This window comes from Rhea americana, unplaced genomic scaffold, assembly GCF_003343005.1.
Source record: "Rhea americana isolate MKP2758 unplaced genomic scaffold, rheAme1 scaffold_375, whole genome shotgun sequence".
In the NCBI taxonomy this organism is placed as follows: domain Eukaryota; kingdom Metazoa; phylum Chordata; class Aves; order Rheiformes; family Rheidae; genus Rhea; species Rhea americana.
In genome coordinates this window covers 59591-131679 of record NW_028186507.1, presented here as the reverse complement: position 1 = coordinate 131679, position 72089 = coordinate 59591, and positions in this window count along the sequence as shown.

Sequence of the window (72089 nt, the reverse complement as noted above, 5' to 3'; positions counted from 1 at the left end):
TATGCATATAATCTCTCAGTACCAGGAAAAACTTCAACTGGTATGAATATATTCAATTGCTCCAAGGAGACATTTCAAATATGTCAACTACAAGTAATTACTAGAATGTCCAGGAAAGTGATTAAAATGGCTTAAAATGAAGATTTAGCTTGCCATAGTTATTTCTATGCAAATATGCTATATTTTTCAACCAACATGCAGGTCTTAATTGAAAGCAGACTAAAGTTTTAGAATAACAAGAAAATTTTAAAATTCATGCTATAAAAATAATTACTTGAGCCTCAGCTGCAAACGAAAGTCGTCTTTTTTTACTTGCTGTACTTGCTGTTTTTCCTCCTCTTTTCTAATGAAGAATGRCATTGTACAATGCATTATTAAATTGTATGTTTCCTGAATGAGTGCTTGAAAGTATCAGTCAATTTCTTTTATACGGACTAGYTATTATAGCTCAGTGGTATGCTACATTGCAGGTTTATTTCTATATTTAATATATATATCTTCCAATACGTGAGTTGAGCAATTCAATCCTCAGAATATGACATGAAAATTTTGTTGCAATTTGCAGCGGGAAATGGAAATCACAAGAAATGTTTTTGTTGACTGTATCTACTCGGGCATATTTGACTGACAGTGTGAGCTCTTCTGGAATCTGGATTAATATTCGTAGAATTCCCTGGAGKCTGGTCTGCCTAGTATGTATAGTCCCCTCTACTAACGCTCCCCTTTTCACATATCATGTCATAGGCCAAGCTGATCAAGACAGGGCATATTTGTGAAACTCCAGTTGGATGTTGGTCCTTCYTACCCTTAGAAGGTAGGGCGATCCACAGCCTCGGGATCTGCATGGGTTAAAAATCATTTGACCCTCCAATAAGGGAAAATTAGAAAATTGGGAAGAAAAATATTCAGGAAAGCTTAGCAGTTGCTGGGTGAACAATGGATGAAGATGTCATATTCTAATGAGATCTTTCTGGGATAGGTTTTTATATAACAGGATTGGGAAATGAAAGAATGAGATATAATGAAAATTATTCTGTTATATAACTTACTAAGTGCCTCTCTATGTTTTAAAATAAATACTGAACTGACAGTTTTGTAGAGCTGTTTCAAAGGGATCCACACTCATGGAATTCTGCAAAAGCCCTTCAGCCTTCTCACAGTCCAACATAAGACCCAGTAATRCAATACATGTGTCACAGATAAATTTCCTCACTACTTTGCACAACAAACCTTGTATATAATTTTTCCTTTAAGATTTATGTTTGGAAGTACAAAATCTTAAATATGTGGGATTACTCCAGTTTCACCAAATGTTTGCACCTAATTTTGCCACCTGTGGGGACGTATTTTTCAGCTCATTTAGATATCTCGCTGACACAGTGTTTCCCAGTGATACATCMTCCCTTCACCCACAGCTAGCTTTTTAAAGTTTGTTCTTGTCTTTCACCACTTGAACCATTGACTTGAATTATGATTGAAGACCTGTTCTTTCTAATGTATAGACCATTTTACACTGATATCACTGCTAAAGTTTCTAGATATTAGAGAGGAGTGAAGGACTTTATATTAGCAGGCTGGAGTGGAAAATTAGGTCATACTATGGCCTGGGAACACTTTTTCCATACTGCTTTAAAGTTCTCTCCTCCTCATGCTGTACTTTACCAGTGCAACTCATTCCATATGATTATAATGCAGCAAAGTAATAGCTAAGCTGCAAATAAAATAAAATAAAATAAAATAAATAAAAGCTGTGATAGTTAAATGAGCCCATGATATTTTGAAACAGAGATTTTTAAAATGAAATGAACAAAGAAATAAATTTACTAGATTTCTGGTCCACAGCAAAAGCTCTCTGCCAAAGTCATGAGTTTGATAGCTAGAGAGGTTACTGGGGCTAATTGCTTTAAAATACTTTCTTTTTTATTTAAAAAAAATAAATCCACTCTTACATGGAAAATATCATTTTTAATGAAGGKTCAAAAAGTATTATTTAGATAATTTTGAATTTCCCCCTCCAAAAAAAATTAACAAATCTTATAATAAATTGTTTTGATATATTTTAATATTTTCCTCCTACATTTTTAATTATCTTAAATTTGACTTGATTTTGTGAATAATTTCAGGTGTTCCAAACATTCATTATCCACTGAACTTGCTATTTGTTCAACAAGATCTCTCTCTGCATTCCCATTCTCTGACAATATTAACTTTGAGACAGCACTAATATGATTTAACAGAATTCCTGAGCTAGGCACAGTCAATGGGAAAGTCTTTTTTATCTGGACTACAGTACTCCTCAAGTTTGAAGTAATATATTTTGAAAGCTAGCCTTTAACTCTGACTGAGTTAAATGAAACCATTRAAAGTATTAAGTGCTAAAGAACCAGCTATTGTCAGGAAGACAATTTCTTCCTTTTATTATCACTTGTGGGTTGGAAATATGGAACGAAGCTTTCTTTAACTCTCCCAAACTGTCTTTCTTTCAAAGAGAGTTCTGGTTCTGGAGAAGCTTTTAAAGGCTCAGTTCTTTTCCTTGAGATGTTTTTTGTCATATGTTCTAAAATTATGGGGGGATAAACAATCACAGTTTCGTTCAGACTGGACCTATAAAATAAATCAAAAGTGCATGGACGTATTTCCTAGATTTGAGGCCAGCAGAATTCACCTTATTTAACTGGGAACAGTCTCTCGCCTTGACTTACTCTCAACCAAGTGCCCAGGCAGGATGCCAGCTGATCCGGGGATCATTCCAACAATCCGCAGTCTAGACGATCAGGTTCCTGTTTAGGTTACTGTTACAGCTGCAGACTCCCTCTTTGAGCTCTACTGATCTTCACTGCAATGCAGTTTATTGCTACATAATAACTAATCCAGCAAGCTCCAGACASGGGGTACTTAGTGGCCACTATTTTCACAGTGCGCCTTGTGATGMAGCTGGAAACTTGCCAGCTTAAAGTATTGGATGTAAGAACCTAATGCAACATACCATTTCAGGATCTTTACAGGACTCAGATATGATATTCTAATTTCTCCATCTCATTTATGAAGAGAAAAAATTTTCTAATGCATCATCTGTGCAGCTACTACAGCAGAGCCTGTTCAACATTCTTGTTCAGCCTTCGTGTGCATATCCTTTAGCATCCAAGAAGGACTTCACATATCCAGTGAAAGCTCTAATTCACTGAGAAGAAACAGTTCYCCAGCATCCAGAAAGTTCATCAGGAGAGCACCCCTTTGAACGCAGAATTGTCTTTAAAAWTTGGTTTTATTCCCTTTGTCTCTCTGTGACACCCTTCTACAGCTACTTYTTCATGAATAAAAGCAATCAGCTATGGAAATGGTTTACCAAAGGATAGGGACTGTTCTCCAGAGAGGAAACACCCTGTGGAAGAGKTTTGCTATCCTATGTCTCCCCTAGCAACTCCAAAGCTTAAGTGAGGAAGCAGGAGACCTTAAGATGCTGTCGCTGGTGTCACTCACTGCTCCATCCTTSTACTCTACAGAATTGCAGCATATCAGTGATTGATTCAGTGAACATATAAAGCATATATTTAAGATTTTAATATTTGCTATACTTGTACCCATGATCAGAGCTGCAGAGAGGAACAAAAGGAGTCTTGTCTCCTTTCATTGTCTATGTGGAAGCTTTTTTCCTCTCCTTCAGTTCATAGTGCTCATAGAAGTAGGAATGCAGATTTTTTTTCATGATACCCTGATGTTAGAAAATGCCCTCTAACCATGCTTTAAAAAAGGGGGGATACGTATACTTTCTTGCTGCATGGAGCAGCTTAAAAATACAGTATACTCTGAGCTATAAGAGTGGTTAAATAAAAAGAAAAAAAAATGAAATGCCAGGATAAGAAGACAGAGTAGTTGGAAAATTTTAATGCTTTTAATAGTAGTTTTTGATTCTCTCTTCCTATCTCTGACTTCTCACCTTTTCTATGTTCCTGAATAGCCCACTAATGACAAGAACTCTTCAATGCACTTAGTTTATATTTAGTGCTATCGCCAGAACAAACTGGGAAATATGATAAGGATGAGGGGCCATGAATAATATTGCCAGAAAGTGTCCAGCTGGTCAGTGCTACTGATGTTCAACAACATATTCTTCCAAAAATCCACATAAATCCTGCTCAACTCCTATCCTGGSATTACAGTCTGCAAAAGAGAGACTATAGGAGAAAATATTTCTTTAGCTGCAGTTTACAGACTTACCTATATTCAGTAATTGAGAGCCCATATCCTGTTCTTAGTATGCACTGAGTAGGACAAGGATTGTTAATTTTAAACCTTTATACAAATTCCATAGATAGGAATGCAAAAACAAATTGGAACTTTTACTTAATTAAAAGTTATTTTTCTTGTACTCATAAAAAAATTACTTGAGCAGGCAATGTTCAAATATGTCAAAAATATATCTTCTTGTTTTAGATGAGATGTGACACATTTCAGTAAAAATTTGAATTACTGCAGTACTAACTGAAGGAATGGCTAATGCAGAAAGCACTCTGTGTTAACTTTGACATGTCATTGCAGTGCTATAAGGCTGTTCAGACTACAAGAACAGCTAAGGAAAACMACAAGAAATAAAGTTTCATGTAATATGCAGCAAATGCAGTGAATGGTCTTGACTGTTACAAGCAAAAAGTGTATACACGTTTTTATACAAAAATACATAAATGGAAATGTTTTCCTAGTCAGCTGAATTGCCTATTCTTTTTTGTAYGATATTTAGTTAAAAGTATGCTAAACTATGTCTTAATATATTAGATTTAATAGAGGCCTGGCAAGTATACTGTTCCTTAAGTAGTTTAAACTAATTCAGTGCTGCTGTCTTTTTGTTACAGTAGATGACTTGCAGGATTTCCTTCAAATTTAAAATTAAAAAATGAAGTTGTCTAGGCTGAACTAGAGAGCTTACATTACGTGATATTCATCTTTGTAGCTACATGTGACAGTAACAATGCAGAAGSTGTAATACGCATAGTAAACCATGACTTTAGATTTGATTATTCTATTTAAAATAGTAATACAGATAATTACCTATAAGGAAAACAAAATATCTTAGTTAGAGAGAGGAAATGTCACCAGCACTATTTAACATATTTTTCTGTAAACCTAAGATAACATAGATCAGGCTATGAAGTCTTAGCAATACACTTTCACACATACAAAGAAACGCGTACAGTTTCTGTTTAGTTTTATGATCCTTTAATCCCTGGAGCACTTGCACATAGCTTTGTCTTTGTCAAGTTCTCCTTCTATGCTCTTGATTGAATAAAAGTCTCCCAAAAGAATCACAGTCGCCAGAGCCAGAATAGTTAAAAAAATAGAAAATAAACTTTTCTGAAGTTTCTAGTTAATATTGTTCTGGGTCTCTGTGTAGTCCTTTGCCAATTAAACATATAAATAACTTAAGAGAGGTACAAAAGAAAATAAAAAGAAAAAAAAGTTGTGTCTGAAACTTTCTAAGAGATCTGTTTGGGAAGAATACTTAAAAAGTGATACAGCAGGAGTTTGTTGGATATAGTTTGTTTTTGCCTTTCCTATGAAGGCAYTCAAACTGCAATAAGGTTTCAAAGGTGCTCTCGTTGTTCAACATCGAATGAAATATTAATGAAATTTATTTTTCCATTAGAAAAGTGCCAGTGTAAAGTRCTGTGTCAAAAAGCATACTGTAATTTTGACATGAATAATCTCTGTATCATATAATAAAAAAGATTTTGGGCAATGTAGGAGAAGAAAAGAGAAATATATCTACTATTTGTAGAAGGCACATTTCCTCAGCTAGTGACACCTTTTACTGCTGCAGTCAAAGATGCTATGTGTATCAGACAAATTTATCGAGACACACAGTAAAGAGTATCAGTGGAGCTGTGAAAGTGATGAACACCATAAAACATGTCAAGAATAATAAAGAAAGGTGAAAAACTAAGGCTATGGAATGTATGCATTCAAAAACTTGCCTCAGTAGAGACACAACAGTTCAGTATGAACCCAGTCACAAGAGGGGAGCATACCCGCAAATGGACAGGCTAATGCAAGCAGGTGATGAAGCTCTTCTATTCTGTACTTCTTKATATGACAATAACTTCTTATATGCTACTCCTCTCTTTTATAAATGATACTGTTTGTATTTAGTTCTAGGAGCACCTGGCAATTATCATTGCACTGAGATATTTATCTAGGGAGGTCTGGAGAGCATCTCTGCCAGGAACATAAGATCAAGGAATCAGTGTTACTCCTTGTAAAGTCAGGCAGTGAATGGTAAATTGGGCAGGCTTGCTGAGCAGCACATTAAAGATCAAATAATCTATTCTGAATGTATTCTGCATATGATTATTTAGGCTTTTCCCTTCCCTTCCCTTCCCTTCCCTTCCCTTCCCTTCCCTTCCCTTCCCTTCCCTTCCCTTCCCTTCCCTTCCCCCTTTTCTTGTCATACTCTTTTGTTTATTTGATTTCCTTTTTGCTTACACATGATTTCAGGTCCCAATGCCCTCCTTTCTTTGTGCATAGGTTGGGGGTGCAGTTGAAAGAAAACAGATGTGGTTAGAACATTATGCAAGCTGAAAGTGTTCCAATTTTCTGTACATTTCTTTGCAGTACTTATGTATTACAGGTGAGGGCACATAATTAAAAAAAATATCATTCTTTATGACATAGAATCAAATGAGTTCACTGTACATCTACAAATGGTCAGCTGGYGACAGAAACATTAAGCAGGCTTAAGGGACCCATAAGATTCACTGTTAGAATATCCTCTTATACCTTATAGCCAATACTTTATTACATCTTTCAGCTCATAGTCTTATAAAGAGATGCTTGAAGTTAGCATCTGGATAACTTGTCAAATAAAAGAATGTTGAATTTTTGAATAAGCAAAAAGGAGTATTTGGGTAGAAAACAACAATAAAAGAAATACTATGACAAGAATTCCAAGCCATTAACACTATTTTTAAGTGACAAAGGTTGTTCCSATTCATGAACAAACTGGCCTGAAGTGTGTAAGGTAGAAAATCTACACACCTACTAAATCTCCCTATTAAAGATTATAAATGATAAGCATTTCTAAAAGTCATTTATAAAAACAAACAAAAGAACCCCCCAACTGGATATTTTGACATTTCAAAAAAGAACAATGGAGGGCATYGGACTGCTTGGAGGATATCTAAAATACTTCCAGCAATGTCTCTGTCCTGACTGGTCATTGAATGTTAAAGGAAGAGCAGGCATTATAAATAAAAATATGATGGGGATACTAAGCCAGCTCATAAACAGCTAGGAACCAGAAACATAAAACTACGGGAATGGAGCATTTGGGGTGAAGTGGCAGCTGTCAGCTAATCCCTCACATAAATTATCAAGGTCCAACTTAAATGGAAAGCTTCTTGAAAGGTGCTCCAGACTCCAACTGTCTCATAGTTAGGAGTCTTTTACTATTGAGATATTATTTATTCCCAATTTTTTTTATACTCACTGGTCTTCCATTACTTTTATTCTTCAATTTTAATTTCTGTCCTTCCTACCCATGTAAGTATCTGTATGTTGCCTGCAACAATGGTCATCCTACTTTCCTGTGCTAGAAATACACCATTCTGAGGATGTCTCTTGCTACAGATCACACTATTACAACAAAAGGAAAAAGAAAAGAAAAAAACAAACAAACAAACAAACAAACCAAAACTGTATAGATCCACTGAAGGACACCTTGCTCAATCTAAAAAAATATGGGATGGGAAAGTGAGATTCTATAATTTGAATAAAGTGTGTATCTCATCACAACTGTGACTCTTGGTATATTTTATAATTGCTTGTTCAAGTGTTGTGCTCTGCTAAAAACTCTCTAACAATTCAAGAATACATTTGAAGACGTTAAATAATCAGAAGTATAAAATAAATACAATATATGAGTAGTTTTAAAAGACAGAATTCTCACCATAGTGTGGTTACATTTTCCTGACTCACAGTTTAAGCTCTTGGCTTTATCTCAAGAGTCAAATAAGACTGCTGGATCATTCCTAGACAATATTTCATATAAACTCTAAAGCATGGAATGCATAAAATGTGACTTTGCATTAAGTATCATGTTTATCTTAAAATTATGTTAAATCACATTTTCTAGTCAAAGCAAAAAATGTTCTAAACTTTATTAATTCCTGCCTTAAATTAAAATAATAATTTCACATTCAACAGCATGTTTAGTTTTAATAAAATTAGTTACAATAGTTAAAATGTTATGAACATCACACTGGAGAAAAGAAGGTTTTAGCTCATCCAAAGATAAAATCTCATTAATGATTGCAAAGATCTCTGTAAAAAGCTCAGAAGACATTAACAGAATGTATTGCTTTTAAACAAAGCATTAATGTCTTTACAAATTCAGCTGGGACGAACATTTAGTGTGAACAGAATAGACGACAGAGCATGAACTGAATACTATAAGTAGGCACAAACTCAGTTACTTTAAAAAGAGAATTTTTATTTACAATATATGGCCAGTTTTTTATAGAGGCATATTAGATATTTTGGATGGATTTTGAAGATTTTACGTAGTTGTTGATGTTGTACAACTCAGGCATTCCAAAATGTTCAGCACAGATTGAATAAATGTCATGTTGGGACATGAAGAAGATACTCAACTAAATGATTCCTGGAACAGCAAGTCATAAAATCCCAAGGAAGAGAAGCAATAGTCCTATATAGCAGTGCATGTGCACAGGATGTGATTTAAGATGCAACTAAGAGAGAGTAAATAGATGTGCATTATCTTGTATAGTCATGGTCAAAACTCACATTCAACAGTCTTTCATACATGGAAAAGCAGGAAAAAGCAGTCTATGAGAAATAAAAGTGAATATTACAGTTAAAAAAGTAAGTAAAGGGATCCATTAAAAGGGTAAATTGTTTTTAACTAACCCTGAGGTTTATGAAAAGGTACAGACTACATAKAAAGAAGCCTGCCAAGATTTTGGTGAGGTGACTAGGTAATGCCATATAAGGATGGCTTGGAAAAAAAAAGCTGATTTCAAAGGAAGAATTGAAACAATTATTTGCACTGGTTAGGTGAGTAGAGGAGTTCCTAAACTGGAACCTTTCCTTATGAGGTGAATCTGAGGAACTGATTGGAGTATCAATAGAAGAGGTTTTTGGAGCAAGCTGTGCAGAGTAGAGTCTAACTCATCATCAGGACTGGGTTATAGGTATGTGGGAGCTTTGAGGGAAATTACTGATCATGAAATTACTGTTACAATGACGTGCTGTTGTTTAGTCATCCTTGATACACATGTGGAAAGGAGGGTGGAGGCAAGGAAAGCAGTAAATGCAACAATAATCTTTTTAGAAGGCATTGGATAAAAGGAGGAAATCACAGGCCAGCTGCAGGGCACGGTCAGGGAGAGGGGTGAGCAGAGTGATCTCTAGCTGTTTCAAGGCCAGCTGCTTCTGCATTCTTATATTATGCTTATGTGCAGAAGGAGGGTATTATTATTACTCCACTGGATATCTCTTCCCTAGAGAGGACAAGGCAGATAAGATATCAATTGACTACTATTTCCTATTTCTTGTACTATGAAATAACTGGGGCATTTCCAAATTAGTGTCCCAACACAGAGAGAAGTCTGAAAATTCACTCTCCCAGTTCTGTCTCGTAGGAGGCATCCATCTCTCTTCGCAGACTGTAGAGGGAATTCTGGCATTTATATTAGTCCCTCTGGGTCCTACTTCCATCTCTTTGACCACACAGCTAAAATTTGGAGAAGGAATTCMTTTGTTGGACATTTATTAGAGCCCAGCTAGGTTCTTCGGGTTAGGTAACAAAGTGTACAACAACTGTGAGGGAAGCCCTACTGTTCCTGTTTCATCTGAAATAGTCTATATCCTCACAATTTTGATAATGGAAAAATTATATTTCTGAAGTAAAAATAATTAATTTATTCCTTCTGCACAAGGAAAGAATATATTTTTTCCCCGAAGAATTTTAGGTATCTAAGACTTTTAGTGTCAGCTATTCTGTCTTGGAAAATGAATGTGGTTTAAATCCCTAAGGTATTGAATTTTATTGTACTGAGTGGTAAAATAAGAATGTTTAATCCTCCTGAATTTCCTATTAGACTCGCTAAAGGTAAAAGATCATGAAAACTTACAGATATCAAATATTTTTCTGAAAAATGCTTCCAAACTGAAACAAAATAAAAAGATTTTAATCTTTTAATGATATCAGTAATAATATTGTCATATCATACATGTTTTAGAAAACAAAGTTCATTCCTTATGAATATTAAATTATTTTTTTAATAGTTCTGAACACAACCTCCCAAATTCAGAGGGATTAGTTGTATTTCACTCACTCACAACAGGATAGAAATTCTCCAGAAGACTGCCACTTTTGAAGAGGAAATGTTATTCAAGCTAAATATTAAAATATAGTCTTTAAACTAAGGGAATCAATATTTAAAAAGATGATCTTCTACTAGAATTCTACTAGAACTGCACTTTTACTAGAAGCCCAATTTGACTAGATTTGGGCTTAAAAAATGGAGTGATTTTTTTGTTTATCTTGTTAGAATTCCAAAAATAGAGCTTTTTTTTTCTTTTTTTCTTTTTTTTTTTAATCAACATCACTTTTATCTTAGCTGCATTCTGATCATACACAAATGAGGTGTTTGTACACTGGGTGTCTCCTTACAGACAAAACTAGAAATTTTTCGTATTTAAATATGCAGACTACTAAGCACTAAAAGTAATTATTCACATATATTAGCTCAACAGAGTGATACTATGAAAAGTCTGATTCTTTATATAAAGCAGACTTACACTTGCCATTTAGGTAGCACCATCTGGTTCTCATTCTGTTAAATTTAATTTTCCTTGCAAGCCTAGGAAAGCCTTTTGTCTGGATTTAAATGTAGCTTGCTCATTCAGCAGATCATCCTGAATCTTACTCTTTATGCTTATTACCTTTGCAGGCTTCACAGTTAATTTAATAGCAGAATAATACAAGAGAAATCAGTTTTCCATAACAGTAATATTTAGATTAATTGTGCAATAAAGATCATACATTTTCAATGTGTGTCCTCTTTTTCTGAAGTGAAGCTTTCTGTGATGCTAAGAAGTTAAAGAACTAAAGRCTTAAGCAGAATATATTGATAATTATATATATAGGTCTTTTTAATACTCTAAGGAAGACAGATATGCCGCTTTTAGCATTCATTTATTATTTAATTAAAGAACAGTAAGATATGTTCATTTTTTATTGTGTACTCTTACGATCCAAAACAAACAAACCCCCCCCCCAAAAAAAAAGAGAGAAAGGTTTATTGTTTCTTCTGCCTTTCAATTTAGAATGACTTGCCAAAATGTGTGTAGACTATCTGCCTCTTAATCAGCTGAAAATGTAAACATTAGTGGAACAGTCAACTTCACATTAACTTGAATGCTCAGGAGCAGAACAGCAAGATTTTTTAAATGTCTTTATCTCTCCAGCTGAYGGACAGTACAGGAACTGTCTTTCCTTTTAACATTTGGACTCTAGTGTTTTCAAAAGTAAAATGAGAGTAAAACCAACTATTTCTACTCATTAAAATCAAGCTTGAACTACACTGTTACACAATGGAAGAGAGGGTGACAGATGGGGTCAGATGTGTGAAAATATAATTAGGAGACTGACCATGTAGAGACATGTCTAGGCTAGTGTAAATCTGCAAAAGACCATCCATTATAATATCCAAAATACGTAAGTAAGCATAAATGCTGTGACTGTAGGATTCAGTCTTGGCTGTATTCCCTACTCTTAGGAAGAAAGCCACAGAAACACAGAAACACATCCGTGTTTCTGCCTACCTCCACATGGTGAGTGACCAACCTGGAGCATTTCCCTAATTCCTTCAGCTTAGCGCTGAATACAAAAGTACAATCCATTCRCATTACTCCTGACATATACAAGAAAAAATAATTATTATTAGTAGTAGGGACATGAACAATATAATACTGGAAGACAACAAATTAACCTAGCAATCCACAAAAACTTCAAAATTAAAGAAGACAACCAAACTGGCAGGTGCTGTGGTGATGGAGTCCAAAGAGTACACAATTAATAATTGACAAGGATTTTGGTTTCTTCTTGCTCCAAAAAGCCCCTAGGTCACAAACAACATATTYGCAAAAGGGCAAATCCTCAGCCCAGGGCTCACAGATGAGTGCAGCACTCACACTGAGTTCATGCTGTCTTGCAAAACTTGGCTAGTGCTGTGTATTTCTTAAAACAAAGAAGTGGAGGGAAGGGGAGGAAAGGAAGTGGAGGGGAAGGAAGAGAAGGAAAGGAAAGGGAAGGAAAGGAAGAAATCAGACTTGTCCTGTGAGTTAGAAATCTAATGAAACCTAACTTGCTTTAGACTTTTTTCTCATAGTCCTCCTCCACAGAACTTCAATTTTCTCTCATACCTATCATATCTCCACTACAGTACATTACATTCCCAAGCCACATTCCTCCTGCACTCATCTTTGGTATACCAGTTCACTCATACCCTAATTTGTGCTGTAAGGAGCATTTTGCAGCTGTGTTTGACTGACTGGACGGGTGATTGCTGCCCCTTGAAACAGAACAATAGAGATTTAGTTTCTTTTATTTACTTGAGATATTTATTTGGGCTWCTTTTTCTCCCGTCAGCTGAGAGCTTGGAGAAATTTATTATATAAGTTAGTTAAAATTCCCCAAAAGATACGAAAGAACAGAGGGAACAAAACTAGCATGTGTGAAGAAGCTTTGTTTCCATAGGGAAACAGAATAAAATGTTCTTAGAACTCTAAGAAATAGTAGTTAGYTTTTCTTTAGACCAAAAGCAATTTTTTTGGAGAGTAATGAGGAAATTTCACCCAGTTATTTAGTGGAATAAATTTAGACCATCAAAATTTTCAAATAGTTAAGCAAGAGTTCTACCAATAAATGTGTTTCTGCATTCCAAAAAGATATGGTTCATTTCTCTTCCTCCAGTTTCATATCAATACCTTGACAAACTCTTGAATATTTTCACAAAAAATTAAGAGACTCTGTCTGGAATAGTCAGCAACTGCATCGATAAGAGTTTCATGTTGTTGGAAGGGGAGTTTGGGTGAGATCTGAGCTCCAAAGCAGATATGACAAACACATTCCAGAAGATAGTTGTAGCTGGTGTTGAGTAGTTGTTACTGAAAAATTGTTCTATGGCTTATACTCCAGATGCATAGCTGGAATCAAATTTCTGAAGGAACCCAACACACAAGGATTTAGAAATCTTCTAGAAACTTTAGCTTTCACTATTTTTAAATATTTYATGAGAATATCTGAAGTATTCAAAATTCTTAAGGGCAAAGAAAAAAATGCAGAAATAATTTGAAGAGTTTTGTGTACAATTTTCAGTATATAATTACTGTTTTTAACTGATCTGTTAAAACTGGAATCCTGTACAGTTTTCTTTGACCACAGAAGGTAATTGTGAATTGAAGGATATCATTCTAACTTCATTTTTTGTATGACACTCCCTATATATAAGAGTTTGAAACTAACATTTGTCCTCCTATGACCAAGGCACATTAAAAGTATTTAGCTTTTGGCAATAAAGACAGATTCACTAGCTGAAAGATATATAATATGTGAAAAAGGTATTTTGATATCTTTCACAGGAAGCATGAAAAAGCACTTTACAATAAAAAATCGTAAATTTAATCTATAAGAAATTTAGGATGAAGCTTTTACTTTTGAATTGTGGATGGATAATGCAGAGTCTGGGRCTAAGTATTTAGGCTCTTAGAGGTAAAGGAAAATAGACCCAGAAAGCCAGATTAACAGTAATTTATAAGCAGTGTAAATTTAAAGGAAAAATTCTAAGAGATTCCCTCTTGTTTAATGTTAGAACAAAATATTGTTACAGATTCTTAAAAGCTCAATTAAAATGCATGGAGGTAGTAATCCAGGACTTTAGAGGAGACTTGGTTTCACAGTAACTCAAATTGGTAGAAAATTGAACAGTTTATCATTAGCCAGGATAGRTTTGATTAAGTAAAGATTTCCTACAACCAGAGACTGGGATTTATTAACTCTGGCACAAACCTATACCATTGCTATGATCCTAGCTCRGTCAATATCAGTTGCAACTTCCTCTGTAAGAGCCTGAGTACCTCCCACGGCCGTGAGGGGCAGCTTCTGTCCTTAYGCAGCTTGATAAAGCCCTGAGCACCCTTGTCTGACCTAAGAGCTGACCTGCTTTGAATAAGAGGTTGGACTGGAGACCTCCTGAGGTCCCTTCCACACTGAACTGCTCTGTGATCTTATGATTCTATGTCAACGTTCACATTGGCTTGACTCTGATTTTATGCTTTAGTCCTAATCTTACAATTCTCCCCTCCCAGTTACATGTTGGCACGCATCTAGGGGATTGTCAGATCATTCCCTTGGCAACCTGAGTTGTGACTGACTACTCTGCTCCTTCCCCTATTTTCTGAATGGACAAGATGTAGTCAATGCAAAGGGCTCCAGGACTTCCCCCGTGTGTGTGATGCAGGCATACCAAGTACTAGAGCTAGATCAARCACCTGGTACTACCACAACAGATTGCACGGGCATTGTCAGATGAATGAGATGAAATGTGATATTTGTACTGCAAAAGACACAGAACTGATACTGCTCTTTCTCCACATGAGAAACAACAGGAGGGAGGAAGGAATCTGGAGAGTAAATGTTGTAGCAGGAAAGTCTGTAGGTAGGAGGTGCTTTCAAAATGGCCCTCTTGCAAGTTGAACCAGCGTGGAACAATTTTTGAGGAGATCTTGGGTACTGAAATCCAAAGAGTGAGCAACACAGACCAGAGCCAGGCTGCATATTTACAAAATGTTTTATCTGAATATTATTCATGAACAATATTCATATATTAGCTTCAAAATTCAACCAGTTCCTGGGAATACAAACAAAATCTCAGTCATAGAGTGACTTTKTTACTCTTCTTCTAAGAAAAAAGATTTTTTGGGAAAAATGTAGAGTCTAATCAGAAAAACTGAAAAAAAAAAARGCAGGAATAGAAAATCAAGCTCACCTTTCAACCCCAACTTCATAATCATTACCATAATTAAATCCTGCTAATTTAAACTATGCTTCATTCAATGGAAAATTGATGACTCTCATGTTTTAATGAGAATTTTATTGTATCCTAATAATGTGTTGTATAAATTAAGTCTCTAAAGTAAAATAATCATTTTGTGATACACATTTGTTTGGATTTCCTTTCACACTACAAAAAGGTTTCCTTCTAAATGTGGCTAATGTTCTCACAATTTGGAAACAAGACAATGATTTACGGTCTGTGACATTAATTAGGTAAGAAACATTGGAAACGGGAGCCTTACCAAAAGAAAAAAAAGTGAATGTTATTTAACGCTGATGCTCAGAACCCTTAGCTTATGGCTGAAGAACAGAATCAATTATTTTAGCCTAAACTCCTTTATTACTCATGCTCAAGCACCTTTTATTTTCCCCTGTATACACATGAGTATGGACTTGCTTATCTAGCATACAGAGGAGAGCAAAAGTTTCCAGCTCGTGACTGAGACGAGTGGGCTGCCATGAGTGCCTCTCATGCTGCCTGTAGCCATCTGAGAGAAAAATATTAACAGTAAAATTGCTATTGCTACAATTGAACTAGAGGATAGCTAACCGTAAGGCTGATAGAAAAGACRGTGATCATGGGTTTGCAGTTGTATGCATTCTCTCATCCCACAGAAAATGGCAGGCAGCTTGCCCATTTTACCTCACAGAAACTTCCTCATTGATCATTTGGATACTAAGCTGCTCGCTCTTCAGTATGAATAGAGAAATGGAACTTTCCTTTTATTAAAAAAAATGCATTTTCCTGTACAAAATCAGGTTTTGATTCCCATTTAAGCTTTGTCAAAAGTTTTTGGAAGTCATATTTTCTTGCCCAACTATCATCTATGGCAAAAGGCAGCTACCGTCTTGAATCCCACTTTTTGTATTTCTTCCTCTTTCTCAGCATAATGCTTTAGAAGAGATATTGTCCAAGTATGTTGCTAACTGCCTCTTGCAAGGGCCTATGAGGCCCTTGAGTTTAAGAGATACACTGGAATAACCCCTCTGATTGAAACCATATCCAAGAGATGRATAGAGGAGAAAAATAAGAGGTTACCAAGTCTGTGCAGAGAGAGAATAAAAACTAAGGAACATATTTAAAAATATATATATTTCAATAGCAAGTTTGGTAATTTAGGGCAGGATTCYGTTGTCCAAACATAAATGTCAAGTAACATAAGGTTTCCCGTCGTATCCAAGACATTCACTTGGTAGGAATGACATAGGATTTGTAAGACAGTCATAACTAGAGAGGTAGGTAGAGGAGAGGTTGAATAACTCAGGGCATTGAGGTGGTACTAGAGACCTACGTTCAGGAAAGTGATTTGAATCCTTTTTATTCTGAACTGGAATAGGTGCTTGTCCTCCTCCAAGCCTAAAGGCTTGTGCTGTGCCAAGGTTTTTCTTGTACTGAGTTAAAACTCGGCACATGCTTACTGGGCTAGATACTTTATTGGCTTTAGTCACTGCCTGACTTCATTTACGCAGCTCTGTGACAGTGAAGCACCTAGCAGTTTACCTGGGGTAGTTGTGGGCATGTGCAAAAAGAATGTAGGAAAGTTTCGGGTATAGAGGGCATGCGTGTGTCCACTGAAAAGGAACTTACGGAATTGTAACTTAGAAGAAATCTGAATTTAGAAAGTCTATGCACTTAGAAGGCCTTTAGGTACCTGCATGTTATCTTAGGTACCTGAGTCCTTTTTTTAAGAACTGYGCTCTGAGCAAGACTTGTATATCATTTAACAATGTGGACCCTATTCCCATACCTAAATGTCAGGATACAGGCAAACTCTTCACTGAAGAGGTACCTCACTGTGAACATCTGTGTCTGCAAACAGCAGCCAGTGTATGTACAAGATCCTCTGCTTGGTAAGTAATAAAGTCTTTGTGGCATTATTTTCTAACTTATCRTGGATAAAATTATGGCTGGAAATGAAAGCTCCTTCATGGAAATCGCCAGTGCTCAACATCATTCTTTGGTGTCTCTGTGCCTTCTGCCTGACTGCTGCTGCTGTTCTCCATGTGGCAGGAATTGAGAGCCCTTCCAATCACAGGAAGTTCTCTTCAAAAAAAGTCATGGGATACTAAGGAGAAGATTATGTTTTTGAACTAAAAATATATCTGCATGTTTGATATGTACATCTGTAAAACATCATGTCAGAGGCGGAGAAACAGAAATCCATCATTTTGTAGAATAAACTCAATTACCTACCCCCCCACACACTGCCTAACATAAAAAGGTTTTGGGAAGTTTGGAGCATGAAAAGGAAGGAAAAAGAAAACCTGGTGAATTTGTATAAGACATGGATTTACTGAAAAGTTTGTTTTAGTCCCTTTGATTCTAACTCTCTTTTTTTGTGAGTTTTGTCCTTCTACATTTTTGGAACTAAAGAAATGTCTGATGTTATAGCAACGCTATAAAATCTATCTAGTAGGGCCACCTGAGAGTAACTGTCTAGTTCTTCATCTTTATGATGGAAACTTTTATATCTAGCACTAGTAATACTGAAGAGGTAACACCTATATTTAGCAGAAAAAGGAGACATATATTTCCCTTAAAAGTTACTGCCAAAGGTAGCATATTGTAGGATTCAGCTGTCAGTAAGCCTGGGGGACTTGAGCTTTTTCATAATAAAGACTGCCTGCAAATTCTCTGTAGGCAAGCAATCCAGCTGCTTCTTTACTTTTTGATTGCTGTTTTAGTCATTTAAAGTTTCCTTAATTGGATTCTCTCCTTGCTAGATTTTTTCACTGTTTGTAAGTACATTCAGTTTGAAATATGGCTTTAGTTAGCATGCTACCCACCAGGTCGTAATCAAAAGGACAATATTTTCAGTCATTTTAATAGCTTAAGGACATTGTTTGAGAAAAATATTGCAAACCAGATTTTCAGCTGAGGTAAATTGCCTTTGGCTGTCACTGAGGTGTGTCTTTTTCCATCATATAAGGCTATAATTTTGATCTGTTGAATGTATCTGAGATAACTATTTCAATTACAATAGCTCAAGCTTTTAAAAATAAAATTTCCTGACCTTCTACAKCATTTATTTTACCTTTCTTAATCCTAGTCCACTTGGACAAAAAACTTGCACTCAGCAACTTGGTTTTGGCTCTCTCATATTGGGAGATAAAGACTGTGCGTGGAACTGTAACACTGTTAGTGTTTTGCATTGGGCCTATGCATTTCYCATGGCAGTACAAGATAGTGAGACACAACTAACAACATACCTACAACAAACAACGGCCTCTGAACACACTGAGAGTTACTCAAGGAAACACATGATTTTCCTAAAAGAATGTCAAAAAGTACTGAAATGGCCCATTTCAGTATTYTGAAATGTACATTTCAGTACTTCTGACCCATTAAATGTTAGAAGAATCTAGAATATATGTCTGGTATTATAATTTCTCACTAATGACTAGTATGACACAGATGAGCTTTAAGYGTTTTGGAAAAATGAAGATATGAGGTAGCCTCATATCCTCTCCTCATATCCGCTATCCAATGCTTTGCAATATTCTGCTTTGCTGTAACAGGGAAATGGAGCCTTTAATTAAAAAGAAATAGAACCATTTGCACAAAACAATTGTATAACAAATGTCTCTTTATGCAAAAAAACTCCAAAGTCTAAAATCCTGCATTTTCTCATTATTCAAGAAGTGTCAGAGGTAATCCATATAACTGTTGAAGATCAACAGGATTATAAAAGTTGAGAAAAGAATTAGTCTATGAACGAGACAGCCCGTCTTCTAAACTTACTACCTGATTTTCCAGTGCTCATGTGGCTGAAAACTGTCACTTCATGATGCCCTTATCAGTTTCCTTGTGCCTTTCTGAACCCTTTCCTTCTCCCACTTTTTGTGAGGGGAATTAGTTAAACACTTGACAAGAGAGAATTTTTTTCCAAGGCTAATGAAAGCACTTGCCAATACCAATCCCACTGAACAAATGGAGGGGGGRAAAAAAGAAAACAAAAAGARAAAAAAAGAAATGAAATCTCTTTTGCACAAAAAGTCATACACATTTTATTCCCAGACTTTATATCAAAAAAATCTGCATATTTATGTCAGCTTGTATTATCATTTAAATTAAATAACAATATTGCATTTTCCACAGATTTCCCCAAATGTCMTACAGACCATTTATTTGAAAATCTTTTTCTTCCAGTCTTTCCTCCAATCGCTTATCACATGTAGGTTACATTGTCTTAAAATTTCTGCCYAGTTACCTCTTTAAAAAGCAGAACTACGCATCACTGTTAAATTGGTTCATGTCTTTGTGGCTGGAACACATTTCTCCTAATAACACTTGAATGATAAAACTTTCACGCGAGGACATGATTTTGGGGTGAAACACTGTTCATTGTTCTCGGCACACTGGATTTCACGGCAGCTCCACACATAACACAAAGTTGTCTGAGGCCTACAGCCCTGAACACTGAATTAAAGCCCGGGAACCATGATATCTTGGACACTGCACAACAGCCATGCAAGAAAAGACATTTTCAAATATTAATCTGTTCACCCCGGCTCCTAAAATCACCGAGGGATGAAGTGTTGCAAGAAATAGGTCTCTCGTTACAAGGTAAACTCCAGGCACGCAGTCGGCAGCTGCTAGAGAAGGCGCTCCCCCTTCCTAAGCATCCCCATTCTTCCTCCCGGATGATTAGCTATGCTGCTGCTGCGAACCTGCCTTTCTGTTTGAAAGCATTTCAGTGTTAACTCTCACACTGCTAGATACGTCCGTATATTACTTATGCTGTGACCTGGATTTTGCCAGTCATTCCCAAATGCAGCCGTTGTTCTTGGTGTGCTGCACAAGAGATCTGAGGAGATTTAGGAGATTATTAAAATGCTACTGTCAGGCTTCACTAAGGATTTGCAGCTATTTAAAATCCTGTCAATAAAAGATGTATTGTGAAGAAACACTGAGTCAGCCACATAAGAGCGGTTATGTTTCTCTGCCTAGAAGTGAACAGTTGAACAATCACGCTAGTCTTCCAAAAGTTGTAAGTACAGACAACCCTGCCTGAGCATGGATGAAACCTCTATGCTAATGCAGCGTCAGAGAGTTGATTCAATATCACAATTCATATGTGGAGTAGTTCGCTCCAGGATTCATTGTGAAGAATAACTTAATCAGGATCAGTATTTAAATTAATTGCATTGAAAAATTTGCATTTTATATATTTAATATTACTAATAGAAATGGTATAAAATCACTGATTGTCTGAGTCAGACATGAAAATGACTTTTAGAAAGAGATAAATCAGTTTATGATTATTGTCAAATTTGGAGCAGTCAGAAATTAAGAAGATTTGACATAGGATGAAATTGGTAAGGAAAAAATGCTATTAGTCACACTGATCACCTCAAGTACTTCTTACACTTCAAAAATGACTTCCTATACTTCATAAAACATATATCCAACTCACAAAGACACATGTATATGTGAGATGATTTTGAGCTGCTAATTTAATGCCTACTTATTGGACTTGAAAATAACAAGTATTCCATGGCAAACTTGATCATTAGAAAAAAATTTMTTGAACTGGTAGAGGCATAAATAAATAAATACAAAGGTCCAGACCTCCAAAAGATCAAAAGTGATTAATTCCTACTTGTATTACAACTAAGCTGTTGTCCACTTTTGGAAATGCGTAGGCATAAACATAATGTGTACCCATGTTTTCAACACAGAAATTCCTCAGTCACCTAAAAAAGTTGCCCCGCTTTAAATATTCTTGCCCAAATTAAGCACTTAGCTCTATAAAGTTTGTGATAGTACAATGGATAGATACTAATTTGTATTCATCACCTACTGCCTCTGAATCATCAGAGCCGGTCTACCAGACTGAGCACTGCTCAGATCACATCCTTGGAGAGCAGACATACCCCTTTTTATCTGATTGTGGCTCACTCATTTAGCACATATGAAACCTGGGTTAAATCCACACTTTTGCATTAGGATCTATGTCCCAACCAGGTTCCACAGACATTCTGAGTTACTCTTCCCAGTGTCTGCGATTAAATGCAAGCTTCAGAAAGGAACTGGCCAAGCCCTACACACAGAAAAGCAGAAAAGGTTTAAACTCACTCAAATGGAGATTGTCAAATGAGCAGAATTCTGAAGGGAGGCAGGTTGTGTGTAAGGATATGTGAAAGGAAAAGGATAAGTAGTTGGCAGATAGGTAACAGCGTTTATTTGTGAGGATATCTGATTAACAGCTATTCAACATAGAAAGCAAAAACCATAGGCAGAAAAAGTAATAAATTGAACACCCAGATACACAAATGAACCTGAGATGAAGGAGAMATCAGAGGCCAGAGCTCTCAGGTCAATGAGTGACAGGCCATTGAAGGAACTGCCCAAAGCCCAACATCAGAAGTCAGAGCTCTCAGGTCAGCAAGTGATGGGTCATTGAAGGAATCACCCAAAGCCTTGGAAAAGTTCAGTCATAGCTGTGTAACCAATGAGAAGGAGGAATAAAATCATCAAGATTTATCCTGGGAAAGAGCAAACCTATTATGGGACTATTACGGGACTATTAAGAGAACTGTGGGAATGTGCAGTGTGTATTATGAGGTATTAAGGAAGAAAAGGCAAAGGGAGGGAAAGGGAGGGACCAAAGTGGAACAGGGAGGAACAAGTATTAGAAGGTATGGTAAAAGGGGACAGTTGTGTGCAAGCTGACCAGCACACTCGCCTGAGCCCTGCCCCTGACCATCACAGTCTGTCCTCTTCTCTTGTTCAGCAATGTTCATAACCATGCAATCCCACCCTGTTATGTGCGGGTGTAGATGTGAAAGTGGGAGATTTGCTAGCAAACTTCTAACTGGGTGAGTGAATAGGAAGAGATCCACATCTGATAATGCCCAAGGTTTGAACTCATCACTGAACAAGGGGTTTGGGGTCCCTTCGGTCACTGAAAACCTGTGCTAGTATTGAAGGCATCTGTGAATGTGTAAGGATATCTGTGAATGTGTTTGAGAATCAAGAGAGGGAGGCTGTGTGAGTGCCTCACTGGTACCTTCAGTCCTGATCAGCCAGGAAGAAGAGATAGGATCAAGCTGTCTGTGTTCATATTTATGGGAGTGCTGTTTGTGTCTGTCTGGTGCTGACAAAGGCATTGCTTTCTGTCCGTATTGGTCAGCACAGGTGACTGTGAGCACGTGTATGTGTGGTTTGCGTGTGTGTGCACATTGGCTTCTGGGGGATACACACTCACCTTGCTCCTGGCTGGAGCTGGAAAGGGGAACAGCAACAAACAGGCCAGGAGACTGCTGGATTCAGTTTCGCTTAACATTATTTCTCTTATTTACAGAGTTTTAAGATAGGTCACCTATCTTATGGTCATACTCAATGTTTTTCCCACCTCTCTCTTGCTTCTGCAATTACAACAATGYGAATTGAACAACATGCTGAATTTGGTAAGAGTGACAAGCCCTTCATTTTAAGAGTGGCAACATCAATACCATATGAACTCCTTTATTTGATTCACTATGGAGGAAAATAGTTATGCCAGTATAATTCTAGGGGTGGCAGTCTAAGGTAAATTAGTGTGGAAAAWTTTGAAAATACAATCAAAACTTGATCTCAACTTTTTCTGTCAGTCTSACTGACACCACAGTTGAGATGAGTTGTTACAAGAACTTCACGCTCCTGTTATGCTTTCAGGAGATCTTCTTTATTTCTTTAAGTAAATGAAGATGAAATGCGAAGTTCTCTTAAGATCATGGTCTGTCATTAACCAAAAAGTACTGGGACATTACCCATTATCATCATGTMCAGGAAATATCTTAATCAGGGGAAGCAGAGTGCACAGAACATCTCTGACATTTGTGAAACATTGACAAGTAAAAGGGAAGTTATGATTTCATGCCAAGGGCCAAACACATCCAAGGGTCCTGGTTATTTGGGAAACGTAACTATTTAATCCACTGAAACATTCACTGATGTTACAACTGTACAGCTTTTAATCCCCATAAGAATTGTATGTGCTTGTCTGACAATTGAGAGCAGCAGTAAGTGCTGAAGAGAAATGGGACAGAAAGTACCATTTTGAAGCACAAGATTCTATATGATTATTTTGCTACCTGATGCCATACCTCACATGCATAGTAGCACCCAACAAAAGTAGAGTAAAATGTGCCAAAAAGATTAGAAAATGCACATATGAGAGTAAAACTGGAAATCTAACAAGAAGGAAAGAGAAATTGTTTCTTTAAGTAACAGAACAACCTGAGGAATAACCAGGGATACCTAGATCTAAATTCTGTACTTTGATCTCAACCTAAAGATGCAAGAGAAGTAATAACACATCGATCCGGGAAGAAGAGGGTTTTTTCATAGGGATCCATCTGCCTGAGTGTAGACCTCTACATTTCAACTCATCCTAAAAGAAACRTCTGTATTAAGTAGATAAATAACAACCTTAAGTTTCCTTTTTTGCCCATTAATTATAAAGGAGCCTGGTGTCACTAGTTCAGACAAGAATGTCCTCTTGCATTTTTCTGCAGTTAAGGAAGTGCTTTTGTGGAAGACAAAGGGTAGGGGGGAGCAGGCTTGAACCTTGGGAGTCCCCAAAAGAGGTGTAGCACTAGTACTGATTGTCCCAGTATGATGTAAAAAGTGACCGAAAGTGATGGAGCAGACCACATGGGTTTTTCCAGGTGCAGCCATTGCCAGGGCACCATGGAGAACACCACTCTCATTGCAAATACTTTCTTTTTCTTCTTGCCCATCATTAGAAAGAACAGCAGTGTCAGAGAATGAGTTTTTCCCAACACTCTGTGAAGAATTAACAGGAGGGAGCACTATAGTAATTCTGCATGCTAGTGGAAAGCATCCAGCTGCAGAGGTTTGCTGCTGAAAGAGTAACTCATTCCCAGAGCCAGGGACTGAAAGGGTGGGATTAAGGTTAGAAATTTGGATTTACTGACTTTTGAAATATGCATACAGAATTAAGAGTTGGCAGGGATCACTCTTTCTTACATGAACACATGGTAACATATCAGACCCACATCTGTTTGAGCCCAGAGGACAAAGCGGGGCTGCCCACCAGGCTGATTTGTAGCCCCTGGCTGTAGCAAAGTCTACCACATCCATGCAGCACAGCTTTTCCTTGTAGCAGACTTTCTCCTGGGGGACCCACCACAGATTTCTGGAGGTACTGCAAGGACCACTCAGAGCAAAGATGCTTTGCTGTGGATCTTGTAAAGAGCATATATGAAAGAAATAATGTTGTGAAGCAGCATTAAAGTAACAAAGAAAGAAAAGTGGCATGGGAGGAATAGAGAAGTATGTTCAGGAGGAGAAAGTATGACAGAGAGATGATTCACAGGTAACATGGTGAAAGATGGTTGGGTGTGGAAATGGAAATTGCATATAAAGGAATGAGACGTAAGATATGCAAAAGTTTGAACATACAGATGCAGAAATCAATACTTGCAATGCTTTAAATAATGTGCTAGAGTGCTGTGTTTGTAACATTCAAAGCTTCAAATGGAAATGTCGCTCAGCCAGAAGGACACTGTGTTCCACTTGGGAATAATAAACAAAGTGCACAAACTCACCAGGAAAGTATCAGATATACAGGATCACCAGCTGTTTCCTAGTGCAATATGGCAAAAGTGTTGAAACTTATTTCAGTAGYTAACTAAAAGTGATTTCAGAATAGAAAAGAAGAGTTTAATTCAAGGAAAGATTTAACATATTTCGTTTAAAGCCGACATCTAAAGTCAAGTGATGCCAGGAATGCCTGGAAGAGGCTCTGCCAGGACTAGCCTGTTCCAAYACCAATCAGACCTCTCAGGTGCCTATGCTGAATTGCCCAAGATAACAAGAAAAGGTTTAAATATTCACAGCTTAAGTTCAAGAAAAGCTAAAGAAATGCTATGTTTAATTCTTAGCCAGAATAAATCTTTCCAGTTCCATTAATGTACATTAGATGAGGAGCTGGTCTGTGTGCATCTAATTATTTTGTTTATATTTTATCTGTCTCAAAACAACATAAAGAAATCACTATTGTTTTACTTTTTCATACAAATAGTGTCCTTTTAATCTTTATATATAGATTAACTTGAATATTACATTTTTAGCCGTAGAAAATAGCACTCTTTTCATCTTAAATCAGCAGATTAAGCATATGTATGCAGTGCAACATTTCTATACTCCCCTATTCTTTCCAAAACTCAGAATGTTTGACCATTTTCTTTTTGTTCCTTATACTATGTCAGCAATCTTTTATTATAAAAATGCCATCTCTGTTCCTTACAGAAATTTTAAAGTCATTTCACAGTTGAGTGGAACCCTAAACAGAGCTATCTTAGTGTAATGAAGCATGAAACGATTGCTCCTTAACAAGACTGGTATATGGTGACAAACAGCTCATAAAAATCCCATCTGCCACCAAATACTTCTATTTTAGTTGCTTCAAAACTAAATGCTATATTTCCTGTTTCTTTTCAGAAAGAAAATAGGGTATATAAAGCCAGAGACATCAAATTGCCCTTTGACATAAAAAAAAAAAAAAGGAGGCACAGTTCATTTTATAATACACTAACACTAATCATTCCAAACACCACAAAGGTGTAGTGTCACTTTAGGATGCATTTATAGTACACAGATTTTTGTAAAGAAAAAAGAAGGTGCTAACCAATTGTACTATAAAGAAACATTTCTGATGATTTAACAGCAAAAGGACTATGTGTAAAACAATCTGTTGCTGATTTTGTATTGCAATAATAAGCCTCTAGTAACTATAATCAAATAGAAGGTAATTATCTGAAACTCTAGCAGTAGTTACCTTACTTAAATGACTGGCAGCTAGTTCAGAAGGGCTAGTTCTGCAGCCCTCTTTCCCACCCTTAGTCAGTAAAGAGTCCATTGACTTAGGTTCTTCAGTGTTTTTAATATTAATGATTTTTTTTCATCAGTAAGGATTGTAAAGTCTCTGTATTTTCCAAACAGCATCGTACACTGGTGCAGTTCATTTGGATTTGCTGTCAATACACTGTAACAAATAGGCCACAGTGCTATTATCATCTATCAGATGGCATCAAAACTGCTTGACATGTCCTCTGTTTCTCAAGGAAGTTTAAAACTGTAGTAAGGCTCCTAACTCTTTGCAGCAGAATACAGTCTGGCTACTTCTCAGATTAGCAATGAAACTCTTTGGTAATGTCTTATGCGCAATAGCAATAAGTCCCTGAAGAGTGATGGTTCATCCCAAACTGACATTCACAGCCATTCTTCAATGGAATGGTTATGGAAATAAAAATAATTAACATTTAGCCAGGCCATCTGCATATTAAGACATAAAATAAATAAATAAATAAATAAATAAATTTGCCTTCCAATCCACTGGCTTTAGTTTCCTTAGTGACCCAATTAAAATTTTGTCTATTTAATAAATTAATTTTTTGAGCAATGACATCACCTGACCTTTTCCAGAGACATAATTTCACACTAGATGCATGACAAGGACAAGCAGCTTTCTGGACCTCAGCAGACAAGTCAAGACATGGAGTTCAAAGCTAGGGTCTAATTGTGTTCTTCAAGATTTGGATACTTTGGGCTGAGGGATTGCCCTAGCAGTAGCCAAGACAGTAGAGGAGAGAAGCTATCATGATAAAACACTTAACTAGAGAGAAAAATTAACAGCATACATTTCAGCTGCTGCAAATACAGCAGAAATTACCGTATGTTGTTTAAAACAGTCATGTGAGCCATCTCATATGCACAGATAAGAAGCAATAGAGTAAAGGGAAGTCGGCAGATGGCATTCAAAAGACCAAAGTACTTGCTACAATCTTATTTTCAGCTATAATGCTAGCTGGAAAATCCTGTGGCATTAGATACTCACAGATGTCTTCCTACTCATTGAACTAACTTTTCCACAAAGTTACCTATTTTTTTTTTTTTTTTTAAGATGTGCAGCAAAAATGTACCCAGAAGGCTTCCTTTTGACTATACAACAGCTGTGGAAGTGACATAGTGGCAGCAGCGTGGGCTGAGGGTGCCTGGAGGTTATTCAATAGACTGCCCTGAGGCTACGAGGGACAGAAAATACCAGAGGGGATGAGCAGGAGCGCGCTGATTTTCACAGGTATAAATCTAATCAATGGCAGTAAATTTGCTGTAGATTCATARTGCTGTAAAAGACCAGAGTCTGGCAAGCACTTATCATCTTGCTAAGTGTGATCTGCCCTCTTTGATGACTGGAACTGGGACATGGTGGCAGGAGCCTCCTCCCTCCATCTCCAGCGCCTCGCACCAGCCCCCTGGTCCGTTCAGCAAGAAACGCAGAAGCAATTCGCACTTGGATAAAAACAGAACAAAGAGCAGAGGAAACCTGTCTGGCAGAGAGGGCTCTGTGAAAAGTTACAAGTAATAGAAGAGGATATTTGAAAATAGAGTGGCACAGCTTTTCTAGACAGGGATATCACTGTCAGTGTGTGATCTGACACTCTGCCAAGCAGAGTCAGTTGTGCATGCTGAATTTAAGGTTGAAATTTCTTCCTCTTTCTTGCTCCCCTACTATTTTGTCAGCTGTCATGGACGCTTAGATGAGCCTGGCCTGGGAGGCAGAGCAGGGTATTTATTGCCTGTGTGCGCAGAGAAGCGGTGGGTGAACTGTGAGTCACTCAGTGTACAACACAGCACTTTCAGACTGCACTGARCGCTCCGTAGCTTTACACATCAGCAACATGCAGGGACTTCAAACTCAATTGTTCTGGGTACTGTATAGAGCAGGAAGCACTTTTCAATGAATGCAAAACTGGCAATGTGAAACACACTGCTAACAAAATTGAGTAACTAATAAAGCCAGCTCCTTGGCTCTTATTAGGAACCTTTTGTGTGACTAGAGCAAATCAAGAGTCACTTAGGAGTGGACTCTAAGGCTGGTGATCTCAGTGCAAAGGGATCACTGGTAGGCCTGAGGGCATTAATTTTAATTATTTTCAAGAGTGGTTTCAGGGCAGCTGTGGCTGCCTAGGCAAGCGCTAGCATCTTTAATTTACCCATATTTTCATCGTAAGACTGTTCTGGCCTTTAATGAGGATGTGTCTGTGCTAGAATGCAAAAAGTGAGTCTCAAATCCAGCTGATAATTTATTGTCCTAGCATCTATTTAGGTTCCTAACTTCACAGTGATTTAAATAGGTAGTTAAAGTTGTAAATAACTGTTAGGAGTTTAAATACCTTATTGGATCTGAACCTTAACCCTATGTATTTTGAACTACAACTCAGCAACGCTCAGTAATTTAAATTGTATTTTTTCTGGATTTAAGCTAACTGTGTAAGATGGTGTGAAAAGCCCAGAGGGCATTTTACAAACCAGTGTGATAAGAAAGTGTCTTTATGTCAATAATTTTAGCATCTAGTTTTGGTTCAGATAGCTTGATGCCATAACTCAAATGAACCTCAAGAGCTGTTTAATTCAGGAACAGCAAGACGAAAAGCAAGTTACTTAATGTAAGAATAGAATAAGCATTCATCTAGCTTAGTATTCCATCTTTGATGTTTGCTGGCAGCAGATGCGTAAAAGATAAATACAAGCATTAAATGACACTTTCTTGAGTGCAACTTTCTTTGAACCACTTGTAAATCATAACTATCAAATTCTGAAAAGGCTTATCTTTTATGACTTCTGATTTAATCTGGAAAATTATTTTTTGTGTTTTTGTTTGGCTTTATTTAGCAAAAATCTCTGCTTAACCTCTAAGAAATAACAGTTTTTCTTATTGTTAGTTTAATCTATCAAATCCTCTATTTTTCTACACTTAGAGTGTTTTCTAAATTTTGATAGATGGAAATTGTTACTACTTCCTGAGAGGTTTCCTGCTGGAAAGAGGTCAAATCTTTGCTTTGATCTGCTTTCTCTTTTCTTTCTCCATTTTTATATCAGAAGACATGATAAAAGATATGCATCCACCAAAGCCTCTAAAATCTTCCAAAGTGAATAAATACCCCACAAAAATTAATTTTCAAAAACATCAACTTTGTTTGCAGCAGGTTTTCACATTACGTGTATTCTAATCCCATTTGTAACAGTTACAATAACAATATTTAAGTTTTTTTTTTTTTTTTGAAAGGCCACCTCCAATAAAGTTGAACGTGATATACAAGACAAGTGAAAACAACTGACTTGAAGACGTGGAGTGCTGAGGATGTGAAGGGAGCAGCTGGATGCAGCAGCCCCCAGGACACAAGGATTCCTCCTTCCTGACTGCCCAGCCGGGTGCACTCTCGGACTCTGGAGGTCTCTCTGTCCCAGTCTCGTGGATGCAGCTTCTGCTGGCCCCGTTTGTAGATCCAGTCAGTAGCAAAGTTGAGTGTGTGTCACACCCCCACAGCCTCCCACACACACATACCACACAGAGAAATGCAGCCAGTCACGCAGACTACCACACTGTAGCGCACTGTAGCTGGACAGGGCACTACTTTTAGCAGCACCCGTGCATAACATTAGAACTCACATAAAACAAAATCACAGGGAACCAAGCCCTGTTCTTCCTCTCCGGCTGATCAAGATTGAAGTTCACTGCTGAAACACACATGCCCACACTAGATTCATAGCATACACACATTCCCAGATTCCTTGAGTATCGGCACAGCCTCAAAATCTGTCTAACATCAGTGCCCAGACTCAGGGCCCATTTATCAAGTAAGCAAGTCTCCTCGACTCGCTGTCTAGGCCAGCTTGATGTTTGCCAGCAAACAGATGAGTGCATTCACTATGTGTCTCACAAGCACCCCACATTCATGGGTCCCTCAAATGCTAGCACAGGCTCAGTCCAGTTAACATCTGCGCCTAGACCCTGGCATCTCCCTTACCCGGCCACTGACTCAGACCTTGAGTCTTTCCAGATGTAGGTCTCTTCCTGTTCACCAACTAGTCCAGCTGGAAGTTCACTGGCGAATTACACATACACACACATGCATACAGGATTAAATTCACTAGAGAAACAAAAACACATTAAGATCTCTCCATTCCCTGGCTCCCAGACCTCTCTTGCACTCTCGTTGCTGGCATCTAGACTTGCGTGCCGTGTTACTCATAGCCCCTTCTCCAGTTGCTAATACTTAGGCCTGGCAGCACTCACGCATGTGTTACACACACACACACAAAGGTAATAATAAGATTTTTTTTTAAAAAAATGATTGTAGTGATCAGATGCAGAGCTCAGTCACACAAGTGTACTGGCCTGCTTGCACTGGCCTGCTTGCATGTGACCAGCTCCTTTTATCTCCTCTGTTCTCCATTTTCCCACACTTGCACCCCCTTGATCCACTCTGATTCTTTCCTTTCCCTGCCTTCAGCCCTTCCTCTAAACATCTCATTGTAATTTTTGTATAATCACAAAAGCCCCTTCTGATATCCCATCATACTCATGATAATCACCTTTCCCCCTTGGTATCTGTGACAGAGTTTGGGGCCTTTTCAAGGCTATGCCTGATCAGGTCCATCAGTCAGTGACCAAAAAGTTCTGGTCTTCATTATTGTCCCTGTTATCACCTGCTTGTTAACATCTGTGTGTCAGTGTTCATACTTTATCATTTTCCTTGTTATGAATTATTTCTTTTGTACTGAATATTCCTTAATTACATAACCTAATGATCTTGTTTCATTCCACACATCCTTACATTCCTATCTCCCACGTTCATGACTATAAATGCTTGAATTAACAGATTCGGCTTGTGAAAAATACTTTAATTGATTTGTAATAGGGGTTTTACTTGAATTAGGAGTCTGTGTTAGACATATCTGTGTGGTTAAATCCTTCTTGCTGCTAAGTATTACAAGGCAATTATTTAGCATAGCATTGCACTAGTTCTTCTGTAGTGTGTTATGATCTCCTATATGCTCTAACAGTTAAATAAGATATAGGCCTTATTCAAACCAACAGTTATACCTAAACAATAAAATATTAAAACTGTAATTTAATATTAATATTAAAACTGCATTTTAATATTAATATTAAAATATTAAATATGTTGTGCTTAGCATCAAAAGATTGATGAGTAAAATTCAACAGCATACAATTCAGAGGTTACAGACTTGATTCTGTATATGACTAATGGAAAAATGTGGACATGTGGGTATCTATACTAGGCTTTGTGAACACTGTTTGAATATCTTCAATCCATAGAAAAGTGATTCACTTTGTTGGAAATTCTAATCTCATTTTTTTCTACCCATTGGTTAGTGATAAAGAATAGTAGTAAGACAATGAGAAGACTCCTGACGCAAAAATCAAGGTTTGTAAAAGACACACTGGGCAATACACATCTTCATGAGTAATGCATTCTCAATTTTTCGTTTACTTTCTATTAGATTAGATATACAAATCCTATAAAAAATTAAAGCTCTCAGATACTGCCATCTAATCCTCTCTCCCTTGGTTGATATAATGGAATGAGAATTTAAAATTCAGAGGATTATGAACAAGTCCTGATCCTTAAGGTATAAATGCTGTTCTAGTTGACTTCAATATAAGATTCACATGTGCATCAGAGGGAAGGATACAGCCCTTATCATTTAAAGATTCCTGGCAAAACTTACTTTTTTTTTGTAACAGCCTCTTTCTGTATTTGAAGTGCTTTCAATTTTCCAGGAAGCTTGAGCATAAACAGGATTTAAATCATTCAGTTGCAACTCTACTTTGCTGTTTCTATCAGAACATAATAGGATTCAAAATAATTATGAGATTTCTCACCAAACTAATAAATTCAGGAAAAATACAAGCTACATAAGCTTACCTGTCTACAGCAGTGCCTTCTATCAGTGAACAGTAGCTCAGTATTAACTGGATTAAGGCAAAGATTACTTTAAAACATGCAGCACTGAATTTTAGTCAGATAACTCAACAGCAAGCAGAATGTTCTACTAATGTTTGATATAACTGACACATCTTAAAACTCATCCGTGAATGAGTGAAAGCCCATACCACTTTGTTTCTTCAGTGACTTCTAAGAGTTGTTGGCATTATGCACAAACACACACATACACATGGGAGGTATTTGTGCTGGACTAAAGCTGAACTAACAAGTGATTAAAAAAGAATGAGATTTTTAGTCCTCACATCTGGACTCATTTCATTTCTCTTTCACTGTCTCCTCTTCATGGGTGGGACTTTATATCTAAATTTAGATGTCTGCAATGCAGCTGTATATATACATTTAGGGTATTTCAGTTCTTATGGTAGTCAGTGGAGTCCCATCATAGTTAATACAGTATGGGGACACTTTAGATCTGCTCCTCTCCTCATACAGTAAACATGAAAGGTGTAATTCAGTTTTCTAAACATAAGTAGCTAGTGTCACTTGAGGTACAATATTCGTGTCCTGTCAGGTGAAAACTGTGCTAGATTCCACCATCTTTATTGTCAATGGTTTAGATCCAGTCAACCACATCTGTGTGTAGTGTCATTTGAGATGCTCTGGGACATGTGACCTGGCCTCAGGTGCCATTTCAGAAGGGCAAATCTTTCCTGTAAGTCTATACAGAAGGATGTCTCAGATACTCTAGGGTGTCTTACTTAGCACTGGGCTTCCACATCTAAGCAACAAAATATACCCAGCATGTTCACTGACAGTACCAGAGTTGAAATAACTAACTTACAGGCAATGCAGACATTTAAGATGCTGAATCTGATCCTGAATGACACTTTAAGTGCTTAATTCAGCTGTGTAATCATAGGTGCATGGTATTGCTTGAGTTCTTTGAGGATATCCTCATCTCACCTGACAGTTCTCAAAGGCATGGATGTTCCCAGGTCATATCTGGAGATCCTGATTCATCTCTAGTGGCATTGCATGTCCCCCCTCACCATGTTTAAGAGTAAGGTTGTCATCCACACTCTATCCAGAGTCAAAGGTAAATGAGGGAAATCTTATCTGTGACATCCATTTTAGGAAAATATGAATTGTACTCTAGAAGTGCCCATGATTTTCTCATAATCAAAGAAGACAAGATAACTAGCTTAYACTAGCTATCTAAGTTTTTAATAGCTAGTGAATTGCCCATTCACCTAAACATAGACACCTAGCACTATTCCAGGTATTCTAAAATRTCTGAGATGTGCACAGAGCTGGCAAACATAGACATGTGAAACACCTGCTCCCTTGTGCAGTGGCATCTGCAGGACAGGTGGAATATCCTAGGGAGTCCAAAATGACRTTCACTGTGTATGTTTAGTGAATATGAATAGATCTATTTTTACTARGTTGAATGAGACATTAAAAGAAAATAGAAAGCATTCCAGTTTTGTTTTGATTTTTGATTACAAAAATACAAGGGARCTGCTCTGTCAGCCAAATCTGAGCACCCGTAAGAAAATTGCTTCTATGTTTTCATGTACCTTAAAAATCCTGAATTTGAGTTGGTGAAAGCACATATAGTTAATGAAAGTTTACCTAGCAAAGAGAAAATTAACATTTTAACAGTACCTTCAGCATTCCAGAAGAGATTCTTTGAATTTCATCTTACTACTGCTGAAAATTATAGCCCTTTCTTTCTTACTGTTAAGTAGGTGCCTATAAATGATATAAAGCAACTCACTCTCAAATGTATTGTGTATGTATTTTTAAATATAATACATAATTGCTATATAAAAYATCTGATAGTGATATCTAAATATCAAAAAAGTATCATCATGACTCAGGAAGAACAACACTTCCATATGCAATGTAGTATTTAGTAACTAATGACAATATAACTATAATGATGCACTAAGTGGAATTAATGAGTGAAATCTATTACTTCATAGAATTTCATGCATAACTTTAGTTTGCGTGGATCATTAGTATTCATAGCTAATCTGTGTCCTTCGATGTGTATTAATATTGTTCCYTGGGACTTTGCAAAAATAATTCATAAATATGCCTGCAAGGAGGAAGACATCATAATTAAATCATAATAATTAACATGGATATCAGATTAGTTTGGATAAACTGATCTRGATAATACATTCTGAAATATACAGGCAGAGATGTTTAAGAGCAATTCTGTTCATGCTGCACAGGTAGGTCACCTCTATTTTGTTTTATATCTAGTTACCTTGTTCATGAATAAAATYGAGTTAATTAAGGCTCTATACCAAGTTTTGACAGGTTATAATACAGCTGGCATTTTCTGTAATATTATGTAAGATAGGAAAAGGATAGAGCACCCATGACCAAAATACTCTCTCAGTTATATAGTCTGGGTAACAGTCARTACTATAGCTGAGTTTTCTGCTCCTCTGGTTCATATTTGAGTTGAGAGGGGAAGAGAAGGGTAAGAGAAGGAGAATCAACACTCAGGCCAACATGCCACCTGCCCCCATCATCCAAACTCCCACTTTCCCATATGACCCCATAGGCTGAAGAGAGAARGCAAAGAGCCCACTCAGCCAAGCAGGGTAATAGCTTTAGGAATGAAAGCAAGAACCTGGAGTTGCTGTTATTTTACCAAGCAGTATCATTAACAAAACATTCAGGAAACATTTGATTTGAACCTCTCCTCCCCTCCAAGCTGCTTCTTTCTACCCAGCAACTACCTTGTTCTTCCCCTTCTTTCTTCCCTTCATATCCCTTGACATTTTATCAACCTTCTTGCACKCTACTCTAGCATATGATGAAAGCTATAAGAATTCCTGTGTAATCAGCAAATGTCTTCACTCAGATCCTTTACTTCATTCTGCCTCTTAGATTTCAGGATATTAGCAGAATGATCCTTGCCTTCCTATACTTCAGTCACTGCATAAACCCAGCAGGGCTCACTGRCTGCAGCCAAACTACTGTACAAAATACAGACAGAGCTTGTTCTCTTGACTTGAGGACAAGCCATACAGATATGACAGACCACACACTCAACCTCTCTCCTGCCTCAGCACAGAGTAGTTGTGTCTGAGTTGCCACTTGCAGGGAAGAGTTTTTGACAAGGGTTGTCCTCTGAGAGGTACTCCAGCATTGTCTAGCAATGCGCTCAATGGCATGGGCAAACCATGCCAAGGAGGATTTAAATAATTCATCAGAACAGGCAGCAGGAGGTCAGCACTCTAACCCATGATTTAGCCCTATTTTATTTACTAGTATAGACAAAGCTAATGAATTTACAATAAAAACATTAACATGGCACTATAAATGATAGTAGAGAAATTGTTGTTAGCATTCTCTTTCATACAGAATAAATGACAGGTGCATTCAAAGAAATATTTGAATTATTATGTCTAGTTTGGTCAGTATTTTAATTTATCTTAGTTATTTTTCTTTTAATTATTTTACATTTAAATGTAGATGTTGCCAGGAGTGAAAAAGAAGATAATCTGGTATCCATGAATATTTTACAGAATTTGTTGCAGTGTTCAGACCTTGCAATTTCTAAGAGTTGCTTAATCCTTAAAACAAGAACGTTTTTCTGTTAATAACTCCCTGAGACTGCCACCTTGCTAAAATATTTCATGTCTGTTTAATATATTTCATGTCTGTTTAATAATAGTAAATATAAGAAATATGCAGTACCTGTGTTACCATTGATGGTAGGATAGTTTAGCTTATAGAGTGCAAGTAAAATTTGGAGTATCAAAAGTGTAGTTTGATCTGTAATAACCATGTATTAAACAATAATGCTATTTTTTTGTTAAAGCAACACCGAAAAATACTAATTTAAAAATGATAGTGAGGGAAATAATAGAAACCAGAATATGAGAAAGTGACATTCAGTTCATGAACAATTCACAGAGAGGTGAAAAGGGAAAATAATCTAATRCATTATTCATTCTTAGCAGTAATTATAATACATTAAGGCAGCTGATAAGCATCTTACATGTCAAATTGCTTGACTMATTTGCTGTTTGTATATGAAACATTTTTCTACCCACAGTCTGTGTATTTTCATAAAATAAATATTCACCCAACATTTGCTCTAACCAGTTTTAATGATATATGAGCATATAAATAAAAGAACCGTATCCTGCTACTGTACAGATGCAAAGAAGCAAAGCTAAAGACAGGGAATGAGGGGAGAGAACAAAAAGAGACAATGTGACTAATATGTCATTCCAAATTTGAGAAAGATTATAATCAGATTTAAAGTGCCTCTTTACTCTTACAATAACATTTCCTTTTGCATTAAATAAGCATTATGATTTTGTTGCTGACTCTAATAAGAATTTGTCCAGAAATTGCCATTGGCATAGACAAAACTTAGATAAACTCCATTCTACAGAAGGAGACAGCCTGTAGTTCAACCCACTGTAACTGCACAGGAGAGCAGGGAGATTTCCCCCTGTTTCTTGGTACAACTTCATGTATCTTGTGTAGAGTTTAAAGATTTAACAGGAATTGTGGCCCAGCATTTGCCATGTCCAGTCATCAGCTTACCCACACTTGTACCCACTAAAGATGTGATTCTAAAGTGGCATTTTTGTTTTTTTTTTTTTAACTTGGATGCCTACATTGAGTGGCTGATCTCCCATCTTTCCTATGGAGTCTATGAAGAAATGAGATCCTTTAGAGGGCAATTCAGAGTATTTAATTAATACTTGTCCTGTATTATATTCTGGTCTAGAGCCCATATAGGAACCTTGGGAGTCTGGCCTTGCACTAGTTACCTACAATAGAGTAATAGGAACACATGCAAATATCATATTCTCTCTCTCTCTTTCTCGTTCTCTCTCTCTCTCTCTGTTCCTCTTTGCTTCTTTATTTTCCCCTTAGAATCAGTGGCAATTATCACCTGAAAATAAGAAAGAAATAAGAAAATATGAAGAACATAAACCATGATTGGAAATTTTCACTAAAAATTCTTACAGAAAACAGTRACTCCTGTGCACATTAGATCCAGGACTTAAAACTCTTCTGAAGCTTCTAAAATAAACTGACAGGAGTAAAATTACAGTACATTTAATATTCCTTTCACAAAGGTGTTTTAGAACCTCCAAAAATGAAAAATATCATTGTTTAACTGGAACTGATCTGATCTGCACCAGCTGAATCTCTGCCACTGATCTTTCCCCCTATATTCAAGTATTTTTAAACAGAAGTGAGGTTGAACTCATCTTTATCAGCAAAATATCTCAAAATCCTGATTTGAGCTCGCTCTCAGGGAAGACATAAATCAAGACTATAGTAGCTGTCGCCTGCCCAGTGCCAACTGCTATCTGTCTGAAGTTGCTTCCTTGTTAATGGAAAGGTCTGAACAATGCTTTTTGGAACAAATTAACCGGGTTTTATCAGCCTTCCATGCTATTTCAAGAAACTCTTCTGGAGAAGAAAGTCATCAATAAAAAGATATTATTTTTCCCTATGTGGTAAGATTTATCATAAACCGTATCAGAGAACCTAAACATATCTCTTCCTTGTCTACTGTGTACTTAAAAGATAAGTGTCTTCAGTAGTTTACTCACATATATTTATATACTAACAAATACAGACTTGGAGACTCAAAATATATAGGGATGAGTTATTTTAGTATTATGCAAATATTGGAATTTGCAAATGACAGTGACTTAGGGGAAATAACACCATGTTATCAAGACAAATGTTCCTACTATAAAGAGAACTAAATATCAATCCTGCCTCTCTGAAATTCTGCTAAAATTAACTGAGTTATACACCTGTGAACTTGATCAGGGACAGCTTCCAGTAATGATTTTCTAATGATCCATCTCCAGATGGTTTATCATATATAGGATTTTCTGCTTGGGAGTCTTAAAATACAAAATAGGCATATGGAGTGGTTTCAAAGCTAAATGGATGCATTCCAAGTGTAAATCTTCCTTAAGAAGTCTAACTGAAAAAAGCGTCTCTTTGGAAAATTATATTTAGATGTTTGTCTCACAGAGTGATTGTGTCCTTGAGACATCCAGAGAATTGCATTTGCACACACTGTGCTGCAATAATGTAAATTCATCTTATTACCACTTGTTGAATATTAGCTGCATATCCTTACAGGCATTTTCTAGCTCAATTACCATGAGAATTACCATGAAATAAGAGAATTTTTTGATGAGACTAGCCCAGTATTGTTTATATTATTTTCATTCCTTCCCCTTCTCCCATAGTACTTTAGTACTATGAGTTTAGTACTTTGAGTTTATTTAGACCCTAAAAAGAAGGGACAGCAAATTCCAAYAGTGTCTAGCTATGCTGTGCAACCAAAATAGTCAGTAACATACCGCAAAACCTCCTTGAGAAGTACCACACAGACTTGTTACTACACAAAAGGTTTGATTGCAATGGAAGACAGGTCAGATACTGTCAGTAGTGTAGCAGGAGGCAAAGAAAATGAAAGAAGGGACTGTGGAATCAGTATTTACAAGAGGCAGCATGAACCAGATTCTAATAGATCTCCTCACAGAGTGGTTGTGTGTAYTTTTGACACTGTGCTTGGCTGCAGCTGTGCTTTGCTGTGTGTGAATTATACAYTGCACTGCGGGGAGGTGTAAAGGGGAGGGACAGGTTTCATAGTYCTCCATTGATTGAGCTCCTTATTTTGTGCCCTTTAGATCTCCAAAGGAAGTTCTGCTATGTTCCCTCATTTTACACTATAAATTAGTTCCAGGTAGTAGCATGTCTTGCGCATAATCAGAAGACGGCGCAATGACACCAGCTGTCCATTCCACAGAGGCTCAGAACTGCTCAGATGCCAACTCACTCCTGGTTGGAATAATTTTTCACCTTGCCAGGAATCTATAGTGCACATTGACAATAAAAGCATCAAATCCATCTGCTGCAAACAGATGAAACTTATTTTTATCTACTATCTATCCAACAGACATCAGAAAATATTGTATGCTACATAACAAGATTGGTAGTCAGAAGATTCCACCCAGTTGTGATTTATTTTCATTTATTGACTATACTTTAATAGTTAAAATATGAAACTCATGTTACTAGAGAGTAAATACAGCAGATKGCTTGTCAGTTCTTCACTCTGTTATCAAGATGTGGTGAGCTAATGCTGATAAAAGGCTAAAGTTTTTGCCATAAGATTTTCTTGCTTCTAAACAAAGAGTGAAACTACTTTGCACAGGAAAAAAAAAAAAAGTTGGAAACCTTTGGGCATGCCAGTTCCTGAAGGACACTAATGTCTGCAGCAGTGCTTTTGAAACTGAGGTCTACAGATTCCTGAGATTTCAAGGACTGCTTCTAAAGCTGAGGTGAAAGGTTGCCAAGTAACACAAGCCTGTGGACAGCAGGCTCCAGTTTGGTCTATAGGGTTCTGCATTGCTGCCTGGAAAACTATCAGGATCTGCATATTGAGGGGAGTGGGACACAACTGGTTTTCGCACTCGCCCCAGAACTGCAAGCAAGCCTATAGCATCAACGAGGCTACGTTAGCCAGTCAGCATGACAAAATGTGTTAGCACAAAATTCGGGGATGAGCTTTTCAGCTGCCTCTTACTCTGTCCYTGAATGCTGTGAAATCCCTTTCAGACACTTCACTTTCATTTTCATTTCCAAAATTTTGCAGCTACTGGTGTATTAGCAACAACTTTACAACATAGCTTCGTCCCTTAACCATACTGTCATAAGACGAGTACAATCATCTGCACTRCAAGCTGTCTCCAACAGATCAGTCAAAACTAGGTGTCTCATATAGAGCTATAGGAAGGCTGTTTTGGCACCCACAGCACCCAGCTTTTATATCACCATCTTCAAAACATCCTCCCTTCTAAATACATCTTCCCCAGGTTCATTCCAGYGTCACTGTCAATGCGATGTGAACAAAACATGTTTGTTCCTGCTGTTAGCAAAGCTTACATGTACTTGCCTCATTCTGCATCTTGTGCTGTCTTTATCACAGCCCTGGGCTTAGGGGAACAGCAGGTACTTTTGCATAAAGGGATTTCTGCTTGGAAAGAATTCTGTCTACCTACATATCCTTTTATTTATGCATCACTCACATGAAATATAAAGTGCTTTACATCTTAGATTTCAGTCACTCCTAGATTTTGTACCAGCTGTTCCACTCTGCCACGTGTATTGGAACTGACTGAAAGTTTTCATATGAAATATTTGAGAAATCCCTTGAGAATTCTCTTTTTTTTTTTTTTGAAAATGAATTTTTCATTATTTCACATTCAAAATTTCATGTTTCCAGCTCGCCATCTGAAGAAAGATGAAAAAAAATTGGAATTTCAAATTTTCCAGCAAAAAAGAGATTCTGTTTTCTGTACATCTCCARTTTGATCCTGATCCTCCCATTGATGACTATAGATTTTCAGCTATGTGACCTGCTTGAGTCGTAATTCAATTACAGTTTGCAAACKGAAATCTTTGTTGAAGGAGTTAAGTGACAAGAGAAGTTATGAACATATGCAAGAGGTATGTGCTCCAAAATCGGTGCCAGACTGAGCAAAATRTTGGCCTCTTGCACACTAACAGTTTAATAGTTGCTTAATATATACTATAAAAACACATTTTTTATCTTTAACCTTTTACAAATTGCTTATAAATTGAAATTTTAGATAAGCTATGATTTCAACTGTTATTGAACAGATCATTTCATTATGGAGAAAACAATAATAGGGCAGACAGAAACTTTATGACTTCCACTATGAAGGCAAACTTAYTTCAGTTGSTTAGAGYGTGGTGCTGCTAAYGCCAAGGTCACAGGTTCAAMCCCCGTATGGGCTATGCTAAGTATTGGACTAGATGATCTCCAGAGGTCCCYTCCAACYTTACCATTCTATGAAACCTATGAAAGAGCTGAAAGCAAATTTTTTTAACACAAAAATCACCTTTTTTCTTCAGTGTTCCTAGAGTTAAAAAGATACAAGAAACATTGTGCAAAACATATATGGCAGACTGTATATCTTATATATCATATATAGCTTCCTCTATTGAAGCCAATAGTGAAGATGTCTGTRATATTCTGTAACAYGCATTCAGGTTCCCCAYRAAAAGTATTTCTAAGCATAAGCTTRATGTCATTTCAAAATATCCAGTGTCATTACATTTTCAGTCTATGTTCARGAAATGAAAACATCACTGTTTTATTAACACAGTTCAGAATTTTCATGTTAGCAAAATAATTACTATTCTGAAAACAATTYTCTCCTACAATCAAGTAAAACAAAATTAAACAAAATAAAAAACCTCATTGATAGCAAGTTTAAAAGAAATGATAAAGCATTTATTCTGCACTGAAATATCAGTATAAAACCTGAATGTTTTCTTTAATTTTTCAAATGAAAACTACCCTAAAATTTCCCCCAAAATTTTGAAAACAAGTAATTTATTTTTCAAAATCCATCACTGAAAATAYTTGCCACTTTCAAGAAAGCAGCACAGAACAGTAATATTCTGATGATGGTAACTGTTGCATTATTATAATAATTTACATCCCAATCTGAGAGAAACCCTGGTTCAAAGAATGCAATAGAAGCCTTTAATAASCTCTTAGATCATAGTTGTGAGTTATATTTTTAAGAGTATCCCAGGAAATCTCACACTTACTTTAATTTTTTCTGCTTTTGTACTTTCTACTATAGACTAAAATTAATTCCTTTATACACTTCAGATCTAAATTCTGAGAGAAGCTGAACTCCTGCCATTCACTGCAGTCATTGAGAGCTGGGGGGTTCCTAGTGTCACTCATGAATAAGCTCTTATATATATAAAAAAAAGATATTTAGCATAAAACTAACTTCCAGAWCTCTTATGGGTCCTAGGAAAGAAATCTACAATGGCTATGGATCACCAAACCATTTTAATGAGATGCTTATAAACCTTAAGAAAGGGAGGACCCTAAGAGGATGGGTGTCCTCTGCAACATATCAGTGTACCCTTGTATCAAATCAAGTCCAGATGCAAAAACAGAAAAAATGATCAGATATGATTTATTATTCAGAGAAACAGCTTCAGCTAAAAAGTCATTAATACAAAATTAAATGTAACCAAGTAAATAGCATTCTTATTCTCTCTTCTTYCAAGAAAAGAATTCCTCCTATAATGACCTATGTCTCTGAGATAAATGAATGCATTAAAGGTCTTAACTACTCTTTGATGGACTGCAAATGGACACAATACAGGACAATATTTGAACAGTAATGATTTTGTCCTTTCTTCTTCTAGTGTAAGCTGATTGCAAAAGCTTCAGGACTGTAGATTAAATAGCTAAAGGGGTCATGAATCTTAATAGCTTCTAAATCAGAGAGATCTGCAACTTACATGCTCTGACTGGGATGTGTGTGGAATGTATAAATATTAATAGCTTTGGCAAGGGCTTGGCAGACARGCTGTCTAAAATTTCACAGCAGGAAGATTGAAGCTGTTGTGTACAGAGCAGCCGAGATGCTCCCACCTGAAAATGAACTGTCAGCATGTGTGTAAATACATTTTTCCTGAAGCAATATTTAACATTCTGAGCTGCCTTGGTACAATAGGTGCATCTATGCATCGATGTCTAACTCCACAAAATTATTCAATACGATGAATATACACGAGGCAGAAAGCTGGCGTTGAGGAAGTACTTTGTGTGCCACCTATCTGAACCTACTCTGATGATTGTTCTCCTAAAGCTTGTAGGTGCCATCAGGAAACCCACTGCATTAACAACTGCATTAAAAAYAAACAAACAAACAAAAAGTTTGATAAAAAGCTCAGAAAAGTTAAGAGCTCATAAGCAAGTGGCAGAAGTAAAACTGCTAATCCTACCTCAACTCTAGCTGGTCTAATGCAAACATTTGTGKACAACAATTACAAAGATGTATCAATAAGTCCAAATTCTCAAGACGTGAATAGAAATTTGGGTCTTGGCATAGAACAAAGTACTTCTTCTTCCATATGCCAGACAGCATCCATCCAAGAACCTTATATGCATGAAAGTCATGAAAGTTATCCACAGGAATGAGGTCACGGTCCATAAAATATCCGGAGTATGGACATGATTCTGAAGCACACTGAGGTCAATMAAAAGTTTATTTTATTTTATTTTATTTATTTTTCCTTTTTCTTTCTTTGTGTTGAATATATTGAGACTCAAGTGCTTCACAATAATTACTAAAGCACATGAAACTTGATTCATCTCTCTGCAGGCACAAGAAACTCCCTACATTTCTTAGTTCTTGCTTGTGTGTGAGTCCCCTTCCCTTTTTACTTTATTTCAGGGTTACCTTCAAACAGCCTCATGCTAAGGACTCTATCATACCRTATCACCCGCTGCTCTCGTAGCCTCTCTCTGGCCATCTGTTACAAGTTACTACCCGTTTCTCGTTGGTCTSAGTGCATTTTTTTACATGGCTCCTTTGTCCCCTCCACATTCTCTGCGTACCTCCTGCTTTCTTGTCTTTCCCAGGGACTTTCAAGAACCTATGCTCCACAGTAAGGATCCATATTCCCATTACTTTTGTAAAATCAAAATTCTGTGTAAAAAGTATCAGCTATAATAAGTGGAGGGTATTCATTAAACTAATCAAAATTAGAACACTAAAATTATTTGTATTGAGTCTCTTCCCCATTAGAAAATAAAATAAAAATGTTGACATATTTCTCAAAAACCTGCAATTTTGTCAAAGAAGCATCTTCTGACTGAAAAAGTCCATGATGATTTTCTCTCTGGCTATTCTGAACTGTGTTTTTATATTCRGCCTTCAGCTGGTTAAGACCCATACAACTAAAGGAGGAATTYCTTGTTTACTCTGTTCTAGGACACAGTGGTGAATAGTGGTTATCCATGCCCCATAAAATAGCAATGGCATAACATGGGCAAATAAWGTTGTGCCACATCAAATGCAGATGACAACACACTATATTTGAGGGTTGTCATGCTTTTCYCTGTGTATCTCCCACATATGGCTCTGTATCCACATCAAGGGCACATCTGATTTTTAGGCCAATTTGGATTGCTTTCACCCTGCTGGGTTGTCCCTCCAGCAGCTATCAAGGTAGTTAAAGTCCCCCATGAGGACCAGGGYCAGCAAACATACAGCTTCTTCCAATTCTCTGAAGAAGACTATGTCTACTTCTTCCTGATGAGGCCGTCTACAGCAGTCACTCACTGCAACACCACCCATGCTGGTCGGCCTGCTAATCCTGACCCATAACTCAGCTGACCCCCTCAGCTGTCCCCAGGTAGAGCTCTGTGCATTCCCCTTGCTCTCTCATGCGAGGGACAACTCTTCTTCCTCACCTCTCCTCCTGCCCTCCCTAAAGAGCCTACGTTCATCTACCGCAGCACTCCACAATCGGCCACGTCTCTGCGATCCCAGCGAGATCATAACCTGTAAGTGCACACAGACTGCTAATTTCTCCTGCTTGTTTTTCTTGCTGCATGCACTACTGTACAGGCACTTCAGAGAGCCCTTATATCTCATAAAGCAAGATTTTTCTTTCTGACTAAACACAATAAAACAAATCTCTCTGAGGATTCACTTTATTTAAATCCTGTCTCTCATCTTGCAAAGAGATTAGAAACAGATATGTGAAAGTAATGGGTGGGTTATTATTTTTACTTTATAAACTGCTTTCCCATTGAAAAAGAAAAAAAAACATTTTTCTAAGTCTAAGAAGAGATGGATTTTTCATTCTAAAACTTACAAAATGAAAATGAAAATGGCACAGATTCTGGTTAAGCAATCCAATACTTGAACTGCTAGGCGTCTGTAATACTCTTTTTGTCAACAGACAGAGAAAACAAAAATTTGACCTTTATCAATAAATTCACATTCATTGCATGTTGCTTTGTGTGGATTTGAGAAAAGTTTTCATAAAATGATGCTATTTTTCAAGCCAGTGGGTGATCCTAGAAAGTAACTCTAAAACAGAGATGCTCCACTGAAAAGAATAAATAAGGACCACACAGTGAGTCTTTTAAGTGCTGTAAAAGGCTACTTTTAATTCTGAATGTGCAAAATATGAGACAAGGTATGGTGAGGTCAGCCATAGAAGATGTCACCRCTTCACTCTTAAAACATTTCACAAAGTCATAAAAGAAAAGTCTCACTCATAAGAAGTCACAAGGGGAAACAAGTTGTCAGTCGAGATACTCTCACTTTAGATTTGCTCTTAATTTCTACAAATAGAAATATTATGGCCATATGCTTCATTATTCTGTCACTTCTGCTTCTAAAAATTTTTCATGACCCAAATTTTGTTTTGCAAATACTTGTGCTTTCTTTAGCTCTTGTTTTTACATTCATTCATTCTTGAAAAGTAATACCTTTACATGCTATTTTCCCCAGCAATTCAGAAAGGAAATCTGTCAAGGGACAACTGACTGCATTTTAAATTAACTCAGAAAGATATATGCAAATGTCAGTACACCTAAGGTTGATTTTTTTTGAAGGTATAACAATTCATATTTCACTTGAAATTATAAAAAAAWTAAACCTTAAATTTTAGTTTAATTTTAGCTACCTTAGATTCTGAATTTATTCTTCTGCATGTATTCTTATAAGATTATTCTTAAGTGTCTTCTTACATTAACATATCAAGCACTTTCCCCTGAAAAGATCTTAATCTACAAATTGAATAAATTTAACGAATCAAGGATTAATGTATCATCTAGTGAAAATAAAATCCAAGAGTGGACTATTGCATCACGAAAGAACAAAATTGTTTTTTCATTTAAAATACCTTTCTATATTTTTTCAGGGTTTGTGAAAATGAATAGTCTCATTTGAAATCCACCATGATTAAAAGAAATACATCATTGCAACAAAATCTTCCCAGGCGAGTATACAGGAGAATAAATGAATGAACAATTTCATGAGTATTTAAAGTACTCCAATTACCACTATTAACAGAAATTTTTGAAAAGTCCTTTTTTTCTAGAGAACTTTTTTAGCATTATGTGATAAATCCATATAGCTAACATTTTCCTAGTTAATAATTTAATCAAGGGAAATGTTGGTAATTCATTAATGCCATTTCACACCTTTCTTTCATTTTCTTGCTGGGTAGAAAGGGAAGGGATAATGATCTCCYGTGGTGTGGTCAGTTGTCTCTGTGGTGGATGCTCCTATGATTATTTTTGGCTTTGTTTGAGTAATGTGTGTTCAGTCTATGTACTGTTTTCTGGTGTGGAAAAAAAGAAAGCACCAGGAGAAAACAGKCAGACTGTAAACAATCCTGCAGGTACAATTTTGATGTGTCTTTGTAGAAGAAAAAGAGCTAGGAAGACTAGACACACTGATTAGCCCTCAATGTGCCAAAATCAGGTACACTTGGAACCTGAGGACTGACAATACTACTCTACTCCTCACCAACATCTTTTAAGTCTGCTCAGTGAACTATACATTTGCTTTTTGCTTTCTCCTAGTTGATCTCAAGTGATTAGATCAATACTATGCCTATATTTTCTAAGGGGAAACATAAAGACAGATTTTGAAATAGAGTTAGCTGCAATATAGGGAGTCAGGCGATGTTCTGAGTTGAGATAGGCCAGAGGTAAAACACTCATAAATCTTGACTGTTCAGGTTCAACATGGTAATTTAAGACTCATCTTATATTTCAGTTTTCAACTGCATGTGAAAAAAAGTCTTGTGAGTATGACTATACATACAAATCTATGACCTCAGGGGTGCTAATCTTATGCTAACCACATCTTTGCTGTTATGACTTCTGTGTCAGTCTAGCAGAGAGATTAATGAAGTTTCTTTAATTCATATTTGAAATGCAGTAAGAAAAGCTCTGAAATTTCAAATACCAACAATTCTGAATTTAGAATTCTAGTTTAGTTTGGTTCCTAATCGTAATAAGGTATAAATCCAATGTGTTTCTTCCTCTCCAAACAATCACCCATCTCTAATTAAAACAAATAACTTTCTTGCATCTAGATGAGTGCCATTTCAATTTCATCAGTATTTATACTAAACATTGTTTCAGAGAGGGCCTTTTAGTGACGGAAAATTGATTTGTTTTTTAAGTAAGTCCCAAACTTAATACAATATGTTTCTACTTCAAAGCTTTCTATTTGTAATAGAATATCTGCTTCCAGTGCCTGCCCAGGTTAATTTCTCTTTTCTTCATTATTGACTACCTATCAATAGGCTTAAGAAGATGCATGCCAATGAAACCATTCTGCCAATAARGTGACAAAAAAGTCTTGTTAAAAAAATCCTGCTCTTATAAGACTCAATAATTGACACTGAAAACTGAACTCAGGCRCAAATGTTATAATATATACACAATAGAGAAACAGGATTTCCTTTTGTTCAAATGAATGGCTAATAATAAGAGAAAGTTATTGTGTTTTAACAAAGAGAGCTTTTGTGTTGTGACAGGGAAGAGAGCTTTAGAATTAAATATCCAGTTTTTCATTTGATTGCACTGCTTCTCCACACAATATACCTTGTTAATCCCCAAATTCTGAATGAACTCTTTTTCCCAACTACCAGAAATCATTAGCTAGATAAAAATCTTTACCACCCTTATTTTATAACTTGAAATGACATTTGTTTAAATATATTATGTTATAGTGGTCAAGCAGAAAGCTGGGCTTGAACCAGCCAAAAAGAAACAACCAAGTTTAATTAGAAATCCTCCTGTACATAAAGTGGATCTAAGTAGTGGATAAACTTCTTTAGAAAATGCAATCTCTCAGGCACCTATTATATCAGCAGTAAGAGAGAAAGTGACAGTATAGAAGTTTATAATTTACACCCTGATGGGTAACTCCTGCTAGGTCAAAACTAGAACCAACAGTATTCAAGCCTCTCTACAACAGCAATAATCTGAGTCACCATAACGTATTTCTGCTGCATATTTCATGCATATTTCTGGTGTATACTTTAAAAAGAAAAAGACAGTCAATTGCCTTAGTTATCTTGTTTATAACAACAGCTTTMAAGAGACATTGCTACTCCTAAGAATGGACACATGGCTTGTGTATGTGTGTCTAGCCCTCATGGTTGTTCTTACTACCAGATGTATATGAACTGCAGATCGATGTTAATATTTACAAGTAACTGCAAACAATGCCAGCAAGCAGGCACAGAAATCGTACATCACAAATGAGCCTGTTTTGCAGACCATAACCACTGGTACGTGCCCCAAAGCCATTGTACRTTTCCCCACTACATTTACTTAGAGTATAATTCAATGCAAGGAGATTAAGTGGCTATATTTGTATAGGATGTTATTAACTTAGACATCAAGGAACTGACTGTATTTGTAATTAACAGAAATATGTTGGAATAAGATTATTTAGTAGTAGTTGCTGGYAGTGTGTAGAATGTCTCAGGCCCTGTAAAGAGCCTGATTAAATGATTTACTTTTCCTGTAAAGAAACCACAATAGCAAGAGAAACAGAATAAATATGAAGAATTACAACTATTTCTAGAAAGAAATCTGGCAGGTTTTACTAGTTACAGGATTTGCTTTAGTCATTTTTCACCAGTTTCTGGAGAAGCATTAATTTATTACTGAAAGTATTTCCAAACTTGTTAAATAAAAAGCATTTTGAAGAAACTATAACCTATGGGAAAATTCAAATTGACTATATATCTATTCGTTTTATATATTTTTTCACAGAGCTAATTGTCAAAGGACCAATGCTTTTCACCTAAAAATGGGAAAGCTTTTCCAAAAAACTTTCTCCAGAAGTGCTGTTTTTCAGCCAGGTCTATTCTTCTGCTTAGAGAGTTATCAGGTAAAGAAGCAATGTAACCCAGGAGATCATATCAGTTATGAAAATGAAAAAAAAGATTGAATACTATCTGTAAACTAATGTTTAAATTGCTAGGTAAATGCTAATGAAGTAGTACTAGATGTCATGATTGCTTACCACTATTAAGTTTTGTATCTAAAAAAATAATAATCTGAATTATTCTCTGATGGCAGAATCAGGTTTGAATATTTGGGACGAGGCACCGCAGAGGTGCTAAACTGCACTCTGTATCTACGATGGTCTGGCTTTTACCATAAAACTTGGGGTTACAGGTGAGTTTGTGAGTTTGAGTAAACAGCCTTCAAACACTAGTATGGAGTATGTAAGAGTATGTTACACAGATTCCTGGACTACATCAAAAACAGAGTGAGTTAGGAATCAGAAGTTGCACATTGGTGCAATGATGAGATCAAGTTAATAATCTCTGTCGAGCTCTGTGATCGAATAGCATATCATGGACGCAATCATACACACTGTGATGGGATCAAACTGTCTACATGAGGGTTTTACTTCTCTGTGCGGACCCATTTCAGGTCTCCTGCCTCTGGAATCTTTGACGCGGTGTTGCGTTTTGCTTTGTAGCCACCTTCAGGYTGGCAGCAGGCTAAGGTGACTCTTTGGAAAAAGTATTTTGTTGTCAGGAAGACAGTATAACAAGAATTGGGGAGCTGGATACTTTCTAYCTTTAGCAGTTCGGTTTTAGAAGCAACAAGAGCAACAAAGGTAGTGAGATGTGCTAGATTTACCACACAGCTGTGAGCCCTCTATAGCAATGCTAAAAGGTGATTACGACTTGCAGATAGTTTTTCTTTTTCAGCAGCACAAAAGATTACTCCTGCTATGTGTGACAAATTAGCACTCTTTCTCTGACTTAAATTTCCTGGTAATTAGGTGTTCCTCAGGTAACTATCTGGAATGCCTCAGAATATATACCGGTTTCTTTTGTTTCCTTAGTGGGTGAGAAGAAGGTTTTAATTATCTACCTTCTTTCCTAAACTCCTTCYGCTTGTCCCATCCCTATTTCAACACACCTTGTCTTAGAAAGAATTCAAGAGTTCTGCACAATATCTTTAATCTCATTGCTTTTTGAAAAAGCATCATTTAGGAAGTTCATTCAAACGATTCAAATGATCCAAATGATCATTTAAGAAGTTTTACACCATGTGTACGACCAAATAACAGTTCATAGATTACATAAGATTATATGCAGGTTATCGAATGTTATTAAAATGCTTCAACTTACACACAATACACACTTTCATCCAATTCTGGATTGTGTATGAAATAGTCAATGCTTTTTTTCTGAGTGATCAGATATTAAATTCTTCTTGCTTGTAACTTTTTCAAGCATGACCCAAGCACATGTTGTTCTTAACTAAATTCACTCTGCAGCCAAACAATCACACTGAGGCTGGTAACTATCCACATAAAATTGTACTTTATCAAAGATAAATAATTCTCTGTCCCACAAAATCGAGGTTTTCCAAAGGATTTTCACAACCAGATCTTCTTAGAAGTTTAAATTACAGAGAAGTTGATGGGGGAGAGTACCCAAGTCAGTAAAGAACATTCATAYTCACTTTTTCTCCAGATATTCTGGTTTAAAGTTCATACAGGTTCACATTCAGAAGAATGGAATAGTACCTCAAAAAGATACTGTGAGATTATTTTGTAGTATTTTGTGATGAGACTTATGCTTGTGAATTACAATAGGCATTAGAGCGTAAGCTTGCAGAGATATCTTTTGGAGGACATGGACCTTATGTGCACAGTGAATCTGTGTAGTACTGGGGCAAATTAAAACAAGTCACATCATACTTGCTCAAGCCCTCTGAATACAGATCAGAAAGCTGTCAGAAGCCGTTGTAAGAATATCCTGCTTATAAAATTAAGGTGTGAGCCTCTCTAGTATGCTATAGAAAAGTATATAGCTTGGATCATTGTTTTTAGCTGTGAATTTTTGTTGACTTTCRAAATACTAGAGATAAAAATACTGTATTTCTCAACACCAAGTTGCTTAGGTATGTGGAGCAAGGAGCAGCTTGTACACACTTTGGTATGATTGGGGAATGTGATGCTGTAAAGGAATGTAGTAAGTTCCCTTCACTGTATTATGCAAAAATCCTCTTAACTGTCTCTTGGTAAATCATATGTTGTAATTCAGGCATTAATCATAAACAATCCAGCTTTGCAATAACAAGTATTTTCTCCATGAATYTTATTTTGGCCCTCACTGCTCTACACAAAGCATATAAATGCCATTTGGACCAAGCAGAAGAGATTTAAAGATCGAAGACCAGAACCTTGGCTGACTGAAACTGGCACAGCTCCCTTTAGGACAAYGGAGCTACACTAATTCATGCAAGCTGAGAATATGGACCATGATTTTTGGGTGAAGAGTTAGTATATGGCAAGGTGATCCAACAACATAAAGCAGAGATTTGATTCATAGCACAGAAGTGCTGAAAAAATTCAGAAGTGATTTTGTAAGTTAGTTCTCTTTTCACTGTGTAACAGCAAGTGATTAACATTAAAGGGATTTTATATATTTTAGGGAGCTAAGAGAAGGACCAAGAGGATAACTCCCCTCTTCTTTTCCTTTGAATTTCAGTAGAGTCATTTTTCTTACTCTGGAGGTCATGGTGAACTGTTCTACCAAATACAGTAATTAAATTACCACAGACTTGCTGTGAATGGAAGAGAATAGAGATTTCAAGAGGTAGTGCTAAGAGGGAGCCATAGCCCTCTTTAGGCTATCAGCAGCCTGTTATTAATTACCTAACACAGAACAAAATTACACTAGGTCGTAATAACAGTACATTATTCCCACTCTGCATTTGCGTGACAGCGACAACTCAAAGCAYAGCATGGTGAGCTTGGTACACCGGCATAGACGCTGCAATTGAGGCTCAAGTAGACCTAGCAGTACAGTGTAAGCTCTCCTATTTCTATGGACACCTGCTTCCTGGTGTCTTTTTTGTCGCATTGTTAACATCGGCCTCTACATAGCCTGCCCCTTTGCAAAAGTTGAGAAAAAGAATGTACTCCATTCCTTTTTAAATTTTGTTTGTTGCATTCTTCYACTGGAGCTAATTTTCTTGAGAAGAGGATAGGAGACCTAAAATGACTATAACTCTTATCTCCTAGTACCATAAACTGGTATACCTGCTTTCCACAAGACGATGGTGGAAGGGCTGTATCTTCTCTCTCCTCACACATCCATCTCTGTTTCTTTCACATACAAAGAAAATTATCTTGGCAGAGAAAGTCTTCTTCCAGTGTGTTAAGCAGCTGCTGTCCCCTATATCTTTTCTAGGTAATTTTACTCTGCTCTCCAAAGACAAAGGTATGTTACCCCCTGTTAAAGACTCAGACATGGCATATTTTTGCAGAAGTGACATGATTTGCTTTATAGGAAAGAAGCCTAAGACTGTTCTTTGCTTTGTATATCAAAATATAATACTGTTTGCAGAGAGAAAGACTGGAGGATACTACCTGGGTATGAGCACAGAGGTCAATGTATTTCTTTATTTACACACCAGTGGAAAAAATGAAACTACCTTGGTTCCATATTGTTTATTATAAGGTCTGAACCACTTTCATAAACGTTTATAAGCATTGTATCTGATTGCAAATATCTGAATCTCAGTAGATGTGCTACATGAGACTGATTTTTAATAAAATATAATGCACTATCGTTAGCTCATTGTCAGCTTTCATTTAAATATTCTCATCCGGTTGATACTTATTAAGTGTAAGAGTATACATGGAATTATATAAAATATTGAAAGGGCAGAGCTAGCTAGGCTGCCTTCCCATATTTCAGGAGAGTATGTTTTTCAACTGATAGTTCTGCCAGACAAAGTTTGGGGCATAAGAAAACTGTTTTCACATTCATACATACACTTATGGACATGTTCAGAGACTTGAATATCAACGTCACCATTAACATTATAAAATATATGTGACTTGCTTTTACATACTTTCCTTTCTTTGTTTCTCTTGCTGAGGACTCTGCTGCTTTGCTGTGCTAACCGCCTGTTAGGCCATGAGCTGGGTGTGCGGCGCTCCTCGTTCCTGCTCCCTTGGTTCAAGCCACACCAACAAAGGCAGCACAAACTGCTCTAGAGGGTCCCCAGTTCACCCAGTGAAAGACTGAGGCTGGTGGATACACCACTGACAGCGTCCTAAAAGACATTCTTGTTACACAAATGAACAGATCTGTTATAATTCTTACCCYGCACTGACTGCAACACTCCCTGCAAATCTGCAAACTGACACTGTTATTTTCTGTTTCGTGCAACCAGAACTGGACCACAAAAATTCTGAGGAATAACTCACTGTGGAAGGTTTCCAATTCAAAAAGTTCTCCAGAAGGAGGGTCTGGAAAAGAAGAAGGACGGAGGGGGAAGAACTGTTCCTTAAGCTAAGTAAGAATAAAATTGTACCAGTATGTCAGTGAAACATATTCTTGAAACTAGGCAGTTCAAAAAGTATTTCTTTGTCATCAGTTTTCCCAAGGATGTTAAATATCAAATGCAAGCTTCTGTCTAAGGGTTTGTTGATAAAAAATGGCATGCTAGTTAAACAGAGGCTGCAATGAGATATTTAGTTASTTTCTTGATTGCTTTCTGTGCATGCGATTTGAAGCTTGCTCTTTGAGTAGTGTCAGATTTAAAAGATTGATTACAACTATTTTATGCTGTAAAGAATTAGAAAATCTGCATCTTGTCTTTTACATGCAAATAAAAACATAAAGATAAATTTATCACAAGATAAAATTAAAAACCATTAAGTAAAAGAACATAGACCTGATATTACTGCAATATCATACAATTTTTTTTTTCCAAATGAATGAGATTACATAATGCAGCTGAGATGATCCAGTGGCTCACTAGCTCTTAGAAGGCAAGGAATCCTCCCCTAACTCATCTCTTCAGTCTCACTCATTACAAGCTTGCATTTATTTCCATCTTCTCCCTCATGCCAGATCTAGTTCTCAGGTGATCCCATTATACTTGTTCTGCTCACAAGTACAGAAGAAAGCAGAGCAYAGAATCACAGAATAGTTGTTAGTTGGAAGGAACCTCTGGACATCATCGTGTCCAATGGCCCCCACAGCTGGTCAGCCTCCAATCTGTACTTGGTGCATAGRGTTATTTCTTCACAGGTGCAGGACTTGGCATTTCCCCTTGTTGAATTTCATGAGATTACTCTCTGCCCATTTTTCCAGCTTGTTGGGGTCGCTCTGAACAGCAGCACAACCATCTGGTGTATCAGCCGCTCCTCACAGTGTTGAGTCATCTTCAAACTYGCTGAGGGTGCACTCTCTCTCCTATTATCCAGGTCGTGAATGTAGATTTTAAACAGTATCTGCCCCAATATTGACCCCTAGAGGAACATCACTAGTGTTTGGCCTCCAGGACTTCATGCTGCTGACCACAACCTTCTGAGCCCAGTGCTTCAGCCAGTTTTCAGTCCACCTCACTGACCACTTACCTAGGCCATACTTCATCAGCTTGTCTATGAGCAGGTAATGGGACAGAGTGTCAGAAGTTTTACTAAAGTCAAGATAAACAACATCCATGACTCTTCCCTCATTCACTGAGAATTCATAAGTTGTTTCCTCATAGAAGGCTATCAGGTTGTTTAAATCCCACAAAAAAGAATATAGTTTCCATGCAAATGTTAACTGAGATTATACTAATCATGTTAATAGACTAGAAACTAATGAATGACAAAATATTGTAATTTTAATTTATGAAAAGCCTTGGGAAAAAAAAATGCATTTCAAATGAATAAGCTTTTCTTTTTTCTTTTTTTTTTTTTCATTTTCACCTGAATTTGACATCTCTATTACCCCTTTCAAAGTCGCAACAGCATCTTATCCACAAGTAGCTCTTAGTGGATGTAGTTACACAGAGATCCCACAGCTGGTTATGACCAAGCTCATTCTCAGACCAGAGTCATTGTATATTAGTATAGTGCTGGGCAAAGCTAACTAGCCTTGTTAAGAAGGCTGCCATGTTACTCATATGCTGTATTCCTTTGGGATCTATGTTGCTTTCTCTAAAATATACTTGCTAGTTCCACTCTAAGAGAGAGGTATTTTCGCTCTCTTTCATTGCATGGGATAAATAGAGCCAATCAAACATTAAAATTATTATTGCAAACTTGGATCCTTGGGAATTTAGAAATACAGAGGCATTCCATATAATTTGATTTATTTATCTGAGGTGCCTAAGTCAGGAGCTTAACCATTAAAGATTTGATTCATTTTAGATATGTCTGTTATTTAAATGTGGAAAGATTTAAGGCGATAGAGCTCCTAATTTAGGTGCATACATTAAGGCAGATGAACTTGTCCTTAAATACCTTACAAGATACCTATGCCCCTCCTTCAACCTCTGATCGATGAACATTCTCCATGCCTAAGTTAAGATACCTATGCTGTATATGAGCACAAATACTGATTGGACACAGAAAAGGATAAATCGAAGACAATAGGCTCAGTAGCTAACTACAGTGCTCTGAGACAGATTTCCTAGTCTGGAATATTTAGGATATTCTTATAGAAGCTGAGACATGTAGACTGAAATGCACTAATGCAGAGAAGAGACTTGTACCTGGGTCTCCCACATTGCAGGTAAGTGCTCCTTTCACAAGGAAATTGGATAAAATAAGACCATTTGCTTGACATTCTCTGAAAGGACTTATTCTTCCCTCCTCAGTTTTTGAAAGTAAAGATCCAGTTGACAGGGAGAGTTTAGGTGTCAGTCAAATCAAATGGGAAAATCCAGTTAGATCTAGATCTTTGTCTAAAGTATTCAAATGGGATTAGTTACTGTTAACTAGTCCTAATCTTAACAATCCAAATATAAGAAGCTCTAAAATAGTAATAACCAAGCAGCTCTCAATTAATGGTCAAATATTTTCTGCAATATTCAGGATTAGATCAGTTCAGCAATGAAATGTCACTGTCTATGTGGGAGAACAGAAGGGGTGCTATTCACTTGTCYTCTAGTTTGGCCATTTGAAAGCTGGGAAGCTCTCCTGAATTAGTCATCTAGGCTCCCCTTAAAACTATGCTGAGACATAAGCTTTTCCAAAGGATAATTCAACCTCTTCCAAGGTAAGTGTTTTCCAGACATGTGATGAATCAGCTTCTGTCTTTAGGGGAAATGAAGAGAAGCTTTTAGATAGTGATGAGAATATCCCCACATGGAGAGAGAGGTCATAGGACAGGATAAAATAAGAGATGACTTGAATGAGACTACACTTGGAAATTATGTACTCAGAAAGAATCATTGACTCAACTCATTTTTAAATGAGTATTTCCAAAAAACTAACAAAACAACATGCTGAGATCAGAACAGTTCCATTGGTTTCTTCATGGATCCAGAAGTAATGAGGACCTTAATGTATTTTTCCTCTTCAACAGAAGATTTACAATACTGCAGCATTCCCAATACCTCACTCAAGTGTCTTTTCAATACCAGAATAAGAAGTGGAAGACAACTGTTGAATCAAAATTATTTCTACTGCTCCTAGGAAAATGGATTTTCAGTCAAATTTATGCTCAAAAGCTGGCTGATCTTAATGACTCAATTTAAACAACAGTTGTTGTTGAAGAATACAGTCATCTACAAATGGATCTGAGATCTAAGTGATTACAGGCGATGCCTACAGGTAACATCAATGGAATAAAAGGAATAATCCCATCTCTGCATAACAGTTGAACAAGAATCAATACAGGTCAATACAGGTACATTGACTTGCATAGTTTTTCTATGTCAACTACCACTTATGAAATAATTAGATTTAACAATTTGTTCACTGTCATAAGAATTGCAGTGAAAATGTCCTTCATCAGCAGAGATATCTTCACAGGATATTTTATTTAATTATCTTTGAGGTAATTTAAAGAGAATAATTATTCTCTCCTTTTTGGGTAAGAAGACAAAGAGGGCTGAGAAGGATAGAGAATTTTAAAGCCTTTTGTCTTAAAGAAAAAAAGCAAGGTATATGCAAAAAAGTAATGAAGAGAAAACACTCATGGATGCCAAATTTTGCTTTTTCTTTAATTGYTACCGAAATACACATATACACAATGTTATCAGCTGCTCTCCTGCCTGGCAAACCTGTACATTGGTTTCTGCTTTTTAAAGGCACTGCTTTATGATAGGTGTGATCAGCAGCTTATRTTGTTAATGTTACAGTCTGTATTGTTGAAATAAAACTGTACTACTTCCAGAGAAGGCAAAAGAGAGCTGAGAAAAGAAATAAATATCAGGTGGGGGGGAAAGAAAGGATAGAGGGAGGAGGAAATGAAAATTGATCTCTCATTCCTGCTTTGTTTTCACAAAACCAGGAGTRCACTGTGTTGCTAAGCAGGCCTGCTTTGTTCAGGACATCTTTTTCAAAGGAAAAAAAAGAGAAAGTAACACATTATTTTGTTCATCAATTAACCATAATTTCCAGCATCCCTGTTTTGATCCATTACTTTCTTTCTCCATTCTCCTGTTTACCTGTCAGGTTTCCAAATCTCCAGATTGCATTAATGCAATATTTTGTTTGCASTAGTTCATTCCTCTCCCTTTTGTACTCTCTCTAATAACAGTGACACAACAACAACAACAACAAACTACTGCAGTCTGACTAGAGTTCCCCTGCTTTGGTTAATGGAGACAAAATAGAAGATAAACAAGCAGTAGTTAATGGCAGAACTGTACATAATGCCTTCAAAATAGAATCTTGTTTGTAAAGAACCTGGGTGAAACATTCAGAAATGGATTAAGAATTGTGCAGTGTTCTTCTATTTTCTTGTTTATAAGAAACATCTGGCCCTGGGTCTGGCCAGATTTCCTCTGCTCAGTGGCAGATTCTGCCTGTTGGATCTGAAAACACTGCATCAAAACTTTGTTGATTTTTTTCTGAGCTCAGCAAGCTATACTATTATTTTCTGTCCTCTGGCATGCTTCTTAGTCCCAATTACATCATGGGACCTCCAAGTCCAGCACCGTATGTAGAAACACCTCCTCTTGACAGTTAACCACTTTTACAGCTACTACAGGGTGGTTAGTCTGGGCTACAATTTATCCTTGAAAGAAAGACTTTAATAACAAATTTGAAGAACTCCTAGGGCTGTCCGACTTGTTCTTTGTCACTCATAACTTGTCTCCTGGATAAGGGATTTTTTCAACTCCTTTCAGGACCTTATTCTGTCTTACAGGTATGGTGCAATCCCTCTTTCCTTCATGCTAAAATATACTTATCTCTTCCCTGCTTCTATCTAGAGCTTGTTGTGTGGGAGCTTTTTCCTGGCCTTACTAGGTTCTTCATGAAATATTTCCTTTTCATGATTTTCTTTATCCTCTCTGGGGACCTTTTGTCCTGAAGCCCTCTTCCTGGAGAATATTCAAACTGCAAACTATTCTTTCAACTACAGTTAATATTTTAAGATAAAAGTTACCTTGTCAAACGCATGATGATTAAGATTAAATGCTCTCTGATGGTTTTATCTGAGAGGTCTTGTCAGAGAAGATAAATATGCAGAGAAATCTGTGATGACAGTTTTCACTGTAACTATGTTTGTTTGATTATTAGTCTACTTTTTGTTTCTATATTTTTTGACATTTTTRCTGCATCTTGTCTGTAAAGAACTAGCACTATAGTAGTTAGAAATGTACCAACAGAATGATTTTCTATCTATAAAGCTAACTTATTTGAATCATGTTTTTATTAACAGTAATTTTGATAAGTGATTCAGATAAGGAGAAAAAAAAAAGAAAAAGTCTTTTGATAAGAAGTGAACAACCMTTTCAGAATGCAATGTGAGGTAAGTCCAAAGCTACCTACAGCCATAYTGCTGGACATGATTAGACCTACAGAGCACCATACTCACAAAGGTGCCTTCGTATGACGTCTGAAAACGTGCTTGCTTTTAGGTTTGGATTTCATACAGGTAATGAATTTAGCCTTCAGGGGAGTTTTGAGTTCTACCTAACTCCAGACTAGTCTAGACACTGGTAAACATTAAACAAACTTTTTGGAGGAGCATTTTCACACAAGTGTATCTATAGTTGGGAAGTATTCCTCCTCTTTGGATTTCAGAGTAACTAGACACCTACACTTATTTTTCCTTGGAAATTTCCAGATGTATAGGGATGAAGAGAAACTGAGTGTTTTGCTGCCCCAAAGTTAAAATGTGGAAATTTCAAGGAGCAGGTTGTCTTCTCTTATTTAATAGAAATTGTTTCTCAATAGAATATGGAGAAATGATAACAAGGGAGGAATTATTTTGTGTGTGTGTATATATATATATATATATATAAAATGTGGAAATTGAGCAAAGGAATCTGAGAATTTTCATGATTTTGATTTCTACAACTTCATGTTAGTGTAAGACCAGAAAAAAACACAGCAGTATTGGGACTGAGCAAGAAATGGGCCCCTCAAAGGGAAGAAAAACATACAACACAAAAAAACACATGAAACACACGAAAAAATGCAACACATTTTAAGCAGTTATTCTAAAAAATAATCCAACGTGAAAACAAATCTGCAGTATTGTGTCGGAAAGATAAAGGTCAGGTCAAGCCTAGCTTGGTGTAATAATACTCATCATGTAGCATCACTGATGTGTTAAAAATGGAAAGGTTCCGAACTCCCCGTTGTGGTTGAGTTTTTAAATGTTAAACTGGAGATTCACATTTCCTTTAGCCTGGTCTCTTTCTATCCCCTTGAAACATGAATTCTGCATTATCAGGAGACATAAACCATGACCTGCATGCAGAAGAGTTCATAACATGGCAACTTTCTCTAAGACACATGGGATCCCACCTCCAGAGCATATCYATTAACCATGATGTGATTGACCACTGAGAACCATGAATGAACTTGTCATATTCACCCACGATGACATTCCAGTACCCAGCTACACGAGAAGGTGTAAGGCTGTAAATCCCAGTTCCACGAGGTGTATAAACACAATCCTTCGTTACACTGTTCAGAAGACATATAGAATTGCAGATACAGCTTACTCTTCTAGTTTCCCTAGACATTGATTTAGATGTCCCTTGGTAAGTGCCTGGGTTGCTGAGAATCTCACTTTATTAATAACCTGTTCTTAGGGTGGCTGAAACACGAGCACTTGCCTCAAAATTACGGCTTTGACTTCTGGATTAGGTGTCCTGTGTGCTGCTACTTCACAGTGCCAAATATATTGCTAGATCTGGTCATCGATGTTTATTGATGTAAAATTTTTCAGGGTTTGATTGAGTTGTTTTATTCTATGAGAGTTTTAGTCTAAACATGGGTCCAAATTTACAGGAGAAGTTTAGGGTAGGGATGCCTTTCCTAAGTTTAGCTTTGATTTAGATTTTCAGTGAACCTGGAGAAGAAAAAGTGTCTCTCACAAGTCAGGCAGAAGGGCACAGTTTTCTATGTAACCACTATTGTCCTATTTGTCTCCTGGGAAGACTCCTTTGCCTCCACTCTCCATCTTCAAGCCAGAAACAGAAACCAAACAAGTCACCCAGCATGAAATTCTTGGGGAATTTATATACTAAAATATAGAAAACTTGCTCCTTTCATTTGCATATCAGCTCCTTAATCTGACCCAGTTTAACCTAATCTTAACTAACCTAACCTACTGGTGCTTCTGCAGCCTAAGGCTTTGCGATTAAGCAAAGAGTTTGTTCAAGGGGTTCACTGATGCTTAAGCTAGAATGAAGATATGTTTATGGTAATGCTAAAGACTGCATCAAAATGGCTGAGGCTGGAGAACATACTCAGTTCTGTCAACAGTGCTGTGGCTGAGGGGCAAAACCACTATAACAAATAATTTCTTAAATGGCTGATACTAGTGTCAATTGAACTCATTTGTCAGCACCCTCAGAAAATAATTTAGACAACCTATATTGACAATTCACCCTAACAGACTCCTGGAGGGTCAAGACTGTCATCAAGGAAGATAGGATTGAAACTAAGATTGTGGGCAGATGTGTTGTACTGTAGGATAGTTCCTTAAGTATTATTCCCTACCCTGCAAGGCAGTAAAAAATAAATCCAGAGCATGTAACGCTCTGTAAACAGTCACAAGAGTCCAAACCACAGAGAATCTCCAGAATGCAAAGTAGGCATCTATGCATAATTAGGAAAGTTGAGRAAATGTTTAGAGGGAAAGAATAAATGCAATTGCTGGGTTAGATTTCAAATTAGCTCTATGATTAAATACAAAACTATGCTTAAGAAATATCCTTAATATTATTTAAACTGATAAAGACTAGGAAATTTTAATTGGGTTCATAACGAAAAGGCTAATAGCCCTTTAACTACAATCAAAACTTGCCAAGACATAACTTTTCAGTGTAAATATAAGATTCTCTATTATGCTTAGGGTATAAATGAAACAACTAGAAGTTTCCAATTACATTCAGGAACCATTAACTGTAACACTGCTGTTAACTATAAAGAGAAAGAAAAGCATTTCAGTGGCTTCCTGGAAACTTTAGAATTCTTTCCTTAAGTTTCTGTCAAGCAGACAGAAACTGATGTAAAACTATCAGAGAAATTACTGTATTTCTGAGGCTTACTAAGAATATTTTCAGGTAATGATTAGAGAGTTCAATCTGCAATATAGCCATGCAGAATTCCAACATTATTCTGGCATCAGTCTGGGAAAAATGCATATGGTAGTYAAATTAAGGAAAGTAACCAGTCTAAGAGGACTTGCACTGGCTATATGCARGCAGGGTGCATATGGGTGCAGATGTTCTGTTTGTGGAAGATTACCATAGTATTTACATGAAGACACTTTAAAACATAAAGGAGAAATGAGTATTGCTCTTTTAAAAGAGTTTGCAAATTAATAGCTTTAAAAAGCTTTACCTTTATACAGTTACCAGGTTTTCCTCTGATATATATTCTGACATTTCGTAGGTGACAGGAGAGACGATATTTAGAGCATCTAAATACTCTTATAAACAAATAAATCTGCATCTACCAGAATAAATAAGGAATTTAATTTTCTGGTTGTAGGCTCTTGGTTTTAGAAGAGGAAATACCAAGCATATTTTTACACTGTTTGAAATGTCGCTGGTCCTAGGTTGAGTTACTACCCCACTCTTCACAATTTTTTTAACTACTTGTTTATTTTATGCAAKGCATGAATTACATCTGTCTGTCATCAGTTGTATCATTTCACTACCCTTCTATTCATCCTTAAGTCTTTATCATTATGTTTTCGCTTCTATCTGGCCTTATTCTATTTCATTTTACTTTGCTCCTACAAATGGCAATTTTTAGAGGGTAATTGTGGGAGTTTTTCAAGCTGGAAACTGATCACCCAGAGAGATTGTGGGAAACTGTCCATGGAGATACTGAGGACTTCAGCAGATAAGACCCTGGGCAACTTGCTTTAACTCTGAAATTGGATCTAATTTYGTAATTGGTCCTATTTTCAGCAGGAGGCTGGAGCAAATGGCCTTCAGACTTTCCTTTCAAGTTTAGTTATTCAATGATTCTGTGAAACATTCTCACTTTCTCTGTCTGGAAGATGCCTGGGAAAATGCCTTGCTCCTTTTAACAGAAATATTTGTTGTGATGACCAGAAACAATTGCAATTTGTTAATTAAGCAGATTCAGATTACAAAATACCAATGTTCTTTTAGAAACACCTATTTTGACAATAAGGTGTAGAAGACTTCCTCGAGTTTGTGATGGATTCTAGTCAAGGTCGAAAAGAGAGTAGGTAACACAGTTCCTCTCCATGGTGTGGTGTAGTGTGGACACTTCACTGAGATAGAAGACGTCAATCATCTCTTACAGTATCATTCATAATGATCACATTTTCTGGACTACTAATTTATTCTGATAATKAATTCACAGGTACAAGAATATTTTCATTACTGTAATGCCATTGGATGTTTGGAAGACAGCAGGCTTCAGCATCTTTAAAATGTAAAAATGTTTTAAAAATCTTGTTAATGGATACCAAGAAATGGATTTATTTATTTATTTATTTATTTATTTGTATATATGCAYATATACATACTTATATTTTATATATATATTTATATCTATGATTCTATTTACATATGCTTCCATATTTTATAAAATACTTGCACTTTTGTTCGCTTTATAAAAGTGGGTTACGTAATACTGTATACAGAATGTATTGAAAACTGTACAAACTGAGTTCCATTTTATGATGCAGTATGAATGTGAATTATGCAACTCCTGAATCTCCTTAAAAATTCTACTTTAGCACCAGAAAATTAACTGTAAATTGTAATTTACCATCTGTTCACCGGATACTTACAACTTGTGGAAAAGATAAATTGAATTATTCGCCATACATAATGCAGAAATAAACTTGCATTCGAAGCTCCAGTTACACTTATTAAGAAAGATTTGCTAACTCTTTGGGAAAGCTCATGAGTAATTTTTAAGTATCAGTACCATATATACAGAAACATTTTAAAAACTGTTCTGACACTTTAATTTATGATATGAAATGGAATATCTTGTTTCCATAGCAAAGCAATCTTACAAATGTTAAATTCGAATTCTAATTAGTGAAGGGATGAAAAYAGAAAAAATATATAAATTTTGTTGAAACAAATTAGCACTAGYAAATCATCAGACAGAATCTGATTAATTGATGAAAGCTACCTTTCTGAGAATTATTTTTCTCAGAYGGCAGAGGATGTAACAACATAAGGGCTAACAACATTTTAACTCTCAATATCCTTTTTTTTTATAGCAACAGTGAGCTATGGCTGGCATTTTATCATGCTCTCTTGAAAATTCCTTAATCCAAGTATATGAGTAGGAACTTCAGCAAAAGACAGGCTGTCTTAGTGCTTAGCCCAGTGAACCTCTGGAACCTCCACACCTGTAATATCACTCACGARTGGCTAGACCCAATCAGAACTAAAATAAAGTAGCAGGAAGAGGGCAGAAACAAGCCCCATAAGAACGAAACGAAAGCCCGCAGCTTTCACTGAGCTACCACAAGTTCCTGAAACCTTTTCCTACTCAAATTTGATGTTCCATAGATCTCTGTGAGGTTTACAACAGCTTCAAAGCGTGGTTTTAAAGCCTGAAAATGATGTTTTCATCAGTTTCCTATATAGTTTTCCCTCAAAAATGCSCTCATAATTGGATTTATTGTGATATGGATGGTATACCTGGGGGAAATACTACAAATGYTCTAAGCTGTAAAATGCACTCTAGTACACAAATATGTGCAAAGGGGCTCCACCTCAGCTCCTGCTTGCCCTGGACAGAGATATATGACCAGCATTAAACTAGCAGGATGATGAGACTCGTGCTCCTAAAATAGCCCTAATTTTACTAGGACTGGTGATATGAAGTGGCTGTCTGCATGGCTATTTGGATAAAGGACCTAGGTCTGAAAAGTCTGGGCAATTCCCACCCTCAGACAGCTGGTGTTCAGCATGGACTTGGGACCTGTGATTCTACTCCTGGGCATGCTGGAAAATCTGGGCAACTCAGTACTCAAGTGCTATCAAAATCTGTGGGACTCAAAGAGATTTGTCTGCCTAAGAACTCCAATGGACTCACACCTCCAGGAACTGGGTGCTACCAGCWGTGCTAAGTTTTTAAATCATAGCCTTTTGTTTTCTGCATTCATTCAAGGAGAGAGAGCAGTACTAAGGGAAGTTTTCATCATGGGAGGATTCAATCTGACATCTATTACCCTCTAGGAAAACACCTTAATCATTAGGCTGTATCTTAATGGGGAAAAAGGGACACTGCTCTATCTTGTTGAAGACAACATGCTACAGAGGTAGTAGCTCCTTTTTTGTTTTGCTTTTCCTAACTTTAGTCATACTCCTGGCTTGTTACACAGCCAATTACTCCATGGTCTTGCCCCTTTCCATCCTGGTACTTGCAAATCCCAAAGAAGATTACTGTCTCCGTTCTCTTCCTCCTCGGTGTCCAGCACAAACTAAGAAACAGCTCTAACTCCAAGAAGACTGCCGTTAAAGTAAACAAGCTGGAAGACAGTAACTTGGTGGGAAGGGAGTATAAAGCTGAAGCATAATGTTCACTGCAAAGTTTGGAAACATTGCCAATCCTATGACTTCTTTGGGTTTCTCTATTCTCTTTCATCAGAACTTATTTTGAGAAGGTGCTACTTGGAAAGAAAGGGGGTGCAGAGGGAGGAGACGAAAAGAGACAAGTTTAATGCTAGCAGATGGAGAGAACATGTCCCAGTAAAATCTGTGAAAGGCTGTCAGACATTGACAACTTTATCGCTAGAGCTGGCAGGGCTTTTTCAAGCAGAAACCAATTTAATCAGGAAATGTCAATTTCTTGAATAAGGAATTTTTTTTCCATGCATGTTTTCCTTTCACATAAGCTCAATGAACCCTAGTTTGAGCAGTCTTCTAGTAGTGCTCTTGGCAACCTGAGGACGTGTGGCCCTGGATCAAGGGCTAGCTGATCCTCTCACTGACCAGCCGGTTTGTTTGGTCAGTCTTTTTGTTGGGATAACTTCTGAGTGAAGCTTATTTGATTTTTATCAATTTTACTACTCCTCATCATTGAAAGACAGTRAGAAGACTTGGAAGAATAATAAGCTTTGGCACTGATGCCTGTACATCAGTGTTGAAAGGTTAAAGCCACCAGGGTACACTCATTTTAGGACAGTTTCTAGGATGGCGCCTAGGTTTTTAGTACTCAAGTTTTCATATAATGAAACATAKTCACATACTGGCTGCATATCGATCAAACACTTGTTGTGCACATCTAAATCTCAGTCCTGTTCTAATTAAATGAAGAAGTTGACCTGCATCATCCTGTATTAGACTGAATAAATTCTTTATGTTTTCTGTTCCTTCACTTTTAATTGTTTTGCAGGCTATTCTGCAGRCTTTAGCTGGAACTCCACTGCACCTTATATATCTACACGTATGTGTGTATGTTTGTTTGACTACTACACAGTTTGATCGTCCAAAAAATAGATTTTTGTCTTTGAACAATACTCTATAAGGACCAGGACTAGATTAGAGGGATATTCATTTTACTTGTCATTTGATTTCTACTTTGCCGTGGCGGGGGGGGGGAACTTATTTTCCTAGGAGCGCAGGTGTATTTAAATCCCCAGAGATTTTAATGCTGTCRGTATTTACTGTGGAATATATTTTTTTTCTCTGCAAAGCTGCAGCCCAGAACCGCACCACTCCAGTCACGTATCAACCTTCATTTCGTCGGAGCTATATTATTTCTTGTACCACTAGGGGACACTGTTGCTCTTCATTTAACAAAGGAGTTGGTGAGGAAGCATTTTATGTTATTTTTAATAAACTTAAGAGAAGTATTAAAAATGGTTTCTTTAATATAAAAGAACATTTCTCCTCAGCGTCTATAGTATGCTCACAATGCWCACTCTCATCTGAAACAATAAAAATAATTCTATTTTAAATAAGAGCCAAAAAATGGGATTTATTAGTGTGAAATATTATCACTTTACCAGTTAGTGTACTGTTAAAGGTGAAATTATATCAAGTATCTACTCYTATTTTGGCACAAGTAAACTAATATGATTTATTTCTGTTTCATTTTTGCATTGATTTTCTTTTTCCTTTGGAATAGAAAGATGTTTGCTTGAAGAACTCATTAGTAAAGAAGAATTAAAATCAATTAATAACTCAGTCAGATGTGCCCATACACTGCATGAACTGTTTCTCTTTGTTCCTTACTCTAAGGCACTAATTTGTTGCTGAAGCTCCAACACATACAGTGCTATAGAAATGCACTCTTTCTGGTAAGTAAGACACAGGAGAATTTGAAAAGAATATGCAATGGTTCTAAGAAAAAAAATTCTAACAGAGGAACACAGTAGGAATATGGAATAATTTTGCTTTTGATATTAGTCATTTTCCAAATATGTATAATTATCAAAACAAGTAGGTTTTTTGCAATAGAGAAAAAAAATTATGAAATCTCCAAAGATTATATACTTATATGTGTATTTTACATACATTAGATAAACTTTGTGTGATTTGGAAAGCAAATAAAAACTCCAAACCAAAAAAAAAAACCCAATATATTAACCCTCTTTCAGCTTCCACTATCTTCAATTATCCTTTTATACTTACATTTTCCTTAAAAACATCTGCAGTTTTCATCTGGCTCGCTGGTGTTGAAAGAGAATATTTAGTGCAACTGAATCACATGATACCTTTTTCACACACAGCAAATATTTTACATGCCATAGATGCCTGCTGTTTCATTATTCCTACTGTCAAAAATATATATGGACATATTTTTATTGTTATCACTTTTTAAGATCTGAATTGTCAAACATTTCACCTATTGTCCTTGATTATAGTACTATGTATTAAAGCTATTTAGATCCACACCAAATTATTACAGGTGCTGATTAGTGCGGTTCTTATCTGAAAAGTGGCATGGGAGCACAATTACCCTGTATTTTCTCTGCATTCTTCTCTCAGGAGTGCTGAGCCTTTGAACAGACAGTCTCCACTCAGCAGGACTGGAGGGGACCTGCACGAGTCTCAAGGGATGCTCAGAACAGACAGATCTGCTGACGCACAGACTTAATCTCTTTTCATAGGCTCCTAAGCAGTCTGAGATCTCAAAGCTATCAGAAATCGCTAGAGCTGGTCATGATTCTTCAAAGTGCTGATCTCCAGAAAATAGCAGCTTACCAAAATTAAAGCTTCTATAGGTATCTGTCAGTTTTGATGACGCTTTTTTATTTCCTAAACCAGAGTAAAATTTGGATCAAAATTAGACAATTAAACCAAGGATAACCCTCAATTCAGTCGTTAGATGATTATTGTGAGACGCTGGAGTCAGAAGTGTAAGGCTTTGAAATAAAATACACAAGACAATGATTGAAGCCTGGCCAYTTGGTAGCATTTATTAGCATCTCACCCATATGTGTTTATCATCTCTTACCAAAATCTCTGAGAGCATTTGCTTTTAGTTGTATTTGTTTATTTTTAGTGTGTAGAGGAAAACTCAACGTTATCTGAGTTACAATTGGGAATAATGGAGTCAAGATTATATAGACTTAGAAAATTGTGGAACAAAACTTTTTTTWAAAAAGCTAATCACCAAAGTAACAACTTGTTCTCACACTCACTAATCCAAAAGACAAAACTCTGTCTTTTTTTCAAAAAGCAGGCTGCTGATAATTGAGATACTGGCAACTGTGTTCATGCATAGAACCCAATCTTCAGCCTTTACAGATTCTCTTAATTCCMTGTTGGGTTGAATTCTGCTGCTTTACACCATTTGAGGATGTTGAGTGAGATGTTGTTGGAATACCGTTAGATGAATGGCACTTTTTGAATCTGTCTATGAGGTTACACTTAAAGTAACATAATGGTCTGCTGTAATTTGCCCCATAATTCAGGATCACTTTTTCACTGATGATATTGAGAAGACCTGTGACAGTGCAGTTGAGGTGGCTAGTTCAAAAGCCCTCACAGCTTCTCAGTAACTGACTGTACTTTCTATCTCTAAAATGCTATGTTGCCAAACTATGGAGTTGGCATTTACCTACACTAATAACAAATACATTTTCTAGTTATGGAAAATATTTCATTTTTATTCCTGAGGTCCATCTAAAACACTAGACCTTTTTTTGGAAAAAAAAAAAGCAGAGGACAAGAGTTCGACTTCAATTACCAAAAGTGCCATTTGGCAGTGCTAATTCTAAGAGTGACATACAGTTTTTAATTCTCCTCTGTTTAAACAAAAATGATCCTTGATAATAAAAAGGTTAACTTGGGAAGAGAAAAAGGTCCTCTGCTTAAACACACGTGGAAGAAGTGTGACCATAAATATGATCAAAAGGAAATAGATCAAAAAAATGTAAAAATAATAATAATAATAATAATAATTTCAGCATCTGATCAGTATAAACCAAAGAGTCTTTTAAAATAGGGAGCAGGTGGCAGTCCTACCAGCCACATCTATGGGGAAGCAATTGGTGATTTGGGGCTTAGTCCTGGAGGATATTTAATGCGATTATTCTTATAATACCCATGTACTGATTTCCCCTCTCTCCAACATTTTCATGTGACAAAAGGGAAAGCTAGAGAAGGGCGTAGGACACAGAAATCAGATGTAAGTAGGAGTTCTGGCGGGTGGAATTCATAATGCTACATACTCAGCAAAGAACCAGATATTCTTTTATATGGTTTTCAGAATAGAAATAAGCTAATGTATTATTGTGGCTAGTGGTAAGGAAGAATGTCAGTATATGGGGGCACAGTTCAGCCTCTTCTATTCAAGTCACACAAGATGCATTCAGATTAGTCTGAAATACAAGACAAAGAAAATTAGCAAGAAGATACAAAAGCACAGTCAATTATATGCAGGACATTACAGAGYACAAATGATTCTCTTATTTGTGATATCTGCATACAAATGCAAAATTGAAGCGTGTCTCTTTAGACTCTAACATAGTTGATGTTACATCCATCTCTGTCCTTTGTTTTTGTCATATCTGTCTTGCCAGTTATGAGAATAGTAAGGAGTGGCGTGGTCATTTTCCAGAAGAATCATAATTTGACTTCTAGCAAGCCCTGTATATTAACTRTACAATAACTCAGAACCAGCTGATTCTAACTGCTGCAAAAGGGATATACAAGAACCAAGGCTAATTGACCATTACAAGTCATAAATGATCTTCTCAGTCATGAGTCTTTGTAGGCTATTTCCTGTGGTTATATGTTGTGGTCTGTTAGTAAAATAGGTGCTTGCAAAAGGAAGTAAGCTGTTCGATGCCAGCTAAATTAACTGTATATTGATAAATGTGCATGAGTGGAGAGTTTTATGATTAAGTTTAGAAGCAATTTTTAAACAAACCAAAAAAATCATTTATCTGAAAATGTTAAGTCTAAAAGAGTCTCTCTTAACTTTTTCAGTTTGCATGCTGAGAGCAGGAACTTCATTTGTACCCAGGTCCCAGATGATAATCTGAAAACAGCTATTACCTAGTTCTAGAGGCAGTTAAGTCTACTAGCTGGGTCCTCACTCTGTTTTAAAAAACACAAGATCCTTCAAGCATTGTTTTTTGAAATGCCTGAAACCACTCCCATTCTGAGCAGCTCAGTGCAAACTCTTATYTGAGCTTAGTCTGAATCCACAAAGTAGAGAAGAAAGTCATCTTCTCTAAGTTTAAATGTCTTTAATGTACAGACATCTATGCCTACTAACCAACRGACAGAATGTTTTATAATATAATAGTTTTTATAATCTCTTTAGAATGAACAGAAAGAAATAGACATTTCKGCTGCAGGATTCAATTTTCAGTGTCTATATTAGAAGATGAATCACACCCCAGATTTGCCCAACTGGCTGTCTGTACGGCAGGCATGTAAAATAGATTAGATGAATCTGCCAAATTTGTTTTTCCTGAAGTCCTCTGAGGATTTTGATCTGATAAAAGACATCTCAGTGTGTATAATGCAGGTCTAAAGAACCTAGGTCCCTAAAAATATTTTTTAATTGGCTGCTTTTTACGTCATAGCCTCATCATTAGACTATTAAGTTTGTGCAGGGAACCAGCAACCAGCCCAAAACCAAATCTAGCCTTGTGTGGTTCAGCCACATGTGGGTTCTTACAAGAATATTTAAATCTTCATGACATAAGTGATGCTGACTGATGGAAAAGTTCTCAATTCTCATTTTTTAAGAAAAGTCTCAATGCAAAAAGGAATTTCAACTTCTTTGGAGAAAAATGAGCAGAAATTTATTACTTKTCATTKGGGAACTTTTCCTACTGGRCACTTTTTATGTTGTCTATAACATRGTTGGGCCACTTTACATTTATTCTGGTCTTTGTTGCCCAAACAGTTTTTGTATTTTGTACTAAAGAATCACTGGATAAAATGTATAAAATAGACAAGTGAGTAGTGACCAGACCCTAGCTACTGGCATGGGCCAATTATGTGCTCTGTTTCCAGTTTCTACAAACTTATATTCCTTCCCTGAATAATCATATGCCTTTCAACAGAAGGTGTAAAGTTGGACTGCAACGCTAAGTGCAGACAGTGATGATTACAAAAACCTCCWGGGAGACAGAAATTGCATTCTGCTCTGACACACGTGCCTCCCTGGTTTAATGCTTATGTCTTGAGCTGCTCCTGACTCCAGCCAGCTTTTTAAATAAATGTAATATACATATAACACAAGAATATCATTAAATGTCTGCACCATCAAGTGTAATTTTCCTTGCAGCAGCTGCAGATTTCCATACACATTACAACACATGACTCATTCAGGAAAAGACACTCTACTCTGTCTCAGCTATTGATAAGCCACAACATTGCAAGAGTTTTATATTTCCATCCCAGGTTGTTTATTGGTGTGCCATATTCTCTGCAGGGTTTCAACCAGTGCATCTACGTCATGTTTCAATAGCAAGCGCAAAACCTAAACTGTTTTAGGTCCGTGAAGCTTAGGGCATCCTTGAACCCACCAGGAGGGAGCGATCCTCTTGAGAGCCAACCTGAACCTGTCCAGCCTGTGACATGAGTGTGCCAGGCAGTCTGCGTATTGCTAAACAGACCAGTGCATGTCCCATCGCTCTTGTGCTTCCAGCACATGGCTGACATCCAGCCGACGCGGGATCCATCCTTCAAGCACCCTGATGCTACAGACTGTAAGAAGAGATGTGATTTTTTGACAGTCTCAAGCTGACATTACAATTTCACTGTATTTTTAGTGATCTGAAAGTATCTTGTTTTCAGTCTACTCCCCTGCCTGGCCACAGGAAGCACAGTGTAGGCCTTCGTAAAAGACAGGAAAGAAATGAGGCTTCCTCCTACTCCAGTGTGAGCTTCCTCCTACTCCAGTGTGCACCACAGACCCCAAATCAGAGCGGATTTCAAACCATGCTCCCACATTCAAACCTGCTGAGACTCTGGCTCCTTATTCCCTTCTCAAATGGCTCATCGCTTTTCATACAGAGCTAACAAAATCACTCGTGATCATTGGGTCAAAATCAGATACTTCAGACCTCATGCTATTTACTCTTCCTCTGGTGCCTATATCTTCAGACCTCCCTTTTTTTCTCATTTAGACAGTGAGATTGTATATACYCCTGTCTAAATGAAAATCTCACTCATTCTCTAATCTCACATGCAGCATTCTAGTTTTCTGGCAAGGTGCCTGCTTTTTTTCTAGACTTTCTATTATAGTGTTTCCAGATGTCATATAAGTCTTCTAGAGAAAGTGTCAATTACAAATTACAGAAAGTCTAGTGTGAAAAAAGCCTAATTCTGGTAACATGAGTAATATAGAAGTGAGTTACAGCTGGTCCTGATTCTGCTCTAGCAGCTTTTTGTGCC